We start from the raw sequence: 56,590 nt of genomic DNA, 5'->3' as shown, positions 1-56,590 counted from the left end.
CTTAAATGACACCATAGCCCAGCTGGGCTTAACTGATATACACTGAGTGAAGACTCAATATTTGCATACCCAATGATATGGACATAGTATGGGAAATATAAACACAACTACATAGATATAAAAACTTATGACTCTATAGACATAATGTTTTATTACATTGATTAATATGTATTTATGATATTCAAACCCTTAGCCTAATTTTGATTATGTTCTAAAAATTAAGAGCCTGTAATTGTATATAGAGAGTCCCTTCTTGAACACTTGTTTGTTAAACACGTCATTAGAAATATGATGCAAAAATCAATGTTAATAAATTCTTTAATAAAAAATATGCATTTGTTTTAGGACTATTTTAAGGACTAAATGAACTTTAATTAATTTTTTATTGAGAAAGTTTATAAACACTGATTTTTACATCATATTTCAAATGTCATGTTTAACAAACAAGTATTAAAGAAGGGAATCTATATGCAACCACTGGCACATAGATTTTAGAACATAATTAAAATGGAGAGTTTGTCATAAATACATATCGATCTATATAATACATTATGTCTATAGAGTATATATCCCATCATAGATTTTTATGTCTATGTAGTTATTTTTATAATTTTTTTTTAAAAACAGTGTTTTTTGATCCATGTCTCATCTCATGTTTTTCTTCTTTTTCTTCTTCTTTTGGTGCCAGCACTGTTGCTTAAACTCAAGACCTCACACTTCTTGCTTGCTCACAGCTGGCACTCTACCTCTTGGGCTATATTCCCAGTTTGGCATTTTGCTGGTTAACTGGAAATAGAGTCTCAAGCACTTTTCTGTCCACACTGATTTTGAATCTTGATCCTCAGGTCTCAGCCTCCTGAGTATCTAGATTTGCTGGTAGGAACCATAAGCATCTGGCCCATCTCATATTTTGGTGTCACAATTTAATCTTCTTTTTTTTTTTTTTTTTTTTTTTTTTTTTTTGCCAGTCCTGGCCTTGAGCTCAGGGCCTGAGCACTGTCCTTGGACTTTCTCAAGGCTAGAGCTCTACCACTTGAGCCTCAGCACCACTTCTGACTTTTCTATGTATGTGGTACCAAGGAACCGAACCCGGGTCTCCATGCATGCTAGGCAAGCACTTTAACCACTAGGCCAAACTCCCGGCCCCAATTTACATCTTCTTATGCTGGGAATTGCCTAACAAAGTATCAGCCTGGAGTATCAGCCTTCATGGTAAAGATATGTAATTTACACATTTTCATTAGAGTTAGAGAATTTTTGACTCTCAGTTTACTTACTTTGGCTATGGTGTGTGTGTGTGTGTGTGTGTGTGTGTGATAGATTAATGTCCTTGAAGCACAAAGAACTATCTTCAGCATTTCAGGCTGGGTGTTTGCGAACTTCCTTAGTTTTTGTTTCTATTTTCTCTTTCATTTCAGAAGCACACCATGACAGATAAATTGCTTGGGTTGGTTATTTGGGGTTCTTTTCCTTTTGCACGATGATAATGTCCCAATAATTCCAGTTTTGTAATAGTTCTGCTGAGAAGTGTGCCATTAGCCTTATTGACCATTCCCTTATATGCGATTTGATTCTTTTGATGTTTTCAGAATCTTATCTAATACTGATGTTTGAAAGTCTGGCTATGTATGTATGTATATATACATATAATTTTAAGTATGCACATTCACATATAATTTTAACTTGTTTTTGGTAGTCATTGAGCTTGAACTCAGGGACTGGGTGCTGTTCCTGAGCTCTTTTTCATTCAAGGCTAGCATTCTACCACTTTAAGCAACAGCACCACTTCTGGTTTTCTGGTGGTTAGAGATGAGTCTCATAAACTTTCATGCCTGGGCTGGCTTTGAACCCTCCTCTGATCTCAGCCTCCTGAGTATCTCGTAATACAGGTGTGAGCCACTGGCACCCAGCCTGATTTTATTAATAGTATGTTTGCATTGAATCTGACTGGAGACTTTCTGACCTCTCAGAATCTAAACATTAAATTTTTTTTAAAAAGTGGTCTCACTTGTTTGGACGCCTTATATTTCATAAAGGTATACCTAGCAGTTTGGTATAAGCAAACAACTCAATAAAATTCCATAATTCCAATTTGTCAACCTGTAATATTGTTCCCTAGTCTGGCCAAAGTGATAATTTTTCTTCCTGTTATCTAATTTGGATACACGAAAACCATTAACAACCATATTTGGTGATATAGTCCTGTGTTCTTAAGTGACATTGTACAATTTTTCAATTGGTTAGTTGTAAAAAGACTGTTTTGTAATGAGTTTTTCCTTTTGTCCTTTCTTTTTTTTTTTTTTTTTTTGCCAGTCCTGGGCTTGAGCTCAGGGCCTGAGCACTGTCCTTGGACTTTCTCAAGGCTAGAGCTCTACCACTTGAGCCTCAGCACCACTTCCGGCTTTTTTCTATATATGTGGTACCAAGGAATTGAACCCGGGTCTTCGTGCATGTTAGGCAAGCACTTTAACCACTAGACCAAACTCCTGGCCCTCCTTTTGTCCTTTCATATGGGCCATATTTTGAAAATTACTTAGCTGGGCACAGTGGTACATACCTGTAACACCAGCACTCAGGGGGGTGAGGCAGAAAAGAGTTCAAGGTAATTCTGGGATGTGTAGTGATAGCTTTAGTCTTCCTGGGTCTTTTTTTTTTTTTTTTTTTTTGGCAGTCCTGGTCTTGAGCTCAGGGCCTGAGCACTGTCCTTGGACTTTCTCAAGGCTAGAGCTCTACGACTTGAGCTTCCATGTCCAGCTTTTTTCTACGTATGTGGTATCGAGGAATCAAACCTGGGTCTTTGTGCATGCTAGGCAAGCACTCTACCACCAGGCTACCCTCCGAGCTTTTTTTTTTTTTTTTTTTTTTTGCTCATATGCATAGCCTTATATATGAGTGGCACAATTGTCTCAATTTGAATTTTCTTCTAATCAGGTCCTTTATTAGCTCCCTTTCTGCCCAGCAAAATTCTGACCTATCTTGCAATAGATCTATTTTCCTGTTTTCTACTGACTTATGTTCCACACTATGGCTCACTTTTTATTTTAATGTAGGATAGAAGCAAAGACTCATTTTTCCATATGGCTACTGATCCATATTATTAATTGGTTTTCCTCCACTGAAATTTTTGCTTTGGTCAAGAATCAATTGATGGTATGGATATAGCTCTACTGCTCATCTGTCTAGCCAACACCAGTTTTATTATGTCTTTACAGTGAGCTGTCAGTTCCAAGATTGTTTCAGTTATGTTGAGTCCTTTTCATTTGCACTTAATTTTAAGCAGCTCATTAATCTTTTCTAAAACCCTACTGGAATTTCTTGATGCAGTGTTGAATTTATAGACCAACTTTGGAAGAATGACATGCACATTGTCAGCTACCACTGTTGTTTTCATTTGTCTATTGTAATAGCAATAATATAAAATGCTCTATGTAGTTATGCATATAAACATGTACATATGGAAGTCTATTAACAGAACCTGCCAATAACCAATATTACTTCTTCCTGTCTTTTGTCAGGGTTCCACTATCTTGACTTTTGTTTCCTTTCCTCATAAATGTTCTCATGCATTTTTTCCAAGTTTTATGTGACTGCAACCATATAGTATTTATCTTCATTACTCAAAGTATTTCTGTATTTGTAATTGCACATTAGACTTGCATTACTACAGCATGCTAAATTCATCAGGATATTGGAATTACAATACTGAGGTCAAAAATTGAGTATTCATCTTAATCTTTTATTTATTTTTTTATTATTTTTTGCCAGTCCTGGGAATGAGCTCAGGGCCTGAAGACTGTCCTTAGAATTTCTCAAGGCTAGAGCTCTACCACTTGAGCCTCAGCACCACTTCTGGCTTTTTTCTATGTATATGGTACTGAGGAATTGAAGCCAGGTCTTCGTGCATGCTAGGCAAGCACTCTTACCACTAGGCCAAACTCCCAGCCCTTAATCTTCTATTTTAATGCTTGGTATTCTACAGTTTGGGTATGATGTGGATTTAGTTTATTCTCCTTTGGGGAGAAAACATCTTTTTTCTACTATTATTAGTTATGTTCAGTAAAAAGGTTAGTTTTGCCATGGAAATTTTAAACATTTGTTTTAGTAATATGAGGATCTTATTCTATACACTACCTTATTATCCATTCTAAAAATTAACTTGACCTTTTCCATGTAATTATACATCCTTCTGTTATTTTCTACCAACGTAAATACACTAGATTCCTTTTCCTCATATGGCATAGATGACATTGACTTGTATTAAATGCCTAAATTAGATGTGTCCCATCTTATAGAGAGAACCAGCTATTACACATTTCACAATGGACCTTAGTAGACAGTAAGACTACACAATCAACTTAGAAATAAAACAAACAGGTGTAGTGCTATACAAACTCCTATCCACCATCCTCCAGTACTTTTTTTTTTTCATTTTTTTAACATCGATTTTTACATCATATTTCAAATGACGTGTTTAACAAACAAGAATTCAAGAAGGGAATTTCTATATATAATCATTGGCACTTAGATTTTAGAACATAATTAAAATTAGGCTGAGGATTTGTATGTCATAGAAACATATTAATCTATATAATAAAACATTATGTCTATAGTCATAGATTTTTATGTCGATGTAGTTGTGTTTATATTTCCAATACCATGTCCATAGCATTGGGTACACAAATACTGAGTCCTCGCTCTTGTACTGTTTGTATCTAATAGCCACATATTAAGGATACCATGCACCTTTTGTTCCTTTGGTCTTGACTTGTCTCACACAACCTGATTCGTCTAGATTCATCCACTTCCCTGCAAATGCCATTATTTTATCCTGTCTGTTGGATATGTAGAATTCCATTGTGTGTGTGTGTGTGTGTGTGTGTGTGTGTGTGTATCTCTCTCACAGTTTTTGTATCCATTCATCTGCAGTAGGGCATCTGGATTGTTTCCATCACCTGGCTATTGTGAATAGTGCAGAGATGAACATAGCTGAGCAGGTGTCCTTATCATATTCTGGGTTATGATGTTCAGGATAGATGCCCAGGAGGGCTATGGTGAGATTGTAGGGAACGTCCAGTACTCTTGAACGCTGTCCTGTGCTGGGTTGAGCAGCAACTTAGGCCAACAGGAGAAACCATAGTAAAGAAATGGCAGGCCATTTCAGCGCAGCTAGCTCCTCTGCACAGACAGTGCAATCTCTCGGATTATGCTCCAGTGACTGAGAGGTACATGAGGAATCAAAACCAAGCAATTTGTGTATCAGAACGTTCCAATATTAGAACAATGCACATATTCCAAACTTAATAGTCTGTGATTGCTAAAAGATATCAGTATTTGAATGCTGACAGCCAAGATTTTGTTAATCATCCTTCTGTGAAGTCTAGGCAAGATACTGCTTTATATAAACAGGCATGCAGCCTCTATGGCTATTAACTTCTACAGTTATGAGTAGAGGCACACATAGTATTATACATACTTTTCATAGGAGAACATTAACTTAAGAGCTGATGCTCAACCTGGTCATTGTGGAATGAGTTACTAGTAGTTTTGAACTCAGGGCCTTGTGGTTACTAGGCTGACAGTCTACTACTTGAGCCAACTTATTGACCTGTTTTTGCATTTGTTATTTTTTCACAGAGATTTGTTTTATGACTAGGCCAGCCTGGACCACTCTCCTCCCACTTAAGCTTGTACAATAAGTATAGGCTAATATACTTATTCTACACTCAGCCACTGGTTCAGTACTGTGAAGTTTTGTCCAGGCTGTGCTCAAGACATGACCTTGCACACCTCAGCTTCTCAAGTAGCTAGGGTTACCAGTTTGAGCCATCAGCTCTGGCTATATTTCTTTTTAAAACTATCATTTATTCCTCTTTTGAAGATACAACAAAAGTAGACTTCTGAGTTTCCCAACATAAAGAAAGTGGTGATGTTTGCTAAATGTGCACCAACTACTTTATGATTACATTAGTAACTTTAAGCAGCCAGAGTACCAGCCTGCCTGCTACTGCTCATCTTTTAAGAAGTATGCTATTAAGCAAGGCAATTTCCTAGGAAGGCATTTTGCTAACATCAATTTTTGTCAACTTCATATAAATTGCTAATTCAAATTAAGACTTTTATAAACTAGTTTCTTCTTTCCCTAATTTATTAGTGAAAATGAGTGCAATATCCTGTTTGTGTATATATATGTGCATATGCACACATATGCAGATACTATATATAATAAATATGATTGTAATGTTCCCTTACCTGCCAACCCTTGACACTCAGAACTTGTGATCAAAGCCAGGGCTACAATAATGTTTGCTAGGTATGTATTCTACAGCTTGACCTATACTCTCAGCCTTTTGATTTTTGAAAAAGTCTTACTACTTTGCCTAAGCTGGTCTCAAACTCATAATCCTTCCTGTTCCGCATGCTAAGAGTTGAGGTTGTAGGTATTACTGTTTTCAAATACTTGGAGATGTGGGAATATTGGTAATTGAACACAGGGCCTCATGCTTGCCAGGCAAACACTCTACCAATTGTTCTATGTCCCTAGTCTTTTCTTTCCCTCTAAATTTTACAAAAAGAGCCTTGCAACTTTGCCCCAATTGGTATTGGACTGTAATTTTCCTATGCCCCTCTCCTGGGCTGCTGGGATTATAAACATTGCCACCATGCACATCCCTTATCATAAATAATAAAGTCCTTCCCCACAAAATACACCTTTGAAGCCTGGTTGCAGTAGCTCACACCTATAATCCTAGATACTCAGGAGGCTGAGAGCTGAGGATAGGGTTCAAAGCCAGCCAGATCGGGTTCAATTCCTCAGTACCACATACATAGAAAAACGCCAGAAGTGGTGCTAAGGCTCAAGTGGTAGAGCTCTAGCCTTGAGAAAGTCCAAGGACAGTGCTCAGGCCCTGAGCTCAAGCCTAGGACTGGCAAAAAAAAAAAAGAAAGAAAAAAAGAAAAAATATATATATATACTTTAGAAATATATAATAATCTGAGTTTGAGTTAGAGCAAATCTAGTCATACTTTTGTAAGTCAACTAGTCACTATTAATGCAGTTCAAGGACACCTATGCCAATTTCCCTCAATTGTTTGATATTTCTTTTGTATCCCACCCATACTATTTTTAACTTTTTCTACAAATATAAGCATAAAATTATTGGTTTCACTTAGATAGCAGTTCACACCATCACCCTACGTAACTCAGTTGGACAGTTTGGTAGACCAGAGCTAAGCACTACTGCAAGTAAAAAATAAAACCATACGCAACACTCATTTTAGGAGATGAAAAGTTTACTTAGAAATTGGAGACATTCAGCAAAGACAAATACTGTTTTCTGTTTTCCATATTCTTCAGAAATACAGTAATTTATAGCTGGCTTGGAACATAGTCACATGTTTAAAAACTAATCTAATGAGAAAAGGAATGCTTCATTCTACTTCTCTGTGATTCATCATAATTTAGTAAGTGTACCAGTAAGTACTGAGAGATGGCTGCATAGAAAGATCAGAATCCTAGGACTGTTAATATACATCATTATATAATACTAATACATAACAAAATGAGTACAAATATACAATTAACATGCATTTAGGCTATTATTTTGAAGGAGCAGGTCACAATCTATTGAAAACAACTGAAAAAGGAATTGTTAGTGATGTGTTATGATCAAACATCATGATATTATACATGGCACACAATTCTTTAAAAATATTTGGCAAATCAAATTGGAACAGGTTGCCTTCTAGAGCAAATCTAAAATGAAGATGACAGAAAGCAAGTGGCTAATTCTACTAGACATCTTTCTAAATATCTTAAAGTACCATAATTTCACATTTATCATCTCCATATTTAAAGTAAGTACCCCATGAATCTGCATGGTCCAACATAGCAGCCCTTAGTCGTATGTGGCTTAGTACTTGTACTGAGGCCAGTCAGAATTGAGACATGTTATACATGTCAACCACACGATAATTTTTAAGACTTTGTTTATGGAAAGAAAAGTTATTATATCTCAATAATTTTTATATTGACTATTTATACAAATGTTATTTTTAACATACTGGGTTAAATGAAACATTATTAAAGTTAATTTTACCTCTTTTTAACACGGCTACAAGAAAATTAGAAAGTATTTTGGGGCTCACGTTATATTTCTATTGAGTAGTGCAGCTACAGGTAATATAAAATCATTGTAGCCTTAGAATTTAGCTAATAATTTAAGCACTCTACAGTACTAACTTCCAGAATACCACAGGGTACTCTACTTGTACCATATTGAAAATTTATTCTTATCCCCTTCCAAGATATATCTTTTAAATGTAAAAAAATTCACAAATACTTCATCTTTAATAATTAACCCTTTTGTAAAGGGTTACTTTATGAAAGAGCTAAAGGAAGAAGGTTCAATGTAGCCTGCTATGTTGGGGAAGACAGATTAAGAAACGCAGAGTTGCGATTAGTGAAGACATTATCCACAGTGAAACAAGTTAGCCAGACTAACCTGTGAATGCCTAGGATCTGACCCTTCACCAAATGACCTGGATGCAACTTATCCATTGGAGTACAAAGTACAATATCAACTGCAATTTACTGAAATGTTCTTTACCTGGTTGATTAGGGCAAATGGACACATGTGTTAGATTTCCCACTTCGATGTAGGTGGCTGGTTAAAATCTACAAGCAATGTAATATTAAAATGCATAGTGAATGCTAATGGTATCAAGACCTTTCCCTTAAAGCCCTCAGTCTTAAACTAAGCAACTAAGTAATGTCTAAAAATCAGACACTAAAGTGTGTTAAAAACTCATTACTTAAAAAAATCCTTTTCTTCCTCACATTTTTAGGTTTTGTAAATACATGGCATACTTATAGTACCTGGTCTTTCCTTTTGTCCAAATAAAAAACAGTAAGTGAATGTAGTACATATTACTCTATTTTCTTAGCAAAAGACACAATAAACAAAATACTGACAGAGGTCACTTTACTCAAAGGCCAGCATCATAATCATGCACCAAAACTTCACCAAAAGGTAATGCCTAATTACACTTGTACCACACACTTGGTTCCTTACAGCTCAAGTAGGAATGTTTGTTTCAGAATTGCTTAACTTTTACATTAGGTAAACTGACAAAAATACTCTTAAAGCTGAAAGCGAACAGATACTGAAATTATTGTCACTCATGAAAACTTCCTAAAGATATTTGAGAAAAACAAGAAGTTACTTCATGTAATATAACATCACCGCTTTTAAGACACTGGAAAATAACTAAGATTTAGGAAGAAATAAAGCCTAAAGAAGATAGGCACTAGACACACTGATGAGAAATGGAATGCAGAACATTACAGTAGTTCTCCCCCAGAGTTCAATCATCATTTTTAAAGACATTCCATCACATTTATTATTGTGCCTTGCACAGGAAAATACTAAACTTTTCACATCTCCTTTATCCATATTATGTTCTACATAAACAGTATTTTTACGTTACTAACTCCAGCCTAAATATGCTTAATAATTCATGTCAAATGATAAATTTTTCATTTTTACTCATATATTACTCTATGAATATACTCCTCAGTGAAATAATAACAAGTTTCCTTGTTGAGAACTCATTGTGTGTTGTTACAACTGTCTGTCAACACCTCCCGTGACTGCACTCAGCCTACCTGCTTCAAATATGTGGTAACTGATTAAGGGAAGAAAGAAGCAACCATTTCTGACCGCTTGAGTCAGTATACATCCCTATGGTATCAAAACCTCATCCCTTTGTAAACAAATAATATAATAATATATGCTGCATAGTACTCTGAGGAAAGCGATCGCCAGATTAAAAAAAAAAATTAAGGCTGATTGCCTAAAGGCCTGGGAGAAAAATGAGGATGCAATGGTTTATAAAACTCCAACAACTCAAAATGAAGTTTACTAAAATAATTTGGTTATTTAGAGTGAATTGGCAGTTCTATTAGATTTCTAACTTTGTTGGAGAAAACTAAACTGGAGTGTTTTAGGCAAATATGAAAAAAAAATCTTTGGAACACAATCCTTTGTAAAAAAAAAAGTCATTAATTCAAGCTCCAAATCTCGTATATATATGTGTATATATATATATATACACATATATATGCACATTGTTTAGGATATGTCCATAAATATTCTGAAGGAAACGGAAGTCTTAGAAAGCAAAATAGTTGTCAAATTGAAAAACAATAGGGATCATTTTCCTCGATGGGATTTCTAAAAGTTGAGAGTGATATGCACTAAAATACAAGCTTTCCCATCTGCCCAAACATGGAAAAATAAATTCAGTGATCGTTTCCACAAGACATGGGTAAGACTAATAACAGACTCATGAGGAGCCAGCAGCAAGATGAACGAGGCAGTCAAGGTATCTCTACTAGCTACTGCACTGGTAGTGGTTTATAAAAAATACTATATATACTAAAATTTTAAGAGCTAGTAGTATATTTAGCATATTTTTGCCTTTTCTTTTTACCACTGAATATAAAATTTTGTCCTAAATTGACTAAATCTATACCCTGAGGAATAATAACTGACTAATAAAGAAATGTCAGGGCTTGCTTTGTAGATCACGTTACTGTCCAGAAAGCATAAACTATATATAGCTGATATTCTTGGAAGCACTATGTTTCACCAGCAGACCAATTACTTCCCTATATATGTTTTAAGCAAAGAATTTGGTTTTACAGAGCTGACATGGCTGGGCTGGTGGGAGTAGAGAAGTCTAAAGTGGGAGCTTGGGGTTTCCCCTCCACTCCAGATCCACTATAAACACAGAGTACTGCTGCCTGATAGGGACACATTACACAAGAATTCTCTGTAAAGCACTTTGGAATCTTAACTACATATGCTTTTATGAAATTACAATGGACAATTATTTGCTATCCTGAAATATGAAATTCCTATTTCCTTCCATACACAAACACATAAGATGATACGCTGTTAGTCTCAAATAGTTATTGTGATCATTAAAAAGAAGTCCTATTTTTCTGCCTTTGAACTATATATCAAGCCTTAAGGTGGGAGGAAAGGAAGGTCTTTAAAGTAAGGCAAAGGATTCATGTAGAACAACAATCCAAGAAGCTGGTTACAGCTCAGTGCTAAGAGTATTCTCGCCGGGCTCCGTGGCCCATGCCTGTTATTACATGCCTAGCTACTCAGGAGGCTGAGATCTGAGGATCAAGTTTCAAAATCAGCCTGGGCACAAAAGGACCTCAGACTTATCTCCAATTAACCTCTAGAAAATGGAAAGTGGGGCTTAGCTCAAGGGTAGGGTGGTAGCCTTGAGCTGAAGAGCTCAAGGACAGCCCCAGGACACACAGACACACAGACACACGTACTTTTCTAGCATATGTGAGGTCCTGGGCTTGACGGACGGACACACACACACACACACACACACACATGTACTTTTCTAGCATATGTGAGGTCCTGGGCTTGATCCCCAGCACCACAAAACCAAATAGAACAACAACAAAAAAGGACAACCATCTATTTTTTTGGTTGTGAGGCTTAAACTCTGGACCTGGGCCCTGTCCCTGAGCTCTTCAGCTCATGGCTAGAGATGCCACAGTATCACTTCCAGTATTCAAGTGGTTAACTGGAGATAAGAGTCTCATAGTCTTCAGTGCCTGGGCTGGCTTTGAACCATGATCCTTAGATCTCAGCTTCCTGAGCAGCTAAGATTATAAGCATGAGCTACTGACACCTGGCTTCTCTTTCTCTCTTTTTATTAAATCTTAGGGTATGGTACCTATTTCTCTTTGAACACATGTACATGTTACAGTCTGTCTTCAACTGCAGGGCCACTAAATGTGATGCCTACAACATTCAGAATGAAACTTGTCAGAAAGAATTCTTGTAGGGTGCTTAACAAGATAACTGATGACACCACCAGCTGTTGCCTTCTGATATCAGTATCTCACTGAAAGACCAATACTTCTGGGAATATGCCTAGCAGTGAGAATAAGGAGTCCTTACCAGCTGTTTAATGGAACTTCTGTCCCAAGTTTGACTGAAATATTAGACTTCAAAATAAGATAAGCTGTTCCCCTCAAAAGTAAGAAAGGCACTCAAATTACCATAGGATATGTAGCTGTATTTTTTTAAGGGTCATTGTATAGCAGTAAAGTGAAGTTCTTGGAGTATGTGGGGTTTTTTGCTACTGCTATGTGATGCGGAGTTTGTCTCTACGTTCTTTTTTTAATAAAAAAAAGTGTATGTACGTGTGTGTCCATGTGTTTGCAGATGTGTGTGTGTGTGTGTGTGTGTGTGTGAGCACAGTCAGTTTTATTGAGAAAGACAGTCAAGACAAAAGATTCAGATTTTTTTATAATGTTGAAATTATTAGCATCCTTTAAACATAACCTAGTGACAGAGTAACACTTAACTGAAAATAGCTTTAAAAAAATTGTGTTACTTTCTTTTATGGCTAAATCTAAAATTCAAGGAGCTAAGGTAGAGATTGTTGTACAGCAAGTGGTAGTTCCACTCCCAAATTGCATTCAGCCCGTTTCAGATACCATCTTGTGCTATATAAGGGAAACTTCAAGATCGACAATTTATTTGCAGCAATTTTACAAGTCCTCTCTTTTCTTGCTACACATACATACATGCATACACCCAGTCATTCAACAAGCGTAAACTGAGATGACCTGAAACATATTTAAATGACACACTATCTATCATGTTTTTTAGACTACTGCATAAAAATTGCAAAGTTTTATTTCTTTATCTCATGTCACAGAAGCCCTTATTTGAAGATTTAACTGGCTTTTAGTGACAATTCTATATACATTGAATTCTATGAATAGTTAATGAAATGGAGTTTGATTTCTAGCACTACCACCAAAAAAAAAAGGGAAAAAGAAATTAATGAAGTTTTTAATTTAAAGTAGAACCATGCTAAAGGATTAAGAAATATGACTGAAAGTCTGGGCCCAGAGGTAATAGGGGATATTAATGCATTATAAAAGTCCTTAAGCTTAAAAAACTGACTTACAAGTTTATGAAATAAGGAAAGGGCCACAGTTCAAGTTTGGGGAAAAGAGAAGCATAAAATGTCTATGCAAGTACAAGTCACTAAAACCAAAGAATTGCTAAACTATCCAACAGTTGCTCTGGCTCTATAGGTTGGATCCGTTGTTAAACATCATAAAAGAAAAGAAAGCAGTATTCTTAATACAAGTGGTTCTCAGTAATTGTGAATTTTTAATGTAAACTACAGCTAACTAATAATCAGAGAACTGCAATTCTGGTCTGGGCCTTAGTAAGTTTAAACAAGGTAAAGAAATAAAGAAAACACATCTAAATTAACTTGTTTTAAATGTGGTAATGCTCCCTAAGTATTATGAAGCTAGTCTATACTGTTTGCTCACAATCTAATAATTGTTCAATCATCACTCTATCACTCATGACCAATTGTTTTCTTTTTTAATTGGTCATTAATAGTGAATCCTCAAAATGTGCAAGGCATACAGAACCTGGAAACAGTGTATTACCAAAATAGGTAAAAGTTTAGATTTTATAGCTGTTTGCATGTCAGTAGTTTTTTTGAGCCACAGGATGGTATTAAATTACCTGATAGTAGTCCAGTGAGAGCCAGATAAAATCTGTCAATTTAACTTACATTTTGTTTGAACTACGTATTTGTAGAAAAGTTAGATGAACAAATCCCTGAATTAGACATTTTCTTTCTACTTCATTAGCATTTCATCAGACATTATTAAGCTAGTGAGTTTAAAAGTAAACGACTTAAAAAAACACAACCATATATGACAATTTTTTCTATAAATGAATACTTAAAAATATACGTATTAAAAATAAGATAGCCCACAAAAGTCACATACTAACGACATCTTTTGGATATTTGTATTTTTACTTCTTAGTTATAACTTTGTTAGGAAGACAAGAGACTAAGATCTATTAAAAGGCTGCAGGGCTTCAGAAAGGTTGAGCCTTAGGGTATATGAAGGCAGTTAACACCAATGATGGAAATATATATTTAGTGGAGGTATAAAAGGCATGGGGCACTATAAAAATTTAGCTATCTTCTTAGAGTAAGGTCCATACCTATTTCCTGACACATACCCAAATCAAAGGATAATATAAACCCTATTGATTGGGATACTAAATCTGATGCTTGATAAAAGTTAATACCAAGTGTGGCCAGAACTTGGCAACAAGTATCAGTGGAATGAATGAAAATTCTAATGTCGCCTCTGTTGTTTCTACCTAATAGCCACAGGAGCTGAACATCATGAAATCTATGTAAAATTGAGGTATCTGATTCAAAATATGCTTTGTGTACAAGGGATTATGGAGTTATATTTATGATGGCAATTATTTTCTCACCTAAACAGTATAAAATCCACTTTTAAAAAAAAGGTTAAGTTTTGCTCCCAAAGCGAAGAACCACTGTCTACCTATTGGGACACGCCGTATAGTTTTTCTGGTGTTCTTCAACGTCTCACTCAGTTCAATAGTCCACAACTCCACAAAACCATGATGCCCAAGAAATAGACCAACTTTGTTTCCCTTAAGACAAGTTCAAGCTTTCCACTATCCTAATACAGGAGAAACCTGTCTTCCCCTATATCCTTCTCATCACCCTTCATGTCACTAAGCATGAAAAAAGAGGATAGGTAAAGTAGTCTTATTTTGTATTTTAGAGATATGTATGGAATTCAGAGAAAAAGGGCAATTCATTTCGGTAGGCATCTGTGAAGAAAGTGAGATGAGGGAAAACACACAACAGTAAAGGTGATAAAAGATGGAACAGACTAGTAAAAAGGAGAAAGGTGTGTGCAAAGAAATTGATTATTTACCAAAAGGGAAATATGATCATTATGTGACCCATTCCTCACCTTCACTTCATCAACCTGTAAAGTTCAGCCCTTATTATTGAAAAGGTAAGATACAGCTATAATGTGGATACTTTGGTACCTCATCCCTGATAAGTTCAGTATCAAAGTGTTTTGTTTCATTTTTAGAATAAAAATTGAAGAACTAATCTTCAAAACTACTCTTTTTTTCTTGGCTTTCACACACAAAAAATGTCTTGTATATCTAGTATAATCTCAGTAATTTAAATGTTTAAAAAGGAAGTTTATATGAATACATTTCAATGTATGTTTCCCTTTTTTCATAAGAGATTTTAGGAAGAAAAAAAAGTAGTTAACTAAAATGGCACTGCGGGTTTTTTTTCTAAAAGAAAAAAATTTTTTATAAGGGTTGACTTGATTGTTTTGGCATATACCAAATGTAAGATAAAAATCTACCAAAACTAGTAATAAAAATATTTTTCAGCATTATAATTACACAAACCCTAGTTTTTTTTAATATACCCATTTAGAATGGATTACACTGGAAGCATATTTTCATGTAAATTCTAATACTTCTGACTTTGGTTATCTTAGTCTAGGACTTGAGAACATGCTAGAGAAAGAGGTGTAGTTTATATTTTTAGATATCCATCTATTTAGTTATTTGATTCTCATTGATTGTTCATTTTGAACAAATAGATCAAGTCATATTGCATTTGTATTGATGTTAAGCTGAATTACAATATAAAATTCTCATTAAAGAAAAATTTGGCTATGCACCAACTGAACTGAAGTAGGTACAGGCATACATATAAACTCATTAGAAGATCCAAATGAGAAGCTCAACATATAGAAATCTTGAGTATAACAAATAAAAAAAAAATAAGACTTACTGTTTAGTAGCATGGAGCTAGACAATTCTTATTCTGTCACCAAAGGAATGCATTTTTAAAATAAATTAAAAAAAACTTACTATGGACTTTTAAGTTACAGCTGAGGAACACATAGTTAGCTAGGAAGGGCAAAAAATTGGTGCAGCTGTGTCAGGAAGAAAAGAAAGCAATATTGCACTAAAAGGGGAACTTTAAGGATCATTCCACCTCTTTCATTGACTCAACGTGACCAGCCATTTCCTGTATGCATTGGCATATCTGGCTTGCTCAACATTCCGGCAGGTAGATAATACTTGATCAATGAACCTGTGCTCCATTTCTAGGTCTCGGGAGGCTGGAGCTGGGGTTCGCTTCAGGCGCTTGGTTTCCTGGCAATAGCCTTGCTTGTTACAGTCATTCAGTCCATCTACTTCCATTGCCTGAGACAGTTGGGGACCTGGTGGGATGAGGTGCAAATCATACAAAGCTCTTCCAGGGCTATCGGCAGGTGAAAGCTGGGTTGTGCTGCCAGGAGGCCTATCATTTAAATGATGCTGAAGGTAGAAAACATGCCGCCTGTGGGGGGAGGAGGTAGAGAAAAAACAAAGAAAATTGTAACACAAAAGCAAGCTTTTTAGGGGAAAAACTGCTACAATTTGAAAGTACACAGTATGCTGGTGACTGTTCATTTCATAACCTAGAAATAACTAGGGAAAGGAGGGAAAACAGTTGAGATGGAATCTCTAGGTTCTGAATCAAGTTTTCAACACTATAAAGTTTTTCACTAAGTATTTGCTGAGATAACCATAAGGTGTACTCTATATCATGACATTAGAAATAGTTCTTAGCTCAGGTCCAGGAGTTTGGCCTAGTGGTAGAGTGCTTGCCTAGCATGCACGAAGACCTGGGTTCAATTCCTCGGTACCACATACATAGAAAAAAGCCAGAAGTGGTGCTGAGGCTCAAGTGGTAGAGCTCTAGCCTTGAGAAAGTCCAAGGACAGTCTTTAGGCCCTGAGCTCAAGCCCAGGACTGGCAAAAAAAAACCAGAAACAGGTCTTAGCTCAATGTAAAACAAAATTGAAACAAACCTCATGGATACCTTAAGAGATGCATGATTAAGAAATAAAGGATAAACAGTTCCTCTGGAGGTTTAATTCATGGCCTCTATATTACCCTTTTAAAGCAGAATACATTTGCAGCCATTGCTCTTATTACCTAGACATACTGAACTTTTTCCTAAATCCATCACTAAATACCCATATGCAGTGGATATGTGCAGCACTTAGGGCAAAACAGATGATCTCTAACTTCTTTGTAAAAGAAAAGCTTCTCTAACCTTATCATCACCTGGGATTGCTTAAAATTAAAAATGACAATCCCTGTGCCTCACTGGCATAACTGCTGTGTATAATCCAATAAATTACATAGGTTCTGTTGTTTTACTTCATCATTCATACAAGCAACTCTAAAGCTCTTAAAGTGTAACTCCATTCATTTTCCCTGAATATTATAGAGTTGATCAGAAACATATAATGTACCAATTTAATGGATAATAAAATTAAGTCATTCATTGCCTAATAGTAATGAATCTGTAGCAGAAAACTAGACTACATAGTCTAGTCAACTTTTTTCTTTTTTGCCAGTCCTGGGACTTGAACTCAGGGCCAGGGCCTTCTTTGAGCCTTGAGCCTTCTCAAGGCTAATATTCTATTATGTGAGCCACAGTACCACTTCTAGCTATGTGGTACTAAGCAATCAAACCCAGGACTTTGTGCATGCTAGGCAAGCAAGCACTCTACCCCCACCTCCCACCCTGACACTCCTACCCCCAACTGTTTTCATTCCCTAACTCTAAAGTTAACTTTCTACAAAGAAAAGTTCTGATCTGCTAGCCAGCACTCAATAACATCTATCAAAAAAAAAATCCAAAGTATATTAAATACACCTAAATACAAAATGGCAACAAAAATTTTAAATGTCAAAATAACCTCAAGTTAAGATTTTTTTCTCTTGAAATTGTGGGATAAGTGTCTTAAGAGATGATAATCCTAGAGTGATTGCAGGAAAAAATTAAAGAGTTAATAGCTAATGGTTTTGAAAAAGTACACCAGTCACCCTGGGAAACTAAAAGTTCCCACGGGTGTTTTAGTACAAAAGTAGCTGGTAGTTGGGCGCCAATGGCTCATGCCTGTAAGTCTAGCTACTCAGGAGGTTGAGATCTGAGGATCAGGCTTCAAAGACAGCCTGGGCACTAAAGTCTCTTATTTCTCCAATTAACTACTAGAAAACCAGAAGTGGTACTGTGGCTCAGCTTGTAGAGCACTAGCCTTGAGCTGAATAGCTCAAGGACAGCACCCAGGCCTTTAGGCCTTTAGGTCTAAGCCCCACAACAGACCAAAAAAATGAAAAAAAAACAAAACAAAAAAATCCTAAAAAAACAAAAAAACAAAGAGAGAGATGATAATTTCTCTGTTGATGAAGATGCCAAAAAGGGAGGTAGGAAGAAGGTATGCTTAGAATAGATTAGCAGCTAACCAGATCTCAAACAGACTAATCTGGATAAAGGGAGGTAAACTCAGTAATTTAAGAATAACATAAATGTATTTTTAAGCATCTACTTCCTGCTAGTGCTGACAAGCCTTTCCCTTCCAAACCGAATCCTCTGGTTGGAAGTAGAATTTGTATTTAATGAAGACAAAGATGCTTTCCCGTAGAGGAAGATCCAAAATAAATGAAGCAAGAAGTTCACTTACATAGATTTCATCTCAGCATGAAATTTGCCTTGTGAAATGTACTCAAAACTCAGGTTAAAGACTGGTAAACTTTGATTAAGTAAACAAATTTGCTTTAAAAAAAAGTATCAAGAGATTCTTTTAAAGTAAGTTAATCTGCAGACCATGTAAGGCAAGGAAAAAAATATAAAAATTACCTTTTCTTCAGGATCTAATTAATAGTCTCAATCCTGACTGCATCATAATTATCTGTTAAGGGATTTTACTTTTCTTAAAAACAAATGACAGCATTCTATCCAAGACATGCTAGAATTTAGGATCTGTAAAGATGAGTAGAGAAATTCATGACTGCTTTGTTTTCCTTGCTTGCATTTTGAAAGTAATGTAGGGATTTTGTTGCACAGGTATGTATGAATGCCACGATGCTCAACAGGTAAATTTTGTGTGAAGAACCTCTGAATGATGATGATTATGATCATGGTATGGTAAACACAAACCCTTTCTTACTCAGGAAAAGCCTCCATTGCTTACCTATGACACCAGAGAGTTTCATGTCCTGGGTAAGAGTCAATAAGATCTGTGCTGAATTCCACTTCTTCTTCTAGAAGCTGGGGAAGATTGACCCTTGATTCTTCTGCTGAAGCTGTTGCTTCTTCATCTTTTGGAAGAACTAGAGTTGGCTCACTTCTCAAAGAGTTCTGTTCTAATACAGAAGTGTCTGTCACAGTTTGGCTAATCAAAGATTTTAGTAGAAACTGGCGGTAGTGAAATCCACTGTGGTCTGAAACATGCATGGATGCCCAATGTTTAGTAGAAGACAGTTCATCAAGAAGAATCTGTGGGAAGAAGAAAGGGAGGTGAGAAGAGACATTTCCAAGAGTTTTCTTTCCTAGTTAACACTTCTGATTTGTCTTTGAAACAATCTTTATTTTGAAAACACCACACTGCTGTCACTTAGAAGCTTAATACATGCTAGTTTCCCCTTCCCTTTATAAAATGGGAGAGTTTTGGGGTAAGTCATGGAAGAGTTTTTTTGGTAATTCACAAAATTTATGAAGTTGTGATCATTTTTTTCCCCTCTTGACCTTGATAAATAGCTTACTTACTGGCATGGAGAAAAATCAGATTCTAAAATGATGAACATTAGGATATTCATTTAGAAGCAATGGTAGTATAGGTTAAAAAATTAAATATAAATTCTGACTACCGGTTTATTTTTGTGTGTATGCCAGTCCTAGAGCTTGATTTCTGGGTCTAGGCACTGCCCCTGTGCTTTTTCTCCTCAAGGCTAGCATTCTGCCACTTGAGCCACAGCTCAACTTCTACTTTTCTGTAAATAACTGGAGTTGAGATCTCACAGACTTTCTTGCCTGGGCTTGTTTCCCATCAGCATCTTCAAATCTCAGCTTCCTGAGCTGCTAGGATTTACAGATGTGAGCCACTGGCATCTACCTTGCCTTGGTTATTTTTGAGGATGGCTCTTTCTTTATGTCTGGGCTGGCCTAGACTGCAACCCTTCTAATTGTGCTTCCCTCCATTACCTGGGAGACAAATGTGTGCCACCAATACCTAGCCACTGTGGTTCCCCTGTGGCCTGCATAACATGGGTATACTACCTTGTCAGGGGTCCTTGGTTTTGCCTATATAAAAATCACCTGTCTACGTTTCACACATCTCTTTTCTTTCTCAGAAGAAATCTTCTTTTTCCCTTCTGAACCTCCATAATACTTATGTGTTCCATTATATAAAGAGAATACTAGAGACTACTGGGTACATGCCTTTGCATGTATGTACTGTACCAGTCCTGTGGCTGAACTTGGCCTGGCACTGTCCTTGAGCTTTTGTGCCCAAGGCAAGTATTCTTCAGTTACGGCTCCATTTCTGGGTTTTTGGTGGTTAATTGGAGATAAGAGTCTCAAAGTCAGCTTGGGCTGGTTCTGAACTGAGATGTTCAGTTCTCAGCCTCCTGAGCAGGATTATAGGTGTGAGTGATCTGTGCCTGGAAGTTATCTATTCATCTCTAACAGATGTTTTCATCCCTCTCTGGCACTGGCATATAATAAATGAATGGGAACAAAGGACTGAGATTACTTCCAGAAAAACTGTATCAGCTAAATGTTTCACACATGTTTCTCTCTGCCTGAACTCAGGGCCTAGCGGCTGTCCCTGAGCTCTTTTGTTCAAGGGTAGCCCTCTCTACTTTTTTTTTTCTTTTATTGTGCTGATGGGTCAGAGAAAGAAATATATTTAAAAACCTCAGTCCAGATACTCCACAGCCTCTGCCCACCCTCCCCCCAACTTCCAGTTTTTGAGTGATTAATTGGAGATAAGAGTCCCATAGGGACTTTTCTGCCTGGACTGCCTTTGAGTCAAAATCCTCAGATCTTAGCCTCCTGAGTAGCATGAACCACCTATGCTCAGCTTCTTCGAAAACTTGTTAAATTGGTTTTTAATTAAAGTCTTGTAATATCATCTTTATTTCTAAACTGAAAATACTAGATTCTGAGAGTTTCTAACCTAACTAAGACATCCAAACAAGCTCCTGAACCTTTGGATAAAACAAATAAACTAATTAAACCAGTAGATTCCACTCTCTATACTGGGACTTTGAAATCACCAGATAATGTATAGGCTGTAAGTTTGAGAATACCAAGGTATGATTTTCTGCCTCTGCTTTTCTTCACCACCCTTGGAGGTTTACACATCCAGATACTACCAGGAAGTAATTCCAATTGTAAAAGGCACTCTTCCTGTTTCAGGGAAAAGTAAGTTGTGTTCAGTTTTTCTGACAGAGCTACCCTTCTTTGGACTACCAGTGTATCATGATAAGTGGTTCCCTAAACAAACTGCACTTTCTACATCTGCTGGTTTCTTTGGAGGTAACAGTTGTCATGACCCTCTTGGGTTGCTGTATCGTTATTCCTTTCCTTTACTCCTTTTACAGCTCTTCTGAGAGTGAATTAATACCAGCAGATTTAGAGGGCAGACAGGCAGCTTTGCTCCAGATGCCAATTAACAGTCCTACCTTGACATCTAACTTGGCCAAGTGTTGTAAAACCCAGATGCGATGGGACCAGGCGTTATAGTTGCTTGGGTACCTTCCTGCTGCTTCACCACAGACTTCCATCTCTTCTTGTATTAGTCGCTGTGTCCTTTCTGCAGGAATTATTCCTAAGTTTCCTTTGGTCACAAAGGAAGGCAAGGAACTTTCCTGAATCAGCTGTTGTAGCACCCATCGCCTGTCAAGGTAGCATATGTGAAAGACGAGGAGGAAAAGAACATAATTCAAAGAGAAAAAAATAAATAAAACACCAAAACTAGTTGGTGTGTGTGCTAAATGTAGTTGTGATGGGCTTGGGGTATTAAAAGGCTAGTAAATACATATATATGCTTAGTCCTATGTGTTTTTGTTTACAAATGATTTTTTTTTGGGGGGGTGCTAGTACCGAGGCTTGAACTCAGGGCCTGTCCTATTTCTTAGCACTTTTGCTTAAGGCTGGCATTCAACCACTCGAGCCACACATCCACATCTGAAAGTCTCACGACTTTCCTGCTCAGGCTGGCTTTATATCTTGAATCCTTAAGATCTCCGCCTCCTGAGTAGCTAGGATTACAGGTGCGAGCTACTGGCACTTGTCAAGAAGCTGTATTTTGACAGCTTTCATTAAGGCAAATTTCTATACCACAAATATATTAGTTAAATCATGAAGGTGGGTTCCAAATGTCTTTATTCAAAGATTTTCCTTCTGTATATTTAAAATCTGCATTAGCACATACGTAAATGAAAAGCACTAAAAAATTCTAACTATTTAATGTCTTTAGCTAGTACAATTTTTTCCCCTCTTATAAATGCGTTCTTTTGACCAAAAACTTTGAATCCAGAGAGGTAGAAAACTGAGCAGGAAATTCAACTTCATCATCTTTTTAATTATGGGAGTTTTTATTTAACAACAAAATGTTTCTTAAATATATTAGGTAGCTAATAATTAATGGATGCATATATGAATCATAGCTTCCTTCTGACCCTGCTTCCCCCACAAAAACCCATACAATTCTCTAACATCTGCTAGTCCAATTTCTAGTAAGGAAGAAAATATTACTGGAGCTGACTTGCAAAACAGAGGCAAGAGTACAGCAAAGACACTCTTGGGCTGACCTGAAATTCTAAAAAGGCACGAGATTAAGGAAGGGAGTAATCTGAAGAAAATAAACTTTTTCAGAGTAATTCTCTACTGATAACAATCGGCAAGATCACAATACTCCTTTCCTGTCAAATAACAGCAGTTTGGGGGATCAATACTTCCCGATGATCAGGATTTTGGGAACCCTTCTTTGCATGTTGGCTGTCTTAGGTCACCACCTTAAAAATGCTCTTTATATTTATAATCTTAACAGCTCTAACTCAATCTGTTCACCATTCATTTCAGTAGCCCATAGGTCCCTTTCAAAATTAAGTTTTATGATCATAACCATCAGACTGACATTCTTACTAGGAATAGAACCTTACATTTACACATTTAAAAACTCAATTTTCTTATTATAGATTAATATCTAAATGCAATTCCATAATAATAAAAAAACAGGTAGTAACAGGCAACAATTATTATTTAATACATGCTAGGTATTGTAATAGTGTTTACCTGCATTATCTCATAGATATTCAACTATTAATATTATGAGACAGGTATAATTATCACTCTTGTTTTATAGGTGAGGAAGCTAAGATGTAAGCACATATGGAACACATAGTCCTTTGACACAAACACTATTAACATGGCTTTAGAATATATGCTGTGAACCAACATACAATCCTCCCTCAAAAGCTGTATTTTCTTTCTCCAGCAATCCAGTCAGTACCCAAGCCAGTCACCTGGATGACTAATTATAGGCTCACTCAAATATTAGCTACTTGGGAGGCTGAGAACTGAGAATCACAGTTTAGAGCCAGTCAAGGCAGACAAATCTACAAATAAGTAGCAAAAAGCCAGAAGCAGAGGTGGTGCCTCAGTGGTAGAGTGCCAGCCATGACTGGAAAAAACAGAATTAAAATCCAAGTTTCTGAGTTCAAGCCCTAGTACCAGGAACAGGGAGTTTGGCTTAGTGGTAGAGTCCATTCCTAGCATGCACAAAGACTTGAGAAAGCACAAGGACAGTGCTCAGGCAGGCTCTGAGTTCAAGGCCCAGGACTGGCAAAGAAAAAAAAAGCCTCAGTACCAGGGGAAAAAAAAGCAAATGAATATTTGATCTTATGATCTTATATATAACCACACCTGTGAATCCATGTTTCTGGACTCTTTGGGAACTTAGTTAAGGCCAGTTTTCCCAGATATAAGTCCTTAATTGGATTTAAAGTGCCAGAGAGGATCAGCTCTTTCCTGAAAAAGAAAAAAATACATAAAAACATTACTTATCTTTCTACTCAATCATTCTGCAGGGCTTTTAATATAACCTCATTCTAAAGTGAATTTCCACTAATTAAAACAATGAAATTAATAAAATCAATTTTTAAAATGGAAAGGCTGACACTGGTCAAGATGCATTGCACTGATAAATTGACAAGTTGAATTGAAAACCCTGTTACAATCTTTAAAGATAATAACATTTTTTGTAAAAAAAAACAAAACAAAAAACCCCCAAAAACCAAGCCCCCATCCCACTATGGTATTATAAAATTATCATCAATGTCACATAAGGTAATCAAGAACAAATTATCATTATTAAAAAATCAAAGGAACAAAAACAAATTAACTACTGAGCTTCTAGAGAAAGTGAATCTTCCAACAATAGAACTGTAATGGCTTTGGGAACAGGCAAAGAGGTTTCTCTGGCCTCTCTCATATCCAAAAGTTAGATGACCTGATGGAAGTATCTATGGGGAGATCCAACATAGTGAAGAATTGCTTTTACTTTCTAACCAACCAACCAACCAACCTCCCTCCCTTCCTTCCTTCCTTCCTGTTCCTCCCTCTCCTTGCCTCCCTTTCTCCCTCCTTCCACTAGGGTCTGAAATCAGCTTCACACTTGCTAGACACTCTACCAATTGAGACCAGCCAGCCCATTTTTTACTGTACTCTAGTTAAGACAGGATCTGAGTGTGGCTTTGACCCACAATCCTCCAAGTAGCTGGGATTAAAGGTGTGAGTCACCACATGACTGTTTTTGAGGTAGGGTCTCTGGCTAACTTTTCCTGGGATGGCAGCTGAATGGTGACCTACATCTACACCTTCGTATAGCTGAGGCTACAGACATGAACCATCACACCCAAAATAAACGTTTTAAGAACTCAAAGTGGTTTTATTTGAGGGGACTTTAATTTCAGCCTTATCAAATATGTTTTGTTATTTGCTTCATGCTAAGGCTTCAGAAGACTTGGTGTAGGAGGAAATTACTTAAATGAGGACAGCCTTTTATAAAAATGTAACAAAAGGGGACTGGGAGTTTGGCCTAGTGGTAAGAGTGCTTGCTGAGCATGCACAAAGACCCTGGTTTGATTCCTTGGTACCACATACATAGAAAAAGTCAGAAGCGAGTTGGATGAAGTGGCTCACACCTGTAATCCTAGCTACTCAGGAGGCTGAGATCTGAGGATCGAGGTTCAAAGTCGTGGGGCACTTTAGTCCTTGAGACTCTTATCTCCAATTAATCACTAGAAAACAGGAAGTGGGGCTGAGGCTCAAAGGGTAGGGTGGTGGTCTTGAGCTGAAGAGCTCAGGGACAGCACCCAGACCAAAAAAAAAAAGGGGGGGGGAGGTCTTCCATATAGCAAATATTTCAAAGAGTATGATACTCCCTTAAAATTTTTGCTGCATTATTCACAAACTAAACAGAATGTATGAAAAACCCATCACTTTCCCTGGAAGGCTGTGGTTATTTCTGAAACCAGCTATACTTTGTTTTTCTGGAGTGGGGGGGTGGTCGTGGGACTTGAACTCTAACTCTAGGCCTAGGCACTGTCCCTGGGCTCTTCAGCTCAAGGCATTCGCTCTACCACTTGAATCATAGCGTCACTCATGGACTTTCATGCCCAGGCTGGCTTTAAAACTGCGACCCTCAGATCTCAGCCTCCTGAGTAGCTAGTATTACAGGTGTGAGCCATCAGAGCTCAGCTACCAGCTACTTTTGTACTAAAACACCAGTGGGAACTTTTAGTTTCCCAAGGTGACTGTGTATTTTTGCAAAACGATTAGCTATTAACTCTTTTAATTTTTTCCTGCAGTCACTCTAAGATTTCTTTAGGAGGCAAGTAGTCATATGTATCTTAATTGAGACCAAGTCTACAAAGATTACCTGAGTATATAACACAGTGAATCAAATAAGTAAATGCCATCTTTATTCAATCTTCAGTTAGTCTGTCTGAGATGATAACAGAAATTCTCATAAAAATGAATACTTAGCCAGGCACCAGTGACTCATGCTTGTAATCCTAGCTACGTAAGAGGCTAGATCTGAGGATTGTGGTTCAAAGCTAGCTTGGGCATGAAAATTCATGTAACTCTTCAAATAACCACCAGAAAACCAGAAGTGGCCTGGAGTTCAAGCCCCACAACTGACAAAAAACTCAAAAACAAACAAACAAAAACCTACACACAAAAAAAACCAACCAATACTTATTGAGCACTTCCCTTAAGTCAGCCCCTTGAACACTTCCCTTGAGCAGTGATTTACATTTGCTATCTAATTTACTGTAAGGAATAATTTGTTGAGCCATATGAAACTGCCAATATTCAATCTTCAAAACCACAAAACTTATTTTACTTTACAAATTTCAGATTTACAGAAAAGTTATATGGACTAATAGAGAAGACAACCAGTTTCTCTACTGTTAACGTCTTTGTCTTATTTTTGTGCCAGTTTTAGGCTTGAACTTAGGGTTAGTCCCTGAGTATTTTGGCTCAAAGCTAGTGTCCTACCACTTGAACCACAGCTCCCCCTCTGGCATTTTGTGGCAGTTAAATGCAGTTAAAGAATCACATGGACTTTTCTGCTCAAGATAACTTTGAACCATGATCCTCAGTTGTTAGCCTCTGAGGAGCTAGAATTACAAGTGTGAGCCAACTCCTGGCTCTTTTCTTTTTTTGATATTTTTTATTGTAATTAATAAAAGGGTTACATGATATTTGCCAGATAGAAGGTGCATTAATTCACATACATTGATACCCTTTCGTCCCTTCCCCATTGTTTGGTGAGCACTTTCGTTACATTCTGGCTCTACAAGATATATCAGGCCAATCTTGTATACTTCTTACCTTGATGTTAGAATTGGCTATTTAAGTTTACAAGTACTAGCTTTCCACTGTTTCCAACCTATAAATTCTAAACTCATAGACAAGGTCACTGAGCCTTACAGAAGAGGTTCAGTAACTTCCTCAGGGTTTTCTACATCAAAATTTCAGAGTCAAACATGAATTCCGCATAATAATAAGTTATACATTTAAATTATGGGCTATAAATAAAGGACCTGAATAGAGCCTAGTGCCAAACTAGTCTACTTCCTCACTGATGTTTTGCTTACTCTGAGTTCACAGACTGATGAAACAGTAGAACATTATAATGAAGTCAGCCTCTTTCATCAAGTAATTCACCAACTTTCAGAACAAATTCAATGTAAAAACAAAGCAGCCATTTTTATTAGAAAGTGATTTTTAACCTACATACAACTCTTACTCACTGTATCCCCAAGAGATCAGTTCAAAAACTTGCCCCCCCTAAACTGTAGGAATGACAAATTGAATTACAGGTATATTACACCTGCTTTTAGCAGCTTGTAAAATACAGTCAGAATCACTCAATACCTTCAAGGTTAACTGCAGAAGAAATACACCAATAATTGAACATTAGTGCTGGGTATCTGTGCAAGAGACTTAGCAAGATTAGACCAATTTACTTACAAAGTTGGTTGATTTTTGCTGAAAATGTATTCATGGATATGTATCTTTGTATGACAACCTTACCAATACAAATCAAAATTTACCAGAATATAGTCCCAGTGGAACTTTTAAAAATTAAGGTTCCCTTCTTACTCATTCAGCATAAATCATTACTAACAATCTTATTGAAATAATTCTTAAGATCAACTGATCTGCTATAAACATCAATGAAGTTTTATGAAGATTTATGGAGCAATTTCCCTTTACATGAAAACCTAACCCTATATAAACCAAAAATCAGTTTCACAAAAATCATAGGAAAATTCACCTAGATCAATGCTGCTATTTAATACATAAAAGAACTGAAATGTCTGAGAAATTAAAGCTTTGCCCAAAGCGCACTGCTAGTTAACTGATGAAATAGAATTAACTTCTATAGTCTTAAGACTATAATCAAATTTGTATCTATGTATCTCCTTGTAATGTATCATTTAATGAATAATGGGTTATGTGTGTATGTGGGTGGGGAGATAAGACAAACAGGTGTGTGTGTGTGTGTGTATTCTTACAGTTAACAGTTTTGCCAAAGGATTTTTTTTTCTTTTTATCTTTTACCTCTTGAGCACATCTCCAGCCTGGCATTCTTGATTAACTGAGATGGGTTCTTGAAGGCTTTTCTGGTTGAGCTAGCTTTAAACTTTAATCCTTCAGATTTCAACCTTCTGAGTGACAGATTACAGGCATGAACCACTACTACAGGATAATGATTGTCAATTTTTCTCTAATCGAGAATATGAAAATAGAAATATAAATAGTATTTATTAACTCTCTTTTTCACTGAATTTATTTCAATGCACAGTTTTGGCAAACTACCTCTTTTTCTACATATTTTCTAGCCAGGTACTAGAGTTAGACACTAGGGAAAGGAGAATGATAAATTCAACACCTTTCTGAAAGTCTCCTTTGCTTAGTCTTTCTTCTCCTACAAGCAACAGAATAGCATTGCCTAGTAGATATAGGTGACTCACAAATGTGAGCTATCCTAAAATAAAAACATTTTAATTCAATATACCCCAAATTTCTTAAAATTTCAACAAATATTTAATCTAAAAATTACCAATGAAATATTTCACTGTTTGGGGATACTTAGTCTTCAAAGTCTACTGTGTAGTTTACACTTGTAACTTGTCTCAATTGAGACCACTCACATTGTTTTTAAAAATTTATTTATTTATTTATTTAGGTGGGCCATGGGCTTGAACTCTCCAGGGTGCTGTCCCTAAGCTCTATAGCTCAAGGTTACCGCCCTACCCCTGAGCCAGGCCTCTCTGTTTTCTAGAGGTTAATTGGAGATAAGAGTCTCATGACAACTGTTAGGGCCTAGGCTGGCTTTGAACCTTGATCCGCAGATCTCAGCCTTCTGAGTAGAAAGGATTACAGGCTTGGGCCACAGTCCTTGGCTCCCATTCACATATCAAGGGCACGGCAGTCACAGGTTGCTACAGCCTAGATTACACAAGTCTTAAAATACTAGAGTGTCACAATGTTCAATCTTTAGACTGGTACTTTTCTCTATTTAAAAGCATTAAGTAATATATACATTAAATAATAATGATATTAAAAGCTTTAAAAGCATTCATATGTTATGGTGACTTCAAAATTATATGTGGCCCACATTTCCTCTTGGAATTTCAAACTAATTCACCCTTTGTCCTAAATGAACTTCTATAGTAAATGTCAACTCTATTCTGCTAGCTGTTCAGGGCAAAAATCAGACTCAAGCATGACTACCTTTTTCTCCTACATCCAACTCACCATCTACACTTTAAAACTTGTCTAGACCTTTATACTTCTCACCATTTTCACTGGTGTTCTTCTTCAAGTTACCAATATTTCTTACCCAAATTACTTCTGCTGCTGCTGTTGCAACTACTTCCTAATTTCCCAAGTACTCCCTACAATCAATAACTTATGCCATATAGGAACCAGAGTTTTTTTTTTTAACAACATACTGTTTGTTCCTCCTCAGCTTGAGAAATTTTCATGAATTCCAACCTTACCTAGAGGAAAAGCCAACAGCTTATAAAGATCTACAAAAACTCTATTAGGCATGGCCCATTAATCTGACCAGATTGTCAGTTATACTGCCTATCATTTATGCTGCTCTGCCTTCCTTGCTGATCCAGAGCATCCAGGAACACTCTGTAAGCATGACAGAGAGCTTGTCTTCTTGCCATTCCTTCTACTTGGAAGGTTCTTATCCCAGAGTTCACAGGGATTAATTTCTAACTTCATGTTGGTATTTGCTCAAGTAACTCTTATTTAAAACTGTAAAACCCCTATTTCCATCTTCTTTCTAGTCTACCTACACTCCTCTGCCCACAAGCCAGCCTGGGCACTAACGTCTGTGAGACTTTTATCTCTAATTAACAGGAAGTGGCACAGTGGCTCCAGGGGCCAGGGGCAGCGCCCAGGCCAAGAGTTCAAGCCCCATGATTGAAAGAAAGAAAGAAAGAAAGAAAGGAAGGAAGGAAGGAAGGAAGGAAGGAAGGAAGGAAGGAAGGGAAAGAGGAAGACAGAAAGATAGAGAAAGAGAGAGAGAGAGAGAGAGAGAGAGAGAGAGAGAGAGAGAGAACCTTCACTTGAATTTTAATCTATCAAATATTTTGTATTTAAAAGCTGTAATAATCAAAATCAGAGAATGTGATACATTTAAAAAATATGATTCTGGTTCCCAAATACTGAGAATTATAGATTTCAAATGATTTTCCAACAGAGATTACAATGTGACTGACTAAAATGAAAAGCTCAGAGCCTTGAGTCCTCATCCTACATGCTTCCCTCTGAATTGTAGTGCTTCTCAAATAAAATATGCCAACCAATGCCTTATAACCAGGTCAATTATGCCAAATGTCTATAACTCTCTAAAAAAGGAAGGAAAATATATGCACAGTTTGCTGCAATGCAATAAGAAAATCTGTATTTCAAGCAATAGAAAATAGACTCAGACACACAAAAAGTAACATAGCATATATCTTAGAACTGTCATGGAGGTATTATAAAGAATTAAGTACAGGATGCCAAGGACATGATGGTTTATATTTCATTTTCCAAATACCTAACAACTCAAGAGGTTGATATGTCTTGGGAAATCTTTTCACTGATGAAAATGACTTACCTCACATTCCATGCAGTGGTAAAGTCTGGGTTTAGAAGAAGCAGGGTGCAAGTGACATCTATCAATTCTAAAATAAAGAGAACTCATATTAAAAGCAAATAGTCCTGTCCTTCTGACACCCGTTTGTTCTAAGGTTCTCTCCATCTTTTCCTCCCTCTCTCTTTCTCTCATTACAATAATGCATGTCTCATATTTTTTTTTTTAAATCAGATACCCTTTCAGAAGTTGTTAGGGACACAAAGATGATCCTCAAGACTTCCTTCTACTTTTGTGAAACAATATTATATCAATGAAGAATAATCTCTTCATTCTTTTAGAACATTTTGGCACTACTTTCATAGGTAGCTTGAATGTCTAGCTTTCTGATTAGGATGGGATCTGGCTAATGTTTTGCCTGTGGTAGATCTGAACCCAGATGGACGTCTGTCTCTTAAACAGATGGGATTACAGATGTGGACCACTGAGCCTGGATATAATTCAATTTTTTTTTTTTAAAGCAATGTGAGGCCAGGAGTGTGGTCTAATGGTAGAGTGCTTGTCTAGCATGCACGAAGACCCAGGTTCAATTCCTTGGTACCACATACATAGAAAAAGCCAGAAATTGTGCTATGGCTCAAGTGGTAGAGTTCTAGCCTTGAGAAAACCCAAAATCAGTGCTCAGTCCTTGAGTTCAAGCTCCAGGGCTAGGAAAAAAACAATGTGATGGATCAAAAAAAAACAACAAAACCCTGTACTTTGTCTTAGTTTGTATCTTTAATTTACATAACTTTGTTCTATTGATAGTTTATCTACAAATACCCTACTCACGAATTCCATAATAGTGTCTATAAAAAAACTATATCAGTGGGCCAGGAGTGTGTAGCCTCGTGGTAAAGTGCTTGCCCAGCATGCACAAAGACCCAGGTTAGATTCCTTGGTACCACGTACACAGAAAAAAGCTGGAAGTGGTGCTGTGGCTCAAGTGATAGAGTGCTAGCTTTGAGAAAGTCCAAGTACAGTCTTGAGACACTGATTTCAAGTCCCAGGACTGGCAAAACAAAAAAAAAAACAAAACAAAAAACCACAAAACAAAACAACCCACAAAACTACATCAGTAAAATTTAGAGATATTTTTAATTTTACTGAAACTGAAACTAATTCTACAAGTAGGATTATCACTCTAGGAGCATAATACTAAATTATATAACCCCAAATTATATTAAGTATCAATTAAATAAAGTAATAAAGACAAGTTATAATTCATGTAGCACTTTTGTATTCCAAACACGCATGCTACCAGGAACGACGTTCACATCACTTTTTGAGTTCTCATGATAACATCCAAGACATTCTTATCCCACTTTACAAAAGGAAAATTAGTATTACAGAATTTAGAGGGTTTGCTCATAGTCATCCAATTAGCTTGTGAGTACATTAACATCTGACTGCTTTCAACAAATTAGTTATAATGCAATTGAAATGTGTGTAAACAACAAGCAAATGAGACATTTTCAGGGTACAGGAAAAAGATAAAAACCATAAAGTCTAAGAATAGATGTAAGTGACTTAAAGTCTAGTTAATATCAAAATCAATTATTTCACTCTCACAGCATCTTAATGAGAAACATTTTTATTTTGAACTGGTAATTTCAGTACTGCCAAACGTTTTAAAATGTGAGTACAAAGCAGGATCAGTATACATTTATTTTTTTACCTGCATTCAGTTATTACAAATTATTATATGATAAACACAGTATGCCTACAGAGAACAATCTCATTAACCCTTTGTTTTTACTTTCCATAGTTTTCAGCAGTAATTTAATATTGACAAGGAAAATAATACTGCCATTATTCATGGAATCTCACAAATATTTCAACTACCAACAGCCAGCAAAGACTAAACTTTAAAATATTAAAATTGTCCCTAGAATTAAAAGAAAATAATTATATACACGTCCTGATCTTGCTCTTAATATGGTTGCCCTCAACTAGAACAACATATAAACAATAATTATATAAAGTAAAATGAAATAATTATGAAGTAGAAGCATATACCATATTTTTGGGTTCTATGAAACAGGAAGCTGCAACTAATTATTACTAGAGTACCCTTGGGAGATTGTTAAGTCAGCAGAGAAACCAGAGACATGGAAAAGTGTGACATACAGTGCATGCTCAAAGAGATTAAGTCAGCAACAATGGGGCTATAGCACTTGGTGCTGGGGACACATACTAGGAAATGAAGCCTTCTCAAACCGGGTGCCCCTCTCTCATCAGCCGGGCTCCCATTGCTTCCTTCCATGTGTTATCTGTAATCAAACTTCACTGTACTCTAAACATACCCTCTATTGCTTGCTTTCTTTTCTCTGCACATAATTCAGATTTACCTGCTTCCTTGTTTTTCTGCCAGAACTGTCTGCTTGTGTTCAAAGACTTAAAAAAAAAAAGTGCTTTGTTTTGTTTTTATATATATATATATATATCTCAGAAGCTCTTAGAGTACATCTTCATAAAGGCTGTCCTCACTGATCTAACTCAGAACTCTTTTGTCTGTTTTGTACACATTTAAACTTTACTTCTTAAATAAGTATTATACTTCACTCAAGTATACTATATATTAGGGAGGCATTTTTAAATTATTTATTCATTCAGCAGATTTTGTTGCAGATAAGAAAGGAACTGAAGATGAATAAGCCAGAGCCTCTGCCCAAAAGAAATTCCAGGTTAGACTACAGTACAAGAGGCAATAAAAAGACAGATTTCACAGCTAAAGCCTTTGGAATTGAATTCCAGCTTCTTACTATCTATAAAAACATAACTTCCTTTAAAAAAAATTGTATCTTACTGCTGGGTTATATTTGTCAGGTAGTGGGTACATTACTTCTTGAACTTTGATACCCCCTTTCCCATGTTTTTCTTCCACTTTCCCTTTCCCCAACCCCTCCCAATCATCTTGTTTTTACCCCAAAAACATAACTTCTTTGTGTGTGTTTCCTAACCTACGAAATGGGGACAGTGACAATTTCATAATGTTGTAAGTTCATTCCATTCCTCCATAGCTGTCTGCCACAATGTAATTGTTAAATAAATACCTGTTCAACTAAAATTGCAGCTACTTAACAACTAAGAAGTATTTTCATCATTAATCAAAGTTGTTTTTAAGTGAAGTTGTCTAAATATATAAACCTCAAAAATGAGTGACATATAATTAGCTATGTGGAAAGCTTTGTACATGAGAGATCTGTAGAATTTTTTATATAATTTTCAAAAAGCTGCTATACTACCTGTGTAAACTGGTACTATGTCACTTAGATTCACCCTTTCTACATTAATGGATAGTTACTTTCCTTTTCTTCTTTGTCAGTCAGGGGGCTTGAGCTTCATCAGGGCGTTGTCCCTGAGCTCTTCAGCTTAAGGCTACAGCCCTACCCTTGAGCCAAGCCCCACTTCCCATTTTCTAGAGGTTAATTGGAGATAAAAGAGTCTCACGTCCTTTAGTGCCTGGGCTGGCTTAGAGCCTTGACTCTCAGATCTCAGCCTCCTGAGGAACTAGGATTACAGGCATGAGCCACTATGCCCCCGCTTGCTTTTTGTTGTTGGTGGTGGTGGTGGTGAATTTAGTGCTTCATATTCTTATTTGGCTTGATTATTCATGGCTGGTGCTCTGTCCCTTAAGCTAGTCCAACATTTTGCTGGCTAGCTGGAGACAGCATCACAGACTTCTTTTTCTAGGCACCTTTGAATTGAGATCCTTTTGGCTTAGCCTCCTCAGTAGCTAGGATTACAGGCATGAGATATTGGTGACCAGCTTGTTTATACTTTAATAGAATTCTCCTCTCTACTCTTGACAAGTCAAAACACTCATTCTCCATGAGAAACTTCAGCATAGCAGCACTAGATCACTACTTGAGCAGATTTACTAAACATCATGTGTTCCAAACGTCTAAGAAACTCATCATGTTAATGAGAGCAGGCAAAAATTTAGTTTCCTTAAGAAGTTTTAATCTGGGGCGGGAAGTTTGGCCTAGTGGTAGAGTGCTTGCCTAGCATGCGCGAAGACCCGGATTCGATTCCTCGGTACCACATACATAGAAAAAAGCTGGAAGTGGTGCTGAGGCTCAGGTGGTAGAGCTCTAGCCTTGAGAAAGTCCATGGACAGTGCTCAGGCCCTCAGCTCAAGCCCAGGACTAGCAAAAAAAAAAAAAAAAAAAAGTTTTAATCCTAGCTACCCAGGAGGCTGATATTGTGGTTCAAAGCCAGCCCAGGTGTTAAGTCTGTGAGACTCTTACCTCCAATTAGCCACCAGGCCCAGAGTTCAACCCCTGTGACTGACCAAAAAAAAAAAAAAAATTTTTTTTTAAAAAGATGGATGCTAGTGTAGTGACTCGCATCAATAATCCTAAATATCAAGGTTTAAGGCGGGGACACATACACAGAGAGAGAGAGAGAGAGAGAGAGAGAGAGAGAGAGAGAGAGAGAGAGAGAGAGAGAGAGAGAGAGAGAGAGAGAGAGAGAGAGGAGAGAGAGGGAGAGAGAGTGTGTGTGTGTGAGTGAGTGTGTGTGTGTGTGTTTGGCCTAGTGGTAGAGTGCTTGCCTAGCATGCGCAAAGAGCCGGGTTCTGTTCCTCGGTACCACATGTATAGAAAAGCCAGAAGTGGTACTGTGGCTCAAGTGACAGAGCTCTAGTCTTGAGAAAGTCCAAGGACAGTGCTCAGGCCCGGAGTTCAAGCACAGTAACTGACAGAAAAAAAATCAGTCTACCAGCATACTGAGTACTTTTGAAGGTATGTGAGAAAAGAAGCTTTAGAAAACATGGTCTTAGATGAGAAGTCCCCCGGAAAGAGAGTAAAAAATAAACATAATTTGCCTACATGAAGGCTTAATTTGGGGGAGCACTAAGGGAAAAAAATAGGTAATTAAGAGATTATTAGCTACAGTAAGGAACTGACTCAGAAAAATAGATAAAGGAATTGTTGCACTGCTTTTTTTTGTTTGTTTTGCTTTGTTTTCTTTTTCTCATTTCAACACAGAAAAGAGACTCAAAAGACCTGAGTTTGATTGGGATTCAGAGAAAATTGGTACGTTCATAAATTATAACTACTTCAATCACATCTCCAAAAAAAAGCTACAAAAAAAAGTGTTATTGCCCACAGAATGCTAAATGATCAGAAATAAGTAACTTAGGCTTAAAGGGAATGTATTCTTCAGTAGTACTCAAACTTTTTTTGTTGTTGTTGTTGGTAGTGGGACTTAAACTCTGGGCCTGGGTACTGTCCCTGAGCTCTTCAGCTCAAGGCTACTGTCTTATCCCTTGAGTCAAGTGCCACTTCTAGCTTTCTGGTAGTTAATTAAAGAGTCTCACAGGTTTTAGTGCACGGGCTGGCTTTGAACCTTGATCCTCAGATCTCAGTCTCCTGAGTAGCTAGGATTACATTTTAAAAGCCATAGAATATTATCTTTAAACAATATTTCAAATTACCTCAATCTATTAACAGGTATAATCAGAATCACTCTGGTTGCAGCACCTGGCCTGGAATCCTGCCTGAGGCATTTTCTGTATGATACTATGGTTACAAATTTTGAAAACTAATAATCTAGTTCAAACTCTTCACTTTCACAGAGGTGTAAACAGTTGTCTAGGAAATGAAGGGAATAGTCAAAATCAGGAAACCAGGAATGGCAACACCCAGAGGGCTCTTCCCACTATTTTCCATGGTGGTAGGAAAAATTAGAGTAGGAAGATAGGGTTGTTACTTACCATCTTTGTTCAGCCACTGCTTTCTTGTTCTGTACAAAAGGAGCTTGTTGTGAACATAGGGTAAAAGGAATTTAACACACCAACTCTCCACACCAAGTTTATTTTCAACCAGGACAATGGGACTCCGGTTATATCTTGCTTCAGGACATGGAATCAGGCCGATTTCATCTCTTCAAATGTAAAAAAAACATAAAGGAGGTTTAAAGATCAGACTGGCCACATCACATTTTTCCTACTTCCAGAACATTAAAGCCTCATGTTATTTCTCTTTCTAGGAAATATTGCTGAGAATTTTAGCTCACCTCCTGGAGTGTTAGAAATGAAAAAAACTAATGTAAACAAAAAACAAACAGGTTTGTTGGTAATTGCAAGGGAATTGGGAAGCAAGTATGCTTTACTATACACATTATTCAGAAATGAAAATGCACCTTATCTTTGGATGACAATTTCAAAGTGCCATTCAAAATGTTAAGTGCACACAAACTTGGACATAGCAATTCCATTGCAAAAGAATGGGCAACGGTATATTAACAAGCTGTTTTTTTTTTTTTTAAAGCACAGTCCACCTGTGTGACACAGATATTTAAAAAAAAAAAATTACTTAGAGCCGGGTGCTGATGGCTCACACCTAGAATCCTAGATGAGAGGCAAAGTGAGGTCTGAGGATTATAGCTCAAAGCCAGACCAGTCAGAAAAGTCCATGAGAGTTAAACCCAAAAAGCCAGAAATGGAGCTGTGGCTCAAGTAGTAGAGCACTAGTCTTGAGCTACAAAGCTCAGGGACAGTGCCCTGAGTTCAAGTCCCTAGAACCAGCATGCATGCATGCAGCGCACATGAACACACACACACACACACACACACACACACACACACACAAAACCTCAGAGTTGAGCTAATTATGGGGGAGAAACTTGGGGGGAAAAGCAAACTGTAACATTACCCTTTTCTGTATCTTGCATATGTATATATATACACATATACATGCATTTTTAAAAGTATATGAAGTATATATGTATATGAGTATACACATATATTGAATTTTTTCTCACAAGGACTTTAAGAAATTTTTGGAGAGGAAGGTGTTGAGGAAAAATTTATTTTTATAAAGCTTAAACTGTCTGGTTACTTGTATTATCGCTACTGTTAAAAACTAGAAACAAAATGGTGGCCTGCTAATAAATGTATACAGAATGGAAACAAACTATCAATAAGTTATCTTGCTGGTAAGATTTTTAGTCATTTTTAAATCTCTTTGTTCTTTTCTGAGTTAAAAAGACCACCCTGGGCTGGAATCTCCAGTACTTGGAAAAAAAGAAAAAAGACAACCTTAGAAATATCAAAATGCAAAATAATTTTAAAAGTCAATTATTTCCACTTATAGCATGTAAAGCCCTTAATCTGCGGTGATTCACATCTGTAATCCTAGCTACTTGAGAGGCTGAGATCAGAGCAGAACAAGAACTTTTTTTAACAAGAACAGTTACAATGAATAGTTAATGTCCTTAGGGATTATTTTTTTAAATATATCTTTAAAGAAATGGAATACAGTCAGTGCTGGTGGCTCACTCCTATAATCCTAGTTACTCAGGAGGCTGAGATCTGAGGATCATGGTTTAAAGCCAGCCCAAAGCCATCCTGGGCACAGAAGTTCAAGAGACTCTTATTTCCAAATAACCATTAGAAAGTGGAAATGGCACTGTGGTTCAAGGGTTGGGGTGGCAGCCTTGAGCTGAAGAGCTCAGGGACAGTGCCCAAGCCCAGAGTTCAAGCCCCAACACCAATTTGGAAAAAAAAAAAAAAATACAGGGCCAGGAGTGTGGCCTAGCGGAAGAGTGCTTGCCTAGCATGCATGAAAACTCAGGTTTGATTCCTTGGTATCACATATATAGAAAAAGCCAGAAGTGGTGCTGTGGCTCAAATGGTAGAGCTCTAGCTTTGAGAAAAACCCAAGAACAGTGTCCAGCCCCTCAGTTCAAGTCCCAGGACTGGCAAAACAAAAACAAACAAACAAAAATAAGCAATACAAATGGCTTCCAGAGTTTGTGTATGCCTTTACCTTTTAAGTTCCCAGAATTCCTAGCCAAGATGGTAGTTTGGCAGATACTAAGGGGGAAAAACTATATCCTTAAAAAATTCTCTTCTGTTAGATCACTATCACAACTTGGTAGAAGAATGTGATCTAAAGGAAAATACCAGCTGAAAACTCCATTTTTATTATTTTATTTTGTTTTCAGGGTGAGATATAGAGGGTTTACACTCACATTCATAAGGTAGTGACTACATTATTTCTTGACCACTGTTACCCCTTCCCATGTTTTTCTACCGCTTTCTCTCCCCCATCCCCTCCAGAGTTGAAAAGTTCATTTCCAATTATTGTTTTGTGAATATTACTGTTACGTTGGTTCAACCTTTGTCCTGTATCTCATCATCGTGTTTTTTCCCTTCCCTTCCCTAATTCAAATAAAAGAAATGTGTATATACAATTCACCAGGTACCAAAGTCAGACACAGCAACAACAGGTGGTAAATCATGTGAGTAAAAGGAAAAAATAAAATAAAAAATAAGAGAAAAAAGTAACTTCACAAAGTACATCAGAAACAACAACCACAAAGAAACCTCTTGTTTCCATATCCTGGAGTTTCTTTCACTCAGCATCATTCTATATGGTCATATGCAGATGGCTATTGGGACCCTCTGCTAAGAAAATCCTAGATATATACTAATTGTCACAAATGAGGGAAACGATGGAACCTTTGTTTCTTTGGGTTTGGCTTACTTCACTTAAAATAATTTTTTTCAAGTCTACTTTTTGATCATTCAAAGGTAACCTTTTCTATACAGTGCATCGCTAAGGAAGTGATCAAACAATATGTCAATAAACAAGGGAACCATAGGAGAGGAAAGTCACTAAAAATTCTTTCAAACTAATGTAACTCTTCAGATTTGGGGACCTGATGTCCTGTTCAAAAGATTCAATGGTATTTCAATATACTGACCAGTTCGATGATCATAAAAATATCATAATACTACAGAAAATGTGGTATATATACACAATGGAATTCTACGTAGCCAAAAGACAAGACAAAATAATGGTAGTTGCAGGGAAGTGGATGAAGCTAGAGCGAATCACATTGATGGAGACAAGTCGAGACCAAAGGAACAAAAGGTGCATAGTATCCTTAATATGTGGCTATTAGATCTAAACAGTACAAGAGCAAGGACTCAAAAGTTGCATACCCAATGCTATGGATATGGTACTGGAAATATAAACACAACTACATAGATATAAAAACTTATGACTCTATAGACATAATGTTTATTACATAGATTATTATGTATCTATGACATACAAGCCCTCAGCCTAATTTTGATTATGTTCTAAAATCTAAGTGCCAGTGATTGTATATAGATTCCCTTCTTGAATACTTGTTAAACACATCATTTGAAATATGATGTAAAAATCAATGTTAATAATTTAATAAAAAATATCATAATACTTTTCTGAATATTTTAGTTCCTGAAAATGCAAAAATGAGTAATTAAAAAACAAAACGGAACACAAGTGTCCTAGATTTCAGGAAGCTAACAGTTTTGCTGAAGAGGGGTCAGTGTCACTTTGCCATTCTACTACACAAAGTCTGTAAGGAGAATGGAGGCAGTGCTGGGTGAAAATCGATGCAATGACTAATATTTCAAAATATGCATATTGATGAGGCTAACCTGAAATCTCACTCATTATTAGGACAACTACACACTAGTACTTTCTAGTGTTCACAGAGAAATGCAGCTAAATTTAGTTTTAAAACCCAGTGTATGATACTGTTCTCTAACATCTAATAACTACTTACAATACTTTAAAAATTTTTATAATAAAATAATCCTAGCTTCTGAGTATAGTCTTTTTTGGGAGAGTTTTTGCTGTTGTTCTGCTTTTTAAACTTAATTCCACTGTAAAAGCTGTCATGTTCACTAGTTGTACTGGGAATAAAATGTCCAAGTACTAATTTGGTATCTAAATTACAGGACAAAGCCATCTGTACCATTAAAACAAAAAAACAAAAAAGCATTATTTTGGTTGGCTATTCCTATTCTAAGAGACACTCAAGAAACAAAAATGTCTTAGAGATAAGTAGATGTTAAATAAATACTTCCTAAAAGGCTAATTATCCTTCTACTTCAGTGAGATTTAAATAGTTTTCAAAGGCTACAACTTCTCACCCTAACAAAAAAAGTTACCTCTGATTTTCTTCTACTATATAGTGTACGGAAACAGCATGGATCATCCATTTGTCACTCTGGATCTGTCACTCTGGGCACTACAGACCTCAGTTTTCTCAGCTGTAAGATAGTGGGACTACATTATCTCTGATAAAGGAAAGCTTCATCCAGATTTCCAACTTTATGATAGAGAGAAACTTGCCAGCTATTTGCATGTAGGGGGAATAAAAAGTTATAAACAATATAAAGCTTTGGAAGGTGGGTGTGAAAATAAAACAAGTGGGTAGAGAAACACAAAACTCAGTCACATGTCTAAAACTGTAATTGTATATTTTACCACTGACAGTCCATGTGAAACTGAAACACAGGCCTAATAATAATAAATCTCCTGCTCATTAAAAAACAAATAATTCAATGTGGAGAATGTGGTATATTATGAAATGCTAGGCAAAGATGAACAAATGCATTATCATTTATTCTTTTTTTGTTGTTTTTTTTTTTTTTTTTTTTTTTTGGTGGAGACAGGATTTGAACTCTGAGTCCGGGCATTGCCCCTGAGCTCTTCAGCTCAAGGCTACTACCCTAACCCTTGAGCCCCAGGACCACTTCTGAACTACTGGTAGTTAACTGCAGATAAGAGTCTCACCGACTTTAGTACTTCAGTGCCTGGGCTGTCTTGGAACTGTGATTCTCAAACATCAGCCTCCTGAGTAGCGGGCCAGTGCCCCCCACTTTCCTTGTCATTTATTTTTTAAGAGCCTGAGACATGTTAGTAAAGCTCCTTGACTAAAAGGTAAAGGGAAGTAGAGGTAAAAAATTTTAAGCCTTTGTTATCTGAGTCTAAAGATGAGATGTTTTACTGCTTCCTAAACATTTAATCTTCATTTTGTACAAACAGGTGTGTCACTAAGCTTCCAAGTACATATCTGTGAGATCTCCAGGAGAGTCCTATAGATCAGTCTATTTTGTGTTTGTGTGGCAGTCTCGTGGCTTGAACTCAAGGCCTGGGCCAATGTTCTACAACTTGAGCCACTTTTGGTTCTTGGGTGGTTAACTAGAGATAAGAATCTCATGGCTTACAACCTCTATCTTCAAATCTTGGACTCCTTGAGTAGCTGGATTACAGACATGAGCTCATGGTGCCCCACTACAGTCCACTGTTTTTTGTTTTTTCAGACCATTAAAGTAGCATGCAAGAATCATTTAAAAACTGCAAGGAATCCAATTCTCTTCTGCCATTTTATAGGATGAGGCAACTGAAGTCTAATGATGTTAGCATGTTATCTAAGGTTATTTGATTAGTAGCTAAGAATCTAGAACCTCTAAATAGTTAATCCCAAACTTCAGACACTAGAATGAAAATCGTAACAGTATTTAGACCAATTCCTTCTAAATTTCTGGCACCTTACATTCAAATTTCATACTCAGGGAAAAATTACACTATTGAAGTCTGGGTACATATCACCCTCCATCCCCCAAGTATCTTATAAAGTGGGTGATCACATTGGAGATGATCCTTTTGTTTGTTCTTTGCAAAACTCACAATTATTATTTTCCTACATAACTAAATGGTATTTTAATGAATATAAATGTTACTAAATATTTCTTCACAAAACAGACTTGTAAAAAAAATTAATGACCCTTTTATCACCATTAAATTTCATTGTTTTACATGTACGTTTCCAGCCCTTTGGATTCCTGGTATTTACCAAGATGCTCAAGTAATTGCTATCTGCATTGTCAAAGGCACAGAATTTTTAAAGACGAGGAAGAGAGCAAGTTCTATTACTCAGAAGGAGATAGATAACAAAGTATTCATGTTTTAGGTTATCTTCAAAAGGCACTCTAAAGACATGCAACAAGGAATGAATAAGCATGTTTTTTAAAGAGAATACACAGCAAAATGCAGTTCTGAGTCCCTCACTTTTTAATGAAGATCCATTGGAGTTTGGAGTTCATATAATATAAAGACCTTTTTCCGTATGTCTAGCTAGCTTTTCTTGGTTGTGCCTTGTGGAAACACCAATCATCAAGAGTAAATCTACTTTCTATTCATAAAATTATCATCAATCATCCTTTTAAGAGAGGTAAATGTCCCAAATACCGAAACCTGACATGATATGTAAAGTCAATGAGAAAAAAATACAACAGTCCAAGGATCACAAACTAGTCAGATATCTTTAATAGTTGTTGCTAGCTTACCCCCCTCACATCAAAACTCTCTAGAATGATTAAAAAAGAAAGAGAAATGATAGTAAAATATCTAAAGGAATTAGCTTATTAGAGTTCAATGACCTAATAGGCTTTCTCATTAATTTTAAAGATAACTTTATATACCATCAAAATTACATTACTGACCTTCAAGAACAGCTACAGAAATCTTATTTTTTAGATGCTATCTTGTTAGTTTAATATACATTATTTCATTTATTCTGCACAATAGGCTTCTACAGAAAAAAAAAATGACCTCTTTTAGAAATGAGGTCTAGGTCTATTCAGCTAGTAAATAAAAGGTCAAGATTCTACTTCTAGACTCAAATTCTAAATCCAAATTTTTACCACTATATATCTATTTAAATAAATATCAAGTAAAAGAAAATTATTAGACTTTCTGATTTCCTATTCCTCAGTTCAATCTGAAGACAACCTAAAACTGTCTTCCATTACTTCCCTCCTACGCAAAAATTTCCACTGGGCCCTTATACTACTTAAAAAGCATATTTTCTGTCATGCCTAGTGGCTCACGCCTGTAATCCTAGCTACTCAGGAGGCTGACATCTGAGGATCACAAAGTCAGCCCAAAGCCAGCCCAGGCACTAAAGTCTGTGAAGACTCTTAGCTCCAATTAACCACCAGAAAACTGAAGTGGCACTGTGGCTCAGGGTAGGTAGGGTGGTGGCCTTGAGCTGAAGAGCTCAGGGACAATACCAAGGCCCAGAGTTCAAATCCCAGGACTGACAAAAAAAAAAAAAAGGTGTACCTTCCTTAAACCAACTCTTTTTCACATGATTTCAATCTAAATGCTATTTCCTCAGAAATAGCATCTAATCTAATAAGGTTTCCCTGTTAATATTCTTTCAGGATACCCTTTTTACCCTTTCTACTTCTGCATAACCTGTATGATTTGTTTAAAGTTCCACTCAGGATGGGGACCAGGAGCCACTCAACTACAGGTGTTCTTTTGCTGAAATGTATAAATGGGGTTAAAGAAAGTAAGCCAGTCACAGACTTCTACAACTGGTCCCAGAGAGTATCTCCTCAATCACATTTCACTACTTTGGGTGGACTGACTGCTTCTAGTGGAGGTCTCTGTCTCCTAGACACTGTAAATCCCAGGCATCAGTGTGTAGCTTAAAACCCACTGCCCCAAACACATCCAGCTTCCCTAATACTTCTAATAGACTCACTTACATGTCATACTACTAATATAACCTTGACTATAAACTGAATTACAGGGTTAATTTATTGCTTATGCACGCACAGATCTTGGTCTCCATTTTAGACCCACACCATGACAAACAGTAATCACTGGACACAGGACACCTTTATGTACAAATTAGAATTAAATTTAAAATAGCTTTATGTGGCTTTTCCAACAGATATAGAATAATTCTATCAAGGAAATTTCTGTATCTTCCATTCAAAAATTGGATTAGGTACTTCTTCCTGTCCCATATAGTGAAACTGGTATTTCAGTTGATGAGACAGCCAAAGCAATAACAATGTGCCCTATTTAATATGACCTTGATTACACTACAGTTAGTTGTTTTCCACATTAACACAAGGTCTAAATTTTATGTTAACACCTGACCCTAGTCCAAGCCTTCAGTTGTAGAGAATCCATTACAATTCTTATGAGTCACTCATACAAACATTTGTATGGTACAAGAAAGTACTTCGCATTTATCTCTCATTCGATCAACATATTACTGGCAAATGACTTGTTACTTAGCAGTAACAAGTACCATTGTGATTTTCCTGTGCTAATTAGCCTTACAAGACCAAGAGCAATCTAAAGCTGAGAGAGGAAATCTATTCACCTCTACAGTAACAAAATCTGTATCTTGCTCAGGGCATTATTTACTGGTTTGGGCTAGATATTCTACAGACAGTCAATATACTCAAGGGAGTAGATGTTAGCAAAAAAAAAAATCAGTTGGTCTTGTATTGGGAAAGAATGGAAAACAAGATCATATAGGATGAGACTATATGAAAGGATCTCTAGGCTTTGGAAGCAAGAGCTGTATCTTGTGTGACTGTTCTTCTTAATATACTACGTTATTTCTTTTTTTTTGTCCTTTGGTTAATCTCATATTGTTACAGTATCTGACTTTGTGACCTGGTATATTGTATATATGTTTGTTTATTTGAAATAGGAAAGGGAAGAGGTGAAAACAAGATGATTGGGAGGGGGTGGAGGAAGAGAAGTGGGGACAAAACCACAAGAAGGGGTATCAATGTGTGGGAAGTAATGCACCTACTACCTGGCAAATGTAACTGTAACCCCTCTATATATTACAATAATTAATGAAAATCTTTTATAATACTGTAATTAGATTCCAAGTATAAAGGTAAACACGCATCATTTAAAAAAAAACTAGGAATGTAGCCTTTTTTTTTTGAGAATATGTGACATGTTTTGGACTGTCATTACATATTAGTTCAAATGCACTGTCAACTCAACTTTTTAATCTTGACTGACCCAAATGTCATAAATTAAGTGTTCACAAGGAGCATATTAATGAGATTTCACAGTAAAAGTATGAGGAAGGGAGGGACATTAAAGTCTTATGAGTTTTTGGTAAATGTGGTCCAGAACTGGAACACATTCCACACTGTACTGTGTCAACCCGTCAAACCAATTAACACCCAGTCTCAATTTATTGAAATATAAAATAATGACTTTCCATCTACCTTAATCAATGAGGTGGATACTGAATTGGACTTCTAGACTGTTATAATTCCTGCTAGAAAAATTGCAGCCATCATGAGAAAACAAGTTGATTTGCTCAACTTATTTTTTTTTTCTTTTCTAAAGAATGTCTCTTATTTGTTCTGAAGCTCCCACTCTCAAAAAAAGTCTTGAAAGACTGATACACGAGGCATCAAAGCATTCTTTAAAAGGCTCAGCAACCACTATGGCTACTGCCAGGAAATCATTCCAAAGGGGCTCCTTCTGTAAAAGGCAGCAGTCAGGATGGGGACAGGAAGTAGCACTGTCAGAGGTGGCAGGTGTGTTTTGAGTCCCAGCAGTGTTTTGTTTTTAATGAGGCACAGTCCCAAATCTCCAATTGTGTGGCACACAGGAGCAAGACATCTGAGGGCTTCTTAATTCTTTTATAACAGCATCACCTTGGAGGAGGCAAAAACCATCCCACTTTGCTAGAATGTAGTTTTGGCACATCTCCTTTAGGCAGAAAAGTGAACGGGACTGGAATGCTTAAAAAGAGCAATTCTGTGTGCCAGTTTCCAAGACAAAAGTTTTCAAATAGACCCTATAAACGAAGTGAAAAGAAAAGCAGAACTGGAACCCAGGTTTCCTGCCTTAGAAGTGGAGGGATGGGAGAGGAGCTACACTGTTGCTTTTTTTTTTTTTAATTATTTTGTATAATGTCACCTGGAACTCTTGCAATAGCTTCTTTCCTCTCTCTCTTTTTTTTAAAGCCCCATTCATTAAGTAAAGGGTAAAGTGTCAGAAAACCTACCATCTATAGGGCTTTTCTTCCTATCATACTCCCAAGCAAATGAGAAGGCAGGATGAGATATTTAAAGAAAAAAAAAAAAAGTGTGGGTCTGGCAAGTGTCCGGTTCCAGCCGAGCAGGGGTGAAATGTGTCCCCACGTCCCCAGGCCACTGTGAAATCAGCTTACCGGTACAACGTGTGGAGGTGGCACCCGATGCATCCAGACGCACCCCGCCCGCCCACCGGCAGACGCTACACTCCGGGGGGCCAACCCGGGCTCACCGTTCACCTTCAAGACGCGTCTCCCCGGAGTCACTTTCTCACCGGGTGGACAAGTTGGCGCGCGACCTCAAACTTCCTTCAGGATCCCCGCCCCCCCCCCCCCCCCCCGCCGAGGTCACTGCTCGGCGGCTGGGGCGCCCCGGTAACCGAAGAGGAGGGGGTCCCTCCCCTCCACATCCCCGCGAGGGCGCGGACAGTAGTCCGCCCCACCTGGCTCCCAGACTCGTCCCGGAGTCGGGCCGTGCGGGCCAGGCGGGACCCGGTCCGCCGGGTCACCCGAGGTCAACCCGACGCTCGGCCCCGGCCCCGCCTGCCCCGGAGACCGACAGGGGCGCGCGGACTCACATGTGTGGGTTCCTCCGGAAGGCGTTGGTGATGTCCTTCACCACCCTCTGCACCAGCACCGCCACCTCCTCGCTCGTCTCGGCCATGGTCGTGGCGGCCGCGGACGGAGGTTCGGGCGCGCCGCGGGGACCGACGAGCCGCCGGCGGGAGTTCCACGGGGGAGGGGGAGCGGCGGGGGGTGGGGAGGGGGTGGAGGAGAGGAGGGCGAGCGCGCGCACGTGCGTGCGTGCTTGCGTACGCTGATAGGTAGGGGCGCGTGGCCACCGGGGCCGCCGAGTACTTCCGGGTCAGGTCAGCCCCGCGGCGGCGGGCGGGTGGCTTGGCGTCTGATCCGTTCGGCTTCCCCCTGGGCTCATCTTCTTCCCGAGGCTCTAACCGTCTCCGCTTCGGAAGACTCTTCAGATGTGTTTGCAACGTTATCCCGGAGCCCAGACCGTTGGTTTAGTGTGTGTGTGTCTTGTCTGTCTGTCCGTCCGTCCTGGGACTTGAACTCTAGGCCTTTCCCATTCAGCCTCAGCCCCACTTGAGGCTGTTGATGGGAGATAAGAGTCTCACCGACTTTCTCAAACCGCGCTCCTCAGATCTCAGCCTCTTGAGTAGTTAAAATTACTTGCATGAGCCACCCACTCCTGGCTGGTTTAATTTTAATATCGAGCCCATTCCACCAGAGAGGCCAAAGTACTCCCCTTGAGCAGACACCCGCTTGGGCCTCCAGCTAAGACCCTGCTCTTACAGGCCCGTAACTGGGAGGAGAGGCCTTGCTCCACACCCAAGGGTCCCCAGGCCTTTGCAGAGCTTCCTGACTGGAGGCCCCTTGCCCCAGGGATGAGACTGACTTGCATCCTGGAGGCTGGAGTCCTTGTTTGACTCTTGGTGCCCTCCTTCGTACCTGCATGCTGATTTAGGGCCTCTGACATTTGAAAGCAGTCCTTTTAAAATAATTAGTTAAGTTGTAATGCATTCAAGAAAGGAAAAAAAAATGTTTTCTGGATCTAGGGAGTAAAGGGGAACTGGAATGTGTGTGTGCGCGCGCACATGTGTGCTTATGCTCGCATGCCTTCTTTACCAGTCCTGGGGCTTGAACTCAGGGTCTGGGCACTGCCCTTGGGCTTTCTCAGGGCAAGCACTTGAGCCACAGCACCACATCCGACATTTTCTCTGTATGTGGTACTGTGGAATTAAACCTAGGGCTTGTGCATGCTGGGCGAGCACTACCACTAGGCCACATCTATTGTTGTTTTTTTTTAATTGTTGTTTTTGGCTTATTTTATGAGTTTCCTACTTATTTTACATAACATTTAGTAACTGCTGTGCCCATTTTGAAGTAAATCAAAATCAAGTCCCTAATGCAGTTTCCTTGTGATATCTATTTATCCTTGTACAAATCATTAGAAGCATGTGAAATGTGGTCTATGTGAACAAACCACTACTAGATTTAAAATCAATCTAGAAACAACTACATGCACCCACTGGTTGATAGTTCCAGTGTGTATGCCTTGAAGGATGTTAGTAGCCTTGTTTCTTAAAAGTGAAACCTTGGGCTGGGAGTTTGGCCTAGTGGTAGAGTGTTTGCCTAGCATGCATGAATACCTGGGTTCGATTCCTTGGTACCACATACATAGAAAAAAGCCAGAAATGGTGCTGAGGCTCAAGTGGTAGAGCTCTAACCTTGAGAAAGTCCAAGGACAGTGCTCAGACCCTGAGCTCAAGCCCCTGGACTGGCAAAAAAAAAAAAAAAAAAAGTGAAACCTTATCTTTTGTGTGGGGGGATGGAGGGATGGGGGGGATGGGGAGTCATGGGGCATGAACTTGCCCTGGTTGCTATCCCTGAGCTCTTTAGCTCAAGGCTACCAACATACCCTTGAGCCAAGCCCCACTTCCCATTTTCTAGAGGTTAATTGGAGATAAGGGTCTCAGGTTCTTTTGTGCCCAGGCTGGCTTTGAACCTTGATCTTCAGATCTCAGCCTCCTGAGTAGCTAAGATTACAGGCATGAGCTACCACACCTGGCAAATCTTATCTTATGGCAAGTTGTGCCATAAAGTAGTAAAAGGAGTAAGATGTGTATTTAAACTTCAAGTTCAATGGCAACTTCAGATTGATCATGATTACAGTTCTCCAGTGGTTTGAATTTGCTGAGTAAGTCTTCTTAATCCAAGCCTTGCATCCTGTCCTAGTAGCAGTGGGAAAGAAATCCTGATTTCTGGGAGCAAAGCTTAGCAATGCAAAGTTTTTCCCAAGGGGCTTATTTGTATCTTAAAATTTCACTTTCATCTATTTGTGTTTAATAGGAGAAAGACATATTTGGCCTGAAAATCTCTGAATAAAGTTAGTGTACTAGAAACTAATTTCTCTGTGTGTCCAGCATACCCCACCCCAACAACATTTTACACTCATTTGAAAACTGTGAATTATATGTCTCCAGATCCTACGTTTCAGCTCAAGTTTACAGATGAAAACAAGTCTAAAGAGGTTAAAAATGAACATTTTAGAACTCTTAATAATGACAAGAATAGGGCATGCTATACATGAGTGTTCTAACACTTGGACATATACGGAAAGAAATATAAGCAGACAGTTGAGATACCTGTACACTTATGTTTATTGCAGAAGCTTTTCATTTTGCCTGTCCTGGGTCTTGAACTCAGAGCCTGGACACTGTCCTTACGCTTTTTCAAGGCCTAATGCTCTACCACTTGAGTCACAGCACCACTTCCAGCTTTTTTCTGTGTATGTGGTACAAACCCAGGGCTTTGTGCATGCTAGGCAATCACTCTACCACTAGGCCACACTCCCAGCTTGAGAAGCTTTTCTAATATCAATTATGAATGGTCTGAGAAGAAATCAGGAAAACAATCCTAATCATAATAGACTTTAAAAATGCATACATTTAACTAAGAAATGAAAGGCTCTACAACAAACCTAAAACCATGAAGAAATTAAAGACAATAGAAGATGGAAAGATGGCTCGTGTTCATGGATTGGCAAAATTAATGTGAAAATTACTAGAATACCAAAAACAGCTTACAGATTCAGTACATTCCCCATCAAAGTTCCAATGGCATTATTCACAGGAATAGGAGATCCTAAAATTGATCTGAAAGTATAAAAAACCCCACATAACCAAAATGATCTGAAAAAAAGGGCAAAACTGGTGGTATCATAATATAGGACTTCAAGTTATACTATAGAGAAACAGCACAACATAATATTGACAGAAAAAGTAGACATAAACCCCAAAAGAACAGATGATACACAGGTAAAACCACATACAGGTAAGACCACATGGTTACAATCAATTGATTTTTCACAAAGGTGCCAAACATGTATGTTTGAGAAAAGGGAGCTCTTGAACAAATAGTGCTGAAAATTCTGAATATTCACATGCATAAGACTGAAATGAGACACCTGTTTCTTAGCCTATTCAAAAATCAATTAAAAACCGATCACAGATCTTAATGTAAGAACCAAAACTTTCTACTACAGAAAGTCATACAGATTAAATAATGACTTTCTGACTAGGGCTTTGCTGAGGACACAAGACTTGATGAAGGAGATTATGTCAAAAAGCTATGCTTCTTGAAAGAAACCAGAGTGAAAATACAAGCTACATTATGAAAAAAAAATCTTGCTAAGCTATACATCAAAACAAGGGATTAATACCCACAATATATAAAGAGATTTAAAAAAATGAAATACCAGGGGCTGGGAGTTTGACCTACTGGTAACAGTGCTTGCCTGGCATGCACAAAGACCTTGGTACTACATACATAGAAAAAGCTGGAAATTGTGCTGTGGCTCAAGTGGCAGAGTGCTAGCCTTGAGAAAAGCTTAAGGACAGTGCTCAGGCCCTCAGTTCAAGCCCCACGACTAGCAAAAAAAAAATGCCAAGAGAACACATAATGCAATTAATAAATGGACAACCAACATATTTTAAGGATGAAATGCAACTGACCAATATATGAAGAAATGTTCAACATTATTAGTCATAATGAGATGGGATCATTTTGCAAACATCACTGAGATTCTATCTCCAGATAGAAGGGCAATATTAAGTGGATAAATGACAACAAATATTGGTAAAGATGACATCAGGAAAGGAACTTTTATAACCTGTTGATGAAAATGCATGTTAGTGCAGCAACTATAAGAATCAAAAAAAGTCCTCAGGGGGCTGGGAGTTTGGCCTAGTGATAGAGTGCTTGTCTAGCATGCACAAAGATCTGGGTTCAATCCTTGGCACCACATACATTGAAAGAATCCAGAATTGGTGCTGAGGCTCAAGTGGTAGAGCTGTAGCCTTGAGAAAACACTAAAAATAGAACTATCATATCGTCCTGACAGCTGGGCAGGAAATACTACATTCCCTTCACCATTAATAGTAAATATTAATGGTCTCATTTGCCAATCAAAAGACATAGAAAGGTGGGTTGGATCAAAAATCAAGATCTGATTATGTTTTAAAAGATATTTTACTGACAAACACATTGGTTTACAGTGACAAGATGGAAAAAGTTTCCTCTTCAAGGGAAATTGAAGAGAAGCTCTACTCATATTTGACAAAATAGACTTCAAAATCATTCAGAAGAGACAAAGTTACTTCATATTAATAAAGGGAACAGGCATGTAGGTCGGGTGGCACCCTAGTTCATGTGATTACTGCTGTCTCATAGTCCTGAGGGCCCAGGAGTAAGCCCAGGACTGTTTCTGAGAGGGACAGTACTCATAAACTGAAGAAGAATGGCTTCTTCTGTAAATCCCTCAGGATATTTCCATGACACTTCTCTTTGCTGCTGTGAGAGTATTCCAATCTTCTATTTCAAGCACAGTTTGGTCTGCAAGTTATATGCCTTAAAACCAGATTGTATGCAAGTTTATATCAACTTCAGAGCCTCCAGCTGCTCTGGAATCCTTTCAGTGTGGATTACTCAGTAAGTGACTCAAAGAACATCTGATGACAGTATATGTCACCCCCAAAGAGGCTCATATGTTTCGCAGTGATCACATATGCAAAATAAAATAACCTTTACTTTGATAGAAATATCGTGCTTTGCCCCCATTTAGGATCTCTTTAAAATGTTAATGTGGCAATGTCTTGAAGGTTTAAATGACTTATCTTCCTTTCTCTTGTCTATGTATTTCTTGGCAAGACATCTAGAGTGTGTTAAGTCAAATACTTCAAAGAAATAAAGAACTAAACTTCTTCATTGCATATGTATAGGCTCCTGCATATGTTAAATATAATAAAAAGTCTAATTGAATACCTTTATATTATAGAATGTAAACTTGGATTTAGATAGAACACAGTCCTATGCAATTCTGTGTAGCTTATTTCTTGCCTTGCCATTATAGGCAAGGATGAAAATAAAGGTTGGAATGAATAATGAAGAACAGAATAATCAACATGAAGTAAAAATGTAAGAACGAAGCAGTAGAAGTCACCTAGGGATTTAGCCAGTAGCCTATTCAGAAGGAACTTAAGTCTGTAGTTTGGGTGTAAGGGCTGTTATTCCTTGGGGAATTGAACAAAAAAAAAGAAAAATGTTGTTCTTTTATTGTTAATAATAAGGATAATTAAGGATTGAGTTGTCTTAGTTCCCAAGGTCAAGCAAAGCATCAGGTACTTGCTCTTGGGCTTGTCCGCAAGCAAGTCATTCTGACTTTGGTCCCCAAGAATAATAGCCCCCACACCCAAGGTGGAGCATTCCATTGTGGGCCTAGTCCAGGGCCTCCAAGAGACCATTACCCTTTTGCTTCCTTGTTAAGCCCTATATAAACCTACCCCAAAATCCAGTCCCTAGCACAACCTCTGATCCTGCGGGAAAGTCTGTGCCCCTCAATATTCCTCAATAAACAGTCCTCACTTGTTGATGCGGGAGTCTGGCCTATTTCTTTTCCATTCTCCACCATAAGAAAACCATAATTCTTTCTTTCCTACATAGTGTTAAGAGTTCAAACTCAAGTTCTTGCACATGGTAGTTATTTCGCTAGCCCTCAGATTCATTATTGTGAAAAGGTATTGTTCTGCTGATGCATTTTATTCTCTAGTTTGATATTATTTTCACCACTTGGGTTTGTATTGAGAGTATAGGAAAACTTATGAAAATGTTACAAATAGCCATGTAAATCTTCTTAAAATCATTTTCATTAAACACACATAGACCATTAAGTATATCATTTGAAAGTGTTGAAATTTAGTATACTGGAGTATTTTGTAGTATATTTACATGGTGGGTTATAAGCTCTTACTACTATCTAATTCTGTAACATTCTTACTACTTCCCTGCCCCACTGAATGTGGTTTTGGAGTTCTTTTTATTTCTTTAAACTTTTTTTTTTTTGCCAGTCCTGGGGATTGAACTCAGGACCTGGGCGCTGTCCTTGGACATATTTTGCTCAAGGCTAGCACTCTGCCACTTGAGACACAGCACCACTTCTGGCTTTTACTGTGTATGTGGTACCCAGGAATCAAACCCAAGGCTCTGTGCTTGTTAGGTGAGCACTCTACCACTAGGCTATGCTCCTGGCCCCTAAACTCCTTTAACTCCCTTTTATCATGTCATATAACCTTTTGTTGAGAACTGAGCATGATGGGTTAATAGGAACTGTAGTAAATAGGTCTTGAGGTAAGAGCTTTAGATGTTAATCTGGCTGGAAGCTAGACTTTGTTTAATGTCTGCAGTAGTTGTAAGTGCTTGTCTTTTTTTTTCCTTCAACGACTACCTTTAGGTTTACCTAGGAGATCTGTTTCCATAGAATCTCTGTCTTATAATTCTTACGGCTGCAATCCTTTGGCATTATACCGGAGCCTTGTAGGTATAGTGGTGAGATGGTGCTTTCTCTGCTTTTAATGGAACATTTTGTATGTTTCCATTTGCTCCCTTATCTTGACATATTAGTTTGCCAAGGCTGTCATAACAAAATATCGCATACTGAGTGACTGAAATGACAGAAACTGATTTTTTCACATTTCTGAAGGCTTAGTGATCCACATCCAAGATATTGGCAGGGTTAGTTTCTTTGGGATGTTCCTTCTTACTTTCAGATGGCTGCATTGTTGCTGTTTCCCCACTTAAAAAATTATTTCTGTGTGTGAACATCCCTATTTTCTGTGTTCAGATTTTTTCTCATAAGGGTATCATTCATCTTGAAGTAGATCACATCTAATTCAATTGTGTTCACTTAGCTAGGTTTTGAAAGGCTGTCTCCAAAAGCAGTCGCATTCTATACTGGGAGCTAGGACATCAACACAAGAGATTTGGGAGTGGATACAATTTGCATTCATTCACACATCAGTTATACCTTTTTATTTTGGTGCCAGTCCTGGGGCTTGAACTCGGGGCCTGGGCACTGTCCCTGAGCTTTTGTGCTCAAGGATAGCACACTGCCATTTGAGCCACAGTTCCACTTCCAGCTTTTTGGTGTTTAATTGGAGACAAGAATAATTGGAGACAATAATTTCATGGAATTTCTTGCTAGGCTGGTTTTGAATGGGAGCCTCAGATCTTAGCCTCCTGAATAGATAGGAGTACATAAATATAAAAAAATTAATTTTAAAGAAAAAAATTTCACTAATAGATGTCTTTGTGTGAGCATCCATTTAGAGATAATCAAATCCCACTTCCAAATAACACTATCCTACTTCAAGGATAGTAAAAGTCTTTCAATCTCCTAACTCCACCCTGGTATCCTGAATAACATTACCAATATTAATTTCTCTTATCCATGAGTGATAATCACCGAATACAAAATTGCCATTACTGTAAGATTCAGCAAAGGAGTCTGCCAGAAAAGAGTTTTCAGTGGGGAGAGCAAACTGCCTGCCTTCATGACATCAGGCATGCAGAGAGAGAAAAGAGGAAAAGGAGGAACGTAGGGGTGAGTGGGATTATGTGGAGAAAAGCAGGAGGAGGAATCACAGTGAATTTGAAAGTGAGCACCTCTCATTGTCCAACAGAGATATGAGCAGGGTGATTTAGGAAGAGACCTCAGCAGATGAGGAAGTAACCATAGAGTCAGCTTTGCTGAGCCGCCCTTTGGGGCAGGTGATTTCTGGCAAGGATATATGTCATTTTTCTAGAAGACAAAGTAGGGGTGGGGGTCTGTACTTTCAGGCAGACCTAACAATTACTATTTTGAACAAACCTTTCTTTCAGCTAAGAACAATACAAGTTAAATATCTTCAACTTTCATATTTTCTTTTTTTGTGTAGACCTAAGCTCCTGATCTATGTAATTTTATTGCTCTCAGAAGAACTTCATTTAGTATGATAAATTTCATTAACTTCTATCTGTCTGAGAATCTCCTTTTGTCTTTGAGTTTTGAAGAATAATTTCACTGGTACAGCTTTTCCTCTTAGCTCTTTAAATATTTCATTCACTTTCTTGCCAAATGGCTCCTGAAGAGAAATACAATGTAATTCTAAAAGTAAGGTACCTTACACCTGGACTTCTTTCAAGATTTTTCTCTCTGCCTTGATTTTCTACAGTTGGAATATGAAATGGTTAGTTACAGATTTAAGGGTAATTATTCTGCTTGTGTCTCTTGATTTTCATGGGTCTACAGTTTTATGTCTATCCTCAGTTTGGAAAATCCTCAGCCATTCTTATGTCAAGCCTGTTCTGTCTTCTTTTTCTCATATTCTCATCATGCATAGGCTATATATTTTATAATCATAACATTTTAACATTTGAAATGCCCAAGAAATATTTTTTCTTAAGAATAAAGGAAAACCACCAGGCACCAGTAGTTCACACCTGTAATTCTAGATACTCAGTATCTGAGTATCTGAGGATTGCAGTTTTGCAGTTCCAAGGCAGCCAGGGTAGCAGTCTGACAGACTCTTATCTCCAATTATTCACAGAAAAAGCTGGAAATGGTACTGTGCCTCAAAGGGGTAGAACGCTAGCTTTGAGCAACAAACAAAAAAGGAAAACCAAGAGTTCGTTTGAGGAACCTCAAATTTCAGTTGATCACCATTTATTCATTCAACACATACTTTTTTTTTTTTCCCCCTGATCCTTTGGCTCAAACTCTGGGAATAGGCACTGCCCTGAGCTCCTTTTTGCTCAAAGCTAGGGCTCTATTATTTGAGACACAGCACCATTTCCAGCTTTTTCTGTGAATAATTGGAGATAAACGCTTCATAGACTTCTCTGCTGGAGCAGCTTCAAACTGCAATCCTCATATCTCAGCTTCCTGAGCAGTCGGGATTAAAGACATGAGTCTGCATCCAGTAGTACAGATGTTTTATTGAAATGCCAACTTCCAACTTCCGTTCTCTTGAATAGTTTTATTTCACAGGATGGTTTGTATGTATTACTTCCCTTGGGCATTTCTCAGCAGTGACAACTTCATCCCTTTAGTAATGAACTAGGAATTAATAATTCAATCTTTCATGGTTCATTTCCAGGACTTAATAAGAACCATTTGGAAGTAAAAGCATGGAGAAGGCTGCTTTTTCCATGGAAAGAAATGTAGAATTGATAGTATTTACTATTACTACATTTTGCTTTTGAGGGAGAAGTAACTTCATAGCCATAAAAAATCCTTCAAATAGTTAAAAAAAATAAATGAACATATAATCATTGTAGGTTACATGCAGTTTTATGATGAAGATATCCAGTGAAGTTTATGGTTTTTGTATGTGTGTTTGTGTGCCAGTATCAGGGCCTGAGCTCTGTCCTTGGGCTTTCTCAAGTTCTTCCACTTGAGCCACAGCACCATTTCCAGCTTTTTCTATGTATGTGGTACCAAGGAATTGAACCCGGGTTTTCGTGCATGCTAGGTAAGCACTCCACCTCTAAGCCAAACTTCTGACCCCAAGTTTGTTTAAT

General features: G+C 37.7%; 1 protein-coding gene across 1 annotated transcript; it reads right to left on the bottom strand.

Annotated features, from left to right (window-relative positions):
- Nucleotides 1-12,903: 12,903 nt before the first annotated feature.
- On the bottom strand, nucleotides 12,904-46,907 carry Ptar1 (protein prenyltransferase alpha subunit repeat containing 1). The gene is made up of 7 exons (XM_090329670.1): nucleotides 46,756-46,907; nucleotides 36,228-36,397; nucleotides 30,491-30,557; nucleotides 23,716-23,820; nucleotides 21,471-21,684; nucleotides 18,977-19,281; nucleotides 12,904-16,287 (listed from the first exon to the last, which is right to left on the bottom strand). The coding sequence occupies exons 1-7, from the start codon at nucleotides 46,839-46,841 to the stop codon at nucleotides 15,945-15,947; spliced, it is 1,290 nt and encodes a 429-aa protein (XP_090185796.1). The 5' UTR covers nucleotides 46,842-46,907; the 3' UTR covers nucleotides 12,904-15,944.
- Nucleotides 46,908-56,590: the final 9,683 nt, after the last annotated feature.

The sequence above is a fragment of the Megascapheus bottae genome, chromosome 3 (genome assembly GCF_031878675.1).
Source record: "Megascapheus bottae isolate mThoBot1 chromosome 3, mThoBot2.hap1, whole genome shotgun sequence".
In the NCBI taxonomy this organism is placed as follows: Eukaryota; Metazoa; Chordata; class Mammalia; order Rodentia; family Geomyidae; genus Megascapheus; species Megascapheus bottae.
This window is presented reverse-complemented; position numbering and strand designations above follow the sequence as displayed.

Coding starts and splice junctions, on each gene's coding strand:
- Ptar1 (XM_090329670.1), bottom strand. CDS start 46,841: ATGGCCGAGACGAGCGAGGAGGTGGCGGTGCTGGTGCAGAGGGTGGTG. Junction 36,398..46,755: donor TTCCGGAGGAACCCACACAT/GTGAGTCCGCGC, acceptor TTACATTTGAAG/AGATGAAATCGGCCTGATTC. Junction 23,821..30,490: donor ACCACTGCATGGAATGTGAG/GTAAGTCATTTT, acceptor TTTCTTTTTCAG/GAAAGAGCTGATCCTCTCTG.